The sequence below is a fragment of the Coregonus lavaretus genome (genome assembly GCF_964263955.1).
Source record: "Coregonus lavaretus genome assembly, chromosome: 4".
NCBI lineage: Eukaryota > Metazoa > Chordata > Actinopteri > Salmoniformes > Salmonidae > Coregonus > Coregonus lavaretus.
The window spans coordinates 6,859,702-6,931,790 of NC_139991.1; the positions used below are offsets into that span (position 1 = coordinate 6,859,702).

General features: G+C 45.2%; 2 protein-coding genes across 2 annotated transcripts in view; one reads left to right on the forward strand and one right to left on the reverse strand.

The window, feature by feature from the left end:
* Positions 1–22,468: 22,468 nt before the first annotated feature.
* On the forward strand, positions 22,469–45,448 carry LOC311127948 (hepatocyte nuclear factor 4-beta-like). Its single transcript, XM_084159850.1, has 10 exons — positions 22,469–23,155; positions 25,150–25,315; positions 26,590–26,684; positions 33,794–33,900; positions 34,678–34,833; positions 35,039–35,126; positions 35,373–35,525; positions 43,026–43,289; positions 43,608–43,730; positions 44,459–45,448. Exons 1-10 carry the CDS (start codon positions 23,041–23,043, stop codon positions 44,584–44,586), a joined length of 1,395 nt encoding a protein of 464 aa, XP_084015976.1. The 5' UTR covers positions 22,469–23,040; the 3' UTR covers positions 44,587–45,448.
* Positions 45,449–67,133: 21,685 nt separating this feature from the next.
* The window catches only part of LOC311127838 (cysteine-rich secretory protein LCCL domain-containing 2-like), a 20,336-nt gene continuing 15,380 nt past the window's right edge, over positions 67,134–72,089 (reverse strand). Inside the window, exons 11-13 of the mRNA XM_084159718.1 lie at positions 71,930–72,005; positions 70,243–70,373; positions 67,134–68,993 (exon numbers count right to left, since the gene is read on the reverse strand). Of these exons, the coding sequence (XP_084015844.1) occupies positions 68,942–68,993; positions 70,243–70,373; positions 71,930–72,005 (259 nt within the window). The 3' untranslated portion in view covers positions 67,134–68,941. The remainder of the gene's footprint in view (positions 68,994–70,242; positions 70,374–71,929; positions 72,006–72,089) is intronic.

Below are 72,089 nucleotides of genomic sequence, written 5' to 3' on the forward strand. Positions count from 1 at the left end.
ATGTACAAAGTGCATAAACCTGCTCAACGTATATTAAAAGCTATTCTACACCTACTATCTCCATGAAAATGCATACTCCCTCTGTGTTAGTCTGCAATTGCAGGGCACTTTAATAACGTGTTTATCCTCTCATGTTGGAAGCCCAGCTCTGAACGTGGAGAAGGAGAGAGCGAGAGAAAAAAGGGATTACTGAAGAAGTCGACGCACGGCTCTCTGCCTCAGGACCTTGTCTACTCTCACCTGCTCTGTTTGCCAGCCAGTGGAACAGCACATTTTACACAGTCTGGAACACAAATTGGCATTCTGAACTGCGGTTATTCCTCTGGTATAATCTAATTAAAGGACAGTGCCAGTGGGGTAAAAATCGGAACATTATTAAGTTGATAGACAGATAGACAGAGAGACATACAATTGTCCGGAACTCTTTTCCAGACCCACGTCATACAGGCTCCATGCCTGTAACTACAGAGCAGCAGCTGACAGAGCTATGGACTGACTGAAAGCCAATCCAAAAGGCTTTGCGTTTGCTATACGCATAATATGGATTACTGTGGATGGCTTTGAAGTAGCTCCACAGTAACCTTGACTGGCATTAAACATCAAGTTATAGAAAGACATTGAAACTGTGTATTTTCCGTTCCCACTCATACAGTAGCATGACAACTGTTTCCTGTGCTTGGTCATTTGTCCAGGTTTGACCTTCACAGTGACCTTATTACAGATGTACCACACAGCCTGGCCAGTCTGGATGAGAAGATGCTTAAGAGGAATTCAGTGTTACACTGCAGGGTGCACACGGCACACAAGTCTGAAATAGCAGCCAAATATATCTATGTAAAAGTAAACATAACAGGTCCCTTTAGGAGCCCTTTAATACTGCCTGATATAGCCTAACACGCTCAATGTCTTCAACCACTCATGTTCATTCAGGAAACATCTTGCCCCAAGACAACTATAAAACAAACTATAGGCTGCGCGAATGCTACGATCGAAAACTGAAACTAACAAATGGTGTAACTCTACTCCAAAGCAGTAGGCTACTCCTAAAAGAAGTCATGCTTAAATAGGTCTTCGGAAAAATACTTGAGCTGGTACTTAGGCTAAGTAAAGCAGCAGACCATATAGGCCTATGGTCGTTTTTTCTGTTTTAAATCTGACATTTAAGCCATTCCATAAAAGTGGGATAGTCCTAAATTGTACACACAGTAATTAAACATTTCTAAAACCGACACAAGTGAATCTTATGAGGATTAAAGTGTCCCTTAGTGATACAGTTGAAAATGTACACTGTGGTCACAGAGTAATTTATTACAACAACCATATGATGTACGGTCCTCAGGGAGCAGTCAAGATTGGTACCATAGAGATCAAAGAACTCTTAACCGTACAGTGCACTGCATCCACTGACCATGACCAATATTTCCGTCACAAACGGTATTGTAAATGTGTCTACAACTCTCCAACAGGCATATCTCAACTTCATTACCAAAAATCAAAAACATCTTCACTTATTGTTTAAAAAGATGCTTGTAGATCAAATACTTGGACATGTTTTCAAAAATTCTCAGTTCATGAGTTTCTTAGTGTGAGTACAATAGAAAGGGTGGAATCAATACACTGAGGCACAAGTTTTATAACATACCAATGACAACGAAAAATATGCAATCTAATACTTCTTCAGAAACACACTCCACACCACAGTAAGCTGAGCACCAGATATTATGCAGGGCCAACTTCTTTACCATCCTCAGTCTGCATCTTAAACCAGAGGGAAAGTTGGTGACAGACAAAATCCTTTTTGTTTTTCAGAGTTTGCTGAATAAGCTTGCAACGTCTTACGAAACCAAGGATGACGAGACGTCCCTCTCATTTAAGATAAACATTGGACTGGACTTGAGAAACCAGCATCTCGTGACTCATTGCAATAAATCGAATCAATGTTTTAATTGCGGTTATGCTATGTGGCTTTTGGCAAGACAAAGAGATCTCTGAAACGCACATACCACCCTCTCCTTCTTCCCTCCCTCCCCTCTCGCCACCACCACCCCTCAGAAAAAAAACAGGAGTGATTAATTACTAGTCTGGAAGATATAAATATGCCTTTCAGGGAGAGATAGTATGAAAGGGCCTTCAGGCTCCTTGGGCCCTTCGCATCTCAGTAGGGAGCTTTCATTTCACCGCCCGTAAACTAATTCAAACAAGACCCCACCACAGCCCCAGCCCAGCCCCAGCCAAACCACCCCTCAGAGAGCCCTAGCCCAGCAACCCTCATTTGGCTCTCATTCCTCCACAGGTTACACACCCTAACTATCACTCATTCACAAACTGCACGAAAGATAATGTTGGCTTTCCTGCCCAAGTAATTGTTTCTCCATCCGACACAGAGTATGTGGCCCTGCCTGAGGTTGTGTTTGGGGGAGTTGTGAAACCGCAGCGACCCAAAGACCCAGTCTCTTCTGCTGTCAGCTCTGATCAGAAGGGGAACACTAAAATGGCTCCAGTGTTGGGATGGGGACCTCTAAGCTGTCCTAATGAGATATCACAAGCACCTCAAAGCCACTAATGTCTCCAACCAAACTAACCAACCAACTCCATCACCACCGGCCGCCTCTCAAACAAAGTGGCCCAGAGTCCTCTAACAGAGAGCCCCTCTATTGGAAGTGTTCACAGTCACGGCAACACCAGAGTGCATTAAAGAGAAAGAGAGCGTGGTTCCATGGTACACATTCAACATTCAGGATGGGAGCATGGGATGCCTACCCCTAAAACCAAAGGGCCTCTGAGATCTGTTTCTGCAATGCCTTTAACTACATATCAGTTTCATCTCTGAGAATGAACTTAAAACACATGGCTGGATTCCAAACATCTAAATGAGACTCAGGGAGGGAGAAAGATTGGTGCAATAGCCCCCTGCACATCTTGGAACCTTTTAAGAGACTATAAATAACCATAGAGTAAAGGTCTCCAACAATCTAAGGAGGCTTGTGTGAAACATTAGGGACAGGATTACAACCTAAAAACAAGACTATTGACATGTTTCAGCTGGATGAGAACCTCAATGTGGAGGGCTATAGTTTACTACAGTGTCCGTAAATAAATTGTAATAATGGAAAGAAATGGAGGGCGCTCAACCAGCGTGATATATATTTTTGAATCATCATTGAAAAGGAAAAGGCGCAAAGCGCGCATTCCATGCTGATATTATTGATTATTATTGATTACTCATTTATTTGTCTGTCCCGCTCCTAAAAGGTAGGCTATATCCTATATTCAAAACGTAACTCAAGAGAAAGTGCAAGTACCCATATGTGCGAGATCAGCTGCCTGTGTGGTCCCAATGAAATAAAGTAGGCTATAGTATGGCCAGATGCCGGAGAAGCATGGGGCAGTTATAGTTCCAAGGAGATTCACTTCCTAAATATAATTAGGCTATAGTTTACTACATTGCCTAGAAATAAATATTGATCACCCATATTTGTCCCCGTCTGAAAATCGTCCCGATCCTAAAAGGCACGTACCTCAAGAGAAAATGCAAGCGTCTGCTCTTACTCCAACTCTGCTCTTTTCAAACTACGTCTAACCTATTGGCTGATATAGCCCAGTAATATAGACAGCCTAATATAATGGAGAATGTGAGAATCTCTGTTAATTTTACCTATTTCTTAGGTTATTTTTCACATTGTGATAGTGCCTATAGGGCGCAAAATTGCTGGGACCATGGCTAGCAAGCGAGCTGCGTCACATACGCCTAAAATAACATTGCTGGACTGCGGTTGGGTTCAGGACCAGTTCTTGCATGAGCGGGAGTTAGTCGGGCAGAAAGCCAGCGGGAGCGTGCGTGTGCTGTATGAAAAGCTGCGAGTGCGGGCTGGAGCCGGATAAAGAAATCCTTTCCGCGTAGACCTCTACCCTCAATGGGAACCAACCAGTGAGGGAGATTCCACACAGAACAGGAAATGCAAGACCTCCACCGCTGACAGAAAAAGAATGAGCAAAGCCCTGTCCACATACTGTATGTAGCAAGGAAACGTCAATCTCACTTTCTGTCTAAGAAGACAAATGTGACCCTGTTGAGATTTTCCCAACAATGGTAATATATCACTGCTCCAATTAGCCACATTACACGCTCAATTAAGCCTTTCACATACAGGGAACATGCCAAATACCATCAGGGCCTTCTCCCCTGACTAAGAGGAACCTTGGGTTCCAGCAATAATAACACAATAAATGTCAGCAATACTCCAAGGGATACATCCCCGAATTAGATTCCTATTAAAGAAGAAAATGAAGTCACAAGTGAGGAGTCTGGCTGCTTTGCCTACCATGCATGAAGAAGTCCTCCACATGCTCTCAGCACATATACTCCTTCTGGAATGGGCAGAGACTGGGACTCATGCCCATACTGAAGTAAGAGTTATAATTCTACTGCTCACCTGGTCTCTCAATGGCAGGGTCAGGGGTTAGGATAACTTACAACATGAGGTGCTCTGAGATACAGTGGATTCAGAAAGTATTCAGACCCCTTCACTTTTTCCACATTTTGTTACGTTACAGCCTTATTCTAAAATCGATTAAATAAAACTTTTTCCTGATCAATCTACACACAATACCCCATAAAGATAAAGCAAAAACAGGTTTGTAGACATTTTTGCAAATGTATTAAAAATAAAAAACGTATTTACATAAGTATTCAGACCATTTGCTATGAGACTCGAAATTGAGCTCAGGTGCTTCCTGTTTCCATTGATCAGCCTTGAGATGTTTCTACAACTTGATTGGAGTCCACCTGTGGTAAATTCAATTGATTGAACATGATTTGGAAAGGCACACACCTGTCTATATAAAGTTCCACAGTTGACTGTGCATGTCAGAGCAAAAACCAAGCCATGAGGTCGAAGGAATTGTCCGTAGAGCTCCGAGACAGGATTGTGTCGAGGCACAGATCTGGGGAAAGGTACCAGAAAATGTCTGCAGCATTGAAGGTCACCAAGAACACAATGGCCTCCTTCATTCATAAATGGAAGAAGTTTGGAACCACCAAGACTCTTCCTAGAGCTGGCCGCCCCGGCCAAACTGAGAAATCGGAGGAGAAGGGCCTTGGTCAGGGTGGTGACCTTGAACCCGATGGTCACTCTGACAGCGCTCCAGAGTTCCTCTGTGGAGATGGGAGAACCTTCCAGAAGGACAACCATCTCTGCAGCACTCCATCAATCAGGCCTTTATGGTAGAGTGGCCAGACGGAAGCCTCTCCTCATCCTCAGTAAAAGGCACATGACAGCCCGCTTGGAGTTTGCCAAAAGGCACCCAAAGGACTTTCAGACCATGAGAAACAAGATTCTCTGGTCTGATGAAACTAAGATTGAACTCTTTGGCCTGAATGCCAAGTGTCACGTCTGGAGGAAACCAGGCACCGCTCATCACCTGGCCAATACCATCCTTACGGTGAAGCATGGTGGTGGCAGCATCATCCTGTGGGGATGTTTTTCAGCGGCAGGGACTGAGAGACTAGTCAGCATCGAGGGAAAGATGAACAGAGCAAAGTACAGAGAGATCCTTGATGAAAACCTGCTCCAGAGCGCTCAGGACCTCAGACTGGACAACGACCCTAAGCACACAGCCTAGACAACACAGGAGTGACTTTGGGACTAGTCCCTGACTGTCCTTGAGAGGCCCAGCCAGAGCCCGGACTTGAACCCGATCGAACATCTCTGGAGAGACCTGAAAATAGCTGTGCAGCGACACTCCCCATCCAACCTGACAGAGCTTGAGAGGATCTGCAGAGAAGAATGGGAGAAACGCCCCAAATACAGGTGTGCCAAGCTTGTAACGTCACACCCAAGAAGACTCGAGGTTGTAATTGCTGCCAAAGGTGCTTCAATCATGTACTGAGTAAAGGGTCTGAATATTTAGCCTTGTCATTTTTGCCTTGTCATTATGGGGTATTGTGTGTAGATTGATGAGGAGAAAAACCAATTGAATCCATTTTACAATAAGGCTGTAACGTAACAAAATGTGGAAAAAGGGAAGGAGTCTAAATACTTTCCGAATGCACTGTACATACCCGACACAGAGGAGTAGGGGAGGGGACCAGGACCACAAAGTGGACAGTTAAAATGTCTATGCTACATTCTCTTCATACAAAGAATATTGCAGAATATTCTTTGATGTGAAGGGATTCTCTGCCTTTGGGCACAATTATCACAGCAGCATCTGAACATAAAGATCTACCAAGTACCAATTGTTTCATATTGTAGGTGTTGTGTGTTGGCGTATGAGAACCTAAGTGAGCATAAGTGTGTGTCTCCATTTACAGACAGCTACAGCTTGCAGACAATCTCTCCCCCTCCCATTTTTACTCATTCTACATGGCCCATTCCCCAGGAATCCAAATTAGAGAGAATGAAACAGAAGCTGAGCATGTAAAGATGGCCGTTGGGTTTCCCTCCTTCCCATTCTCCTCACCCTGGCTGAGGGTTTTTTATAAATTTTATTTAATTATCCCGCAAAGCTCTTTTTACACTGTGCTGGCGCTGCCTGTGCCCTACTCCCACAGTGTGAGCTATGTAATTTAATAAAGCCTCATTTAAGAGGGGGATTTGATAAAACAAATTAAGCTGCCGTGATCACCCCAGCCCCCATCTCAGGACGATATCCAATATTTCACATTATGAACATATCGAGCAGAAATTATCACCCCAGGACAAATGAATGCTTTCCATAGGATCACGAGGAGACGGCCCCCACTATGGAGAGGGATATATGAGCTACAGCCATGAGGAGAGAGAGAATGAACCACTTCTCTCCTTTCTCAGGTATTCTTTCTTTTCCCCTGCTGTCTTTCCATCATCCAAATATTCATTCATAATTCAGAATTTCCCAATTTTTCACAGCAGGTGACTGTCTGAGTCTGAATCAAATGGCTCTGATGGAGATTTCAGAATTTCACCTCTTCAGTGTGAATGACGACACTAGACTGCAATCTCACATGGAGGAGAAAAAGAAATTGAGGCCAACATTGCCGCTGTTTGGCTTCACTTTAGAAAATTGCACAGATCACCTAATTGTTTACACACAGTATAATGACTCTTTGAAATCCAATCTCTCTAAGCTATCCCGTCTGCACAGCAAACTGTACACATGCACATGGACTCACTGATATAGAAAATGTGCAAGCTGTCAATTCCTATCTTGTGAGCGAAAGAGAGAAAAAAGCTAAATGCAGAATGTACACTGCAGCTTAAAGTTAAATACCTTCTCACTGCAGGAGAAACATAATCCACGCAATTAATGCTTGAAAATTATAGCCTGGATCTAGTGGCGGTTTTGAACTATAAGTTATTGATTTGAAAATGAAAACATGTACTCTTCAAGGTTAAATCCAGTCCACCCTCATTACCGCTCTGTCCTTGAGAGGCCCAGCATTAGGGCTGCTGCGAGGAGCAGTGAGGGCTGCTTTAATGACGTGAATTTAATGGGATTTAATGTAGCTAGGGGCAATGGAGCAGCAGAGATATGGTTTTAACAAAGAGCCGGGGACCAAGGGTACAGCCCAGAGAGCAGCCATTTTCCATTATTTTTATTTATTTCACATTTGACCAGGCAGGATAAAAGCACACCACGTCTTAGTTGTAAGTGGGTCTCAGGAGTCAGCAGTTACTCTTTGCACTCGAGTCAGGGCTGGAAAGGACCCCAGCTTTTCCACCCCACCATTCTACACTGTGAAACCTAATATAACATGATATCATTTAGAATAGAATAAAACATCTACTCCTCATTCCTCACCCTTCAACCTCTGAATACCACTAGAGGTACCACCTGACTGTCTGGCTCGCAGCAGCAAACAACACGAATGGAAACACAGCTACACATAGATAATATGGACATACAGTAGAACACAAACCACACACATACTAAACAGGCAAACTCTGTAAAGGAACACTCCTGCTGTTAGATATGGTAACTGAACTTGACCTCCAATAGGCCTACTGATCTGCACAGAGCCAGCCTCTCCTATTAGATGCAATGCAACATAAGTGGGTGAGAGAGGTCTATTCTGTCTCCCCTCCTCTACCTCAGCACAACATGGATGGATTGGGTTATTGCCTCAAATCTGGGCCCTCTGGCCCGGGGGTGTTCTGGTGCCTCAGGCTCCCTCACACGAAAGGATCCAGAACAAGCGGTGGTCCAAACAGTTGTCAAGTTTGAAACCTGGTTCCATTATTAATTGTGTGTAGCTCGCACAAACGCTGAACCCCATTTGCTCTGTGGAGCTCAGTGCTGCAGCCACGAGGTCACGGCTCAGATGGCTGTGCCTTCAGCTTTCCTATGCTTGATGCGAACAATGTGTGCTTTCTGCAAATAACATTAAACAGCCCGCTCGTACAGTAATGCCCCATAAATATGACTAAATCATGAAAAGCAAAAATAATTACTTTCATTCCTTGTTCCAAACCCCTTGCAAGGAATAATATATCTTATTTTTTTCCCTTTTCTGTTCTCTTCCTTGTCCACAAATCAGCTTCCTCTTGAGTGTGGGGGAACGGGAAGCTGTTAATGCACAAACAGAGAGTTGATTATAACTGTCAATGCAGTGATATACCTCATATGTGTTATCAGTAACAGTTCTTAATAACCAAATAATTGCAGCATTACCGCAAAAATGGAAGAGGAAAGTGGAAGGAGGAAAAAGTAAGGAACTTGTCTGTCGGCCTTGCATTAAAGAACATCATTGGTTAAAGAAAATTGTGATAAATAAAAAAGTTTACCAGTTTCATTTAAGGACCAAAAGATTGACAGCCGTCCCATATAGATTGCTAAATAGTTGGGAAGAGATTTTTGACGTACCGATTCCATGGCATAGTATTTATGAACTGATACGCAAAACAACGGCGGATTCAAAACTTAGAATTTTTCAATTTAAATTATTATATACAATTCTTGCTACCAATAGAATGTTATTTCTATGGGGGATACAATCTTCCCAGCTCTGCAGATTTGGCTGTGAAGAGACAGAATCATTAGATAATTTGTTTTGGTACTGTCCATTTGTAGCTTGTTTCTGGGCACAGGTCCAGGAATGGCTGAAGGATAGCAATATTTGCATGGAGCTGACCCTACAGATAGCACTACTGGGTGTAATAATATAATAATACCTTTAGCAAAAATGTTTATTTTCAATTCACAAACTGTATAAACAATGAGAATAGAAAGGTTCAGAACTTTTGTAAAACATCACAGTACAGTTGAAAAATATATGGCAAATAGAAATCCAATATGGATGGTGTTAAGAGATAGATGGGAGGTGTTGAATGGAGCTGAAGGATGGGACTAATAACAACAACTAATAACAACAAGATAACTAGTGTAAAGCATACTGTGTCCATAATAAGTATATAGGTTATATATTGTGAGCTTTTGTGAAAGAGCACAGTTAGAAAGATATGGCATATAGAAGCATACCAGATGGACATCATGAAAATGATCGGAGGAAGTTCAGGATTAAAAACAAACAAAATATAATTATTGACTGTGTCCATAAAATGTATATAGTATGTATAAGCATGAAGTAGAGGCCTAAGCATTGTTGTTCACTAGTTTACTCAAATTAGGGAAGGGATGGTGGGGTTGGAAAGTAATAAAGGGAAATATATATATTTTTAAAGGATGTGTATATATATATATATGTATGTATATGCGTATCTGTATGTATGTATATGCGTATCTGTATGTATGTATGTGTATGTATGTGTATGTATGTGTATATATATATATATATATATATATATATATATGCGAGAAAAAAAAGAAAAAAAAACATATGGGGGATTGGAAGTGATGCAGACAATTACATTGATGGAAGTTACAATCTATCTGCAATATTAAAGCTGATCTACCCCTAAAAAAAAAAAAAAAACAGTTCTTAATAATCATAGGGCTACAACCAGCCTATTACTGGTCATTGCTTTTTCCCCTTCCCTGGCACAGGGATCAGTATTCCACTCGCTCTCCTCAGGGGCAAGCACCTGAGATTAGTGTTTTTCTCCCTGCTTATGTTGAATAATACCTCTCTGCATTTTAAATGCTGAATCACACTGCTAATGCATCACTTTATGTGTATTTTATGAATCTCAGCGGGTCTTCATCTAAACTACTTTAAAAAAGAAGTATCTCCGAAAAGGTCAAACACAGGCTACATAATTAAAGACATATACCTAGCATAGCCGCGTGTACGTGGACGGCCTAATTAATGTACAGGCATGACTCTCAGATTCACTGATCCTCTGCCAAGTTCAGCATGTGTGGATGCGATGCTCCAGATGAGGGCACGTGGTAATGAGGGAGGGGGTAGAAGCAATCCTGCTTGCCCTCACCTCTGACTTCAAAGATTTGGGGAAGAACCAAGGAGGGATGCACGACAGGGGTAATCACCCAGAGGTCAAGAGTCAGGGGTCACACTAACAATCCACAATGCACACAGACCTAGCAAAGAATGCTAAACCTGATAGGGAGCCCTCGTAAGCATGCTGCCCACATGAAAGTGATTCACTGGCCAGATGATGCAATTAAACTGTTGTTTAACACTTCTCCCTTCTATGTCCCTCTGCCTGTTGACTTGAATTAAGGCAAAACGGTAAACATCCCACTGAATACGTCAGTTAAGAACAGCCGCGGCCACGTTTAATACAGATCGGCTTTTACTGTGTGTGTGATCATGGCGCCTTTTCATAAAGGGTGACATTTCATGTTAACTCTGTTTCTACTTACATTGTTTCATAACTGATGGGTCATATGGGCGGGTATCAGGGAAGTAAATGTCACCACTAATTAACACTGAAGACACAGTACTGGAAGAAAACATCTAATCAAATGGATGAAAGCGAATCATAAAGAAAGAAAAAAAAACAAGTTAACTTGACTTCTTTTTACAAAGGGTAATGTTTTAACCCTAACGCCCCTTGTCCGTGACCTAGGTAACCCTCTTTTTTTTCAGAGAGAAGTCATCTTTAATTGTGGAAGGAATTAGGAAACCTTGTCAATATAGCTAATCTTTCATAATTACTAAACGACTGTGATGGCAATAAAACAAGCCGCATTGTTCGCACATCTGCGTTTTCCATTTAATCCTTGACTTTCATTGGAGCTGTCTGTAATCCCTCAAACATGACTAATGGGAAACATTAAGTACAAGTTTTGGAACAAGTGGTTTTAATTAAAAGGGCTGGCTCACAGAGGGCCTTGTATTGAGGGCGTTTTTTAAAAATAATTCTTCAGAGAAGTCAGCATGTGTTTTCCCTTTTATTATCAGTTGTGGACACCCAGCTCTCACAAAGGTGCTACACATTTTCACAGGAAAGGCAGAGGAAACTTAAAAGTGAGATATGTGTTCATTCAAACCACATTTTTTCCGATAACTTCTTTTAAGGGCTCCTCAGTAAGTAAACATGGCAGAATGAATAAAAGGAGGCCAAATGAAAGTTACTAGCACAAGATAATGAAGATGGAACCCAGAAGACAAACAACAGTGTTTAGGATATTGGATTTCCTGTGGGCTTAACAAAAGAGATGGTAAAAAAATGCAGAGTGGCATATGAAAGCATCTTCAGGAGACCGCAGAAAGACCTATTTTACCACTTCCGACAGACAGAGAGGAGTGGGGGAATCTCTGCACTGGAAACATTCATGACCTTGTGCTGGCAGCAGTCTGTTCCGCCCTCATGTAGTGAACTCAAGTTTATAGGACTTAATGAACAGCACTTACAGACCTATTTTAGCATATGTCTGTGACACCATGACCCTGCAACTTTAAAGCATATTACATATGGGTATAATCACCCTAACAGAACCAGTCAACATGAGAGCATACTGTGCTCTGGTTGGAGGTAGGCCTATTTGGGGGAACAATGGATTTATGTACTGAGATTGTTGCTCCTCTCTCTACCCTCTCTCATGAAGAAACTTGCATGAGTGTTTGATAACGGGGGACAAACTATTTAATACCATGACACTATCACATCAATAGGCCTATGTATTTCACGCAAATTATATGTCCATCTGTCTTACAAAGAACACTAACAACGCTGTACTTGTGGCCCAGCTATCTAACTCATGAAACTGGCAACTAATATTATTGTAACGCAGCCTGGTCTTATAGACTAGATGTAACATAGTAAACGTAAATCTGGGACACTCAAATTAGTATGATATGTTACGTTTTGTATGATTACATAAGACAGAAGGTTAGGTAGGGTGGGTGGTTGGTTGGTTGGTCGGTGTGGGGGGGTGGTGGGGGGGGGCATATAACTCGAACGTTTAGCAACCCGACGGTTGCGTGTTAGAATCTCATCACGGACAACTTTAGCATTTTAACTAATTAGCAACTTTGCAACTACTAACAATGTTTTGCTACTTTGCAACTACTTAGCATGTTAGCTAACCCTTCCCCTAACCCTAACCTTAACCTTTTAACCTTAACTCTAACCTTAACCCCTAACCCTAACTCCTAGACTAGCTAAAGTAAGCCACCTTGCTAAAGTTAGCGTTAGCCACCCAGCCACCTAGCTAACGTTAGCCACAACACATTGGAGTTCGTAACATATCATACGTTTTGCACATTCGTAACATATTGTATGAATTGCAATTCGTAACATATCATAAGAAATGGATGATGGACATCCACAAATTATTACATACCATACGAAAATTAACATATCGTACTAATTGGAGTGTCCCGGATTTACGTGTACTATGTTATGTCTACCCCTGAGACCAGGTTGTGTAACAAAGTATGCACAGAATGTTCACCTGGATTTTAATCCTAGACTGAGATTGGCTAGAGTTGACTGAGAAAGATGGCACCCAGGCATGGACACAGACACTCCACTAGGCCTACCAAGATGTTTTGCTTCCTTTCAAGAGACATAAACTGCAACTTGTCTTAAATGAAGGGGAATTGGAGGTGAAAATATTTACCGGCCTGTGGTTATAACCACAACAATGCAACGTTAATATATGCATTAGCCTACATGTGAATGATAAGTGTTTGTGGATAATTTTTCAATTAGGCCCTCATAATTAATAGTTTTAGCAAACAAAATGCAGCATGAAATACATTCTACATACCTTTTAATGAATGGGCAACATATCTTTATCATTGTTAACAAATGTAGAGAGCTATCTAGCCTACTTTCATCACCATTTGTTGTCACTGAATGATGGTAATGGGTTGTTCGCGAACGAACTGCTCTTTTTGAGCGGCTCTTTTTGAGCTGCTCTTTTTGAGCGGCTCTTTTTGGTGAACATCGGGAACCGAATCGCATCTGTGAAAGAGCCATTCATTTGGCCCCCTGATTTCCATATTGTTAGCCAACAACTGCTTTTTGAGCTCAAGAGACAGACAACCTCTAGCCTATCTGCAGATAAGAAAGTACAAATGATTCTCTGAAGATTGTAATTCCTTACTGCAGGAACAATAGATAGTGAGGAGGAGCCTTTTTCTGGTCCACACACTTTTTTGCAGTGCATTCATTTTGATCCTTTATTTTTTTGCAGGTCATCTAATAATTTGGTCAGGCAAAAAAATGTTTGAACTCACATGTCACAATATGACATAATGACAGGCAATTGTAAGCTTTACGTTATAGATGTGCAATTTTTTTATGGTTTTAGGTAAGCTATTTTTAAGCGCCACTGAACGAAGAGCCGCTTGGGAGCCAAATTAATGTATATTTTAGCTGAACAGAGCCAAATGAGCGAGCTCACTGAAAACACTCGGAATGCCCATCACTACTGAATTAATTTTATTGAGTTAGCTAAATAAATCACTTGCGGTCAGCTGACTACTGCGCAAGGCAATGCCTAAGCGCGGGAAAAATAAAAAAACAAGGTGCATACGTGCGTTAGATAAACACTCCAGGTGCTGTTGATAGTTCAGTAGCAATTTTACATGGATGTTGTTGAGCTAAAGAGAATCGCTGAGTTGAGTCATTTGTTAATTATCTTGTTAATGTCGTAGAAATATTTAACTCAAAAATATCTCACAAGAATCTGGAGCCTGTGAATCCAAGAATTAGACTTTTATTATCTAATAACGAAAGCCGAGCAGTTCCATGAAACGGCTGTCTCTCTCTGGCTTAGACATCCCCTTTTATACACACACACAAATGCACAAACCTGCGTACATGGCATATCCAGTTACCCCCTTATGGCAAATTCCTAACTTATTTTAGTTCTACACCACCCTTCTTTTTCAACGTTCAGCTGTCACACAATGTCCACTCCAAAAGGTAATGAATGCTTTTTTTCTATATGAAGCCTCTCATTCTATAATTCTATTGGCTGCGTGGCCTAGGCCCCTTCTTAAAAAATAACTACGGTAATGCATACAATGTGTCCATAATAAGCCCATGGGCCACAGTTTGAGAGCCCCTGTGACAGAGCACATACATTCATTTAAACATAGTCATGTTTATTACTAATATTATTATTTTACCTTTGACCTCTCCCTACATTTGCCTTAATGATACATAAAATAATACCATATTAATTATCGATAGATTGCATGATGCCTCCGTCATTAGAATTTTAAATAGGTCTAATGTTTAGCATGATCGAGTCCAGAAACCAGGTAAGAAGGTTTTCCAAATGTGATTGATTATACACTGATAGAAGCGCTAGACCTGGCAATACATTAGCAGGTTTAATGTCAATCAAATATTTTTTGGGAATTCACTTGTAAGTAGATCCATTATTGAATATGCATTAGGCCACACTACTGTATTCTCTCCCATGCACAGCAGTTTATGTTTGTTTGTTTACTGGATTAGAATGACAGGCAGCAGGTAAACTAATCTAAATAATCTGTCTATTCTGTCCTCTCAGAGGCCCTCATTCAAATGTTTAGAGCACCAAGACACTCCTCCTTGCTCCAACCCTATCCCGGGTTTTTATCAGGGGGTACAGCTCTGATCTAGCCTTGCCAGCAGAGGGCCTTTCCCCCATTCTCCCACTGCTGGCGTTGGTCCTTGTGTTGTTTGGTTATATTCTGTTAATCACATCTGCCCCTCCTCTCCCTGCCTCCTCTCCTCTCTCAGCACCATGGTGATGACGAACAGGGCAAGGGACCCAGCACTATCCACCCTCCGTCCATCTGTACTCGTCTGGAAAAGCCATCAGGCCAAGCAGGTTTTGGGGGCGATTGGAGGCTCTGTCGGAACCGCCTCCCGGACTTGGCGTGTCCGTGACAGCCCCTCTCCCAGTGAGCTAGCCGCTATGATGAATGGCCACCTTTTCATTTTTTATTGCCTCACTAAATCACATGCCTGCCATGCTTTTATAACCAATTTTTGCTCCTTTTTTATTTCACCCCCCTTTTTGGAATAAAACTACAGACTGTACTTTCATTTTTTTTCTAATGGGGAACATGCTGGTCTCTGGGGGTATTTCTGCATGGGGTTGGTATTCAGATGGGGGGGTGGGTTCTTATCAGTACAAGCAGGTTCACTTAGACAAACATCTCAACCTTTAGCTGGACAGAGCACTGAAACCATACCATCATTTAAAACAGCATTTGTAGTAGATATATTTTTTTTAATGCCCCATTGAAATTTGTCTTCAGAATGCATCCACATAGGTGCCATTTGAACCAGTCATACCTGGCCTGCTGCATGGCCCCTCTCTCTGCTATGGGGTAATAAGTACAGCAGTACCTCCATTGTAATTCAAGAATAACATTAATTATTTAGGCAAGTCCGGGTCAGACTAGGCATTGCTCAGAGAACAGAGGTCACAGTGGCAGTGACAGGCAGACATTGACGAGGGGAAGTTGTGGAGGGGGTTAGAGGGGGGCAACAAGAGTGATTGAAGCTCGGGGATAGTGGTATTTTTTCCCCTAGCTGTAATTCTGCTCCTATTAGAGGGCTTCAACAGGAATTTTGCTGTGTGCAAAGAAAGATAATATTATGGTAGATCAATGAATGTCCAAACTTTTTACATTTCAAATTCAGTAATTCTGAAAGTAATACATGGCTGATGTGTTTGTCTATCTGTATGACTATCTTGCCGGTCCTTTGAAATGTCACCTGGTCACAGTCCAGACACAGATTTGACTGTAACAGCCGTTCCCTACAGGTCAGTGTAAATCACTTCCCTGTTTCAGGGGGGGTTCTAGTAGATCAGGCCAGCTGGAGAGAGAGAGACCTCATTGATTTAAAGTCCTCTGACCCTGTCTCACCCAGGAGACGTAGGTACACTTTCCAGCCAAGTGCCCTGCCATGCCTGTGTGTGTGTGTGCATTGTACATCTTAGCCAGCCATCCAAGCAAATGATTCAGATCAAAGTTGATATAATTTGACTCACCCTGACAAGGAAATTAGAAATGCACTGGTAAAAGTTTCAGACTCCCACTCACTTAGAGGTGCCGGTGACATTATTTATTTATGCTAGCTTAATAGCCAACCTGCATTACGCTTCAACAGTGTGACTGGCTCTGCAGAGTTGTGGCCAAGACCAATTCTGCTGCTCTCCACACTTTACCCTCCCAAATTACAGAGGCCCTGGGCCTGAAATACTGCTGCCTATAGCTCATCAATCAGACCTCTCTCCAGATAGACGGACAGGCAGAACTATCTCCAACACACCTGTAGAGAGTAAATTCACAGATTTTGACAAGAGTTTCACCTCATAGATCAGTAAAGTTGGCAGTACCTAATTCTCTCTCTAATATAACGTGGGTATGTTGAACAAGGATCCTAAGTCACTTTGGTCTTCACGTAAAGACGCTTTCTCTTAGACATAGTTCTCTGTGCTGTATAAAGCCTCAAAACCAAAAGTGTGTGAGCCAGTGAGTGTCAGTGTGATTCAGCTTCAGATTCAGCCTGCGTGTGTCAGTGGCCTCTGTATAGAGCTGAGTCTTGACTGATACTCTGTACTCGGTCTCTCCCTGCTGGTCAGATTGAGGAACAGCCTTTTGTAGTCTACTGCTCTCCATTGGACCATAGCATTGAGTTGAGTTCCAATGAAAAATCTTAAACTGCAATAATTATCTTCATAGTAAAACATGTATGTTTATTGTGACATTGGGTTGATGTGATGGATCCAAACAAATGTGGCTACTGATTTGCTATCCAGGCCTACTATAGATAACATCCCACTGTGCACACACTTGTTGAATCAACGTTGTTTACACGTCATTTCAATGAAATTAAGTTGAACCAACATGGAAAAGACAATGCCCAGTGGGATTACACAAGTCAAAAGTTTGGGGTCACTTAGAAATGTCCTTGTTTTCGATAGAAAAGTAAATTTTTTGTCCATTAAAATAACATCAAATTGATCAGAAATACAGTGTAGACATTGTTAATGTTGTAAATGGCTATTGTAGCTGGAAACGGCTGATTTTTTATGGAATATCTACATAGGCGTACAGAGGCCCATTATCAGCAACCAGAGGCCCATTATCAGTCCTGTGTTCCAATGGCACGTTGTGTTTGCTAATCCAAGTTTATCATTTTAAAAAGCTAATTTATCATTAGAAAACCCTTTTGCAATTATGTTAGCACAGCTGAAAACTGTTGTGCTGATTAAAGAAGCAATAAAACTGGCCTTCTTGAGACTAGTTGAGTATCTGGAGCATCAGCAATTGTGGGTTCGATTACAGGCTCAAAATGGCCAGAAACAAATAACTTTCTTCTGAAACTCGTCAGTCTATTCTTGTTCTGAGAAATGAAGGCTATTCCATGCGAGAAATTGCCAAGAAACTGAAGATCTCGTACAACGCTGTGTACTACTCCCTTCACAGAACAGTGCAAACTGTCTCTAACCAGAATAGAAAGAGGAGTGGGAGGCCCCGGTGCACAACTGCACAAGAGGACAAATACATTTGAGTGTCTAGTTTGAGAAACAGCCGCCTCACAGGTCCTCAACTGGCAGCTTCATTAAATAGTACCCGCAAAACACCAGTCTCCACATCAACAGTGAAGAGGCGACTCCGGGATGCTGACCTTCTAGGCAGAGTTGCAAAGAAGTCCAGTGTCTGTGTTCTTTTGCCCATCTTCATCTTTTCTTTTTATTGGCCAGTCTGAGATATGGCTTTTTCTTTGCAACTCTGCCTAGAAGCTCTGTCAAATTGGTTGTTGATCATTGCAAGACAACCATTTTCAGATCAAGTAGATTTAAATCAAAACTATAACTCGGCCACTCAGGATCACTGTCTTCTTGGTAAGCAACTCCAGTGTAGATTTGGCATTGTGTTTTAGGTTATTGTCCTACTGAAAGGTGAATTAATCTCCCAGTGTCTTGTGGAAAGCAGACTGAACCAGGCTTTCCTTTTGGATTTTGCCTTTGCTTAGCTCCGTTCCATTTCTTTTTTATCCTGAAAAACGATTACAAGCATACCCATAACATGATGCAGCTTGAAAATATGGAAAGTGGTACTCAGTAATGTGCTGTATTTTATTTGCCCCAAACATAACACTTTGTATTTAAGACAAAAAGTGAATTGCTTTGCTAAATTTTTTTGCAGTATTACTTTAGTGCCTTGTTGCAAACAGGATGCATGTTTTTGAATATTTGTATTAGGTACAAGCTTCCCTCTTTTCACTCTGTCAATTAGGTTAGTATTGTGGAGTAACTATAATGTTGTTGATCCACCCTCAGTTTTCTCCTATCACAGCCATTAAACCCTGTAACTTATTTTAAAGTCACCATTGGCCTCATGGTGAAATTATTGAGCAGTTTCCTTCCTCTACGGCAACTGAGTTAAGAAGGACGCCTGTATCTTTGTAGTGACTGGGTGTATTGATACATCATCCAAAGTGTAATTAATAACTTCACCATGCTCAAAGGGATATTCAATGTCTGTTTAGTTTTTTTGTACCCATCCACCAATAGGTGCCCTTCTTGGCAAAAACCTCCCTGGTCTTTGTGGTTGAATCTGTGTTTGAAATTCACTGCCCGACTGAGGGATCTTACAGATAATTGTATGTGTGGGGTACAGAGATTAAGTAGTGATTCAGAAAACATGTTCAACACTTTTGCTGTCCATGCATCTTATTATGTGACTTGTTAAGCAAATGTTTACTCTTGAACTTATTTAGGCTTGCCATAACAAAGTGGTTGAATACTTATTGACTCAAGATAGATTTATGTTTTATTTTTATTTATTAATTTGTAAAAAGTTCAGGGAACTCCTTCAAGACTGTTGGAAAAGCATTCCAGGTGACTACCTCATGAAGCTGGTTGAGAGAATGCCAAGAGTGTGCAAAGCTGTCATCAAGGCAAAGGGTGGCTATTTGAAGAATCTCAAATAGAAAATATATTTTGATTTGTTTAACACTTCTTTGGTTACTACATGATTCCATGTGTGTTATTTCATAGTTTTGATGTCTTCATTATTATTCTACAATGTAGAAAATAGTAAAAAATTAAGAAAAACCCTTGAATGAGTAGGTGTGTCCAAACTTTTGACTGGTACTGTATATATGAGACATTTCTTTGTTTTGTGTAATACAAATTGTGAACACTATAATGCTTTAGCAAGATAATCTAAATGTAAGAATATTTTTTTATCTGGACCTGATATAATTTTACAGGGCTCCGAGGACCATTCTGCCTTCGTCCTGCCGTGACTGACAGGTTTTTATGAGATATCAATCACCTTAACAAAGCTGCAGTGTGAGAGAGAGAGAGCCACTGCCAGGGGAGGTCTGACCTGCGGCCTAGCGTGACATTCAGGGAAGGAGAGCTGCTCACCCAGGAAATCCCATTACACCAAAGCATGATGGATATCGCTCCTGGAAAAGCTCATATGTGGTCTGACATATAATTTGTTATAATTTGTAAAAATCATATGGCCACGTTCACATTTCTCTATGTCTTTCATTCTTTCCAAATTCCTCTCTCTCTCCTATACTTTAGCCTACACACAATGGCTCACATACTGAAGGTCCAGAATATTCTGCAGATCCACACATCCGTCTCCTCTGCAGATGGCCAGGAAGTGTCCCAGCCCATGGAGGGTAAAATGGCCCCAGTATGACTACGGTATGTCAGTGGGGGAGCTGAGAAGTATGCTAGTGTATTGAATGTACTGTAAACTGTATGAACTTGTCGTCATCATCATATCGTCTCTGCCACGTGGAGCAGTGGAGGCTGATGAGGGGAGGACGGCTCATAATAATGGCTGGAATGGAGTCAATGAAATGGTATCAAACACATCAACTACGTTGTTTCCATGTGGTTGATACCATTCCATTGACTCCATTCCAGACATTATTATGAGCCGTCCTCCCCTCAGCAGCCTCCACTGATGTGGAGGTAATGTTAACATTAGCATACTCAATTTGTTCAGTTATAATATTAGACAGACTATTGATTGCTTGCACACAAAGGATTTGACTCTTAGATCTTATTTTTTTACTTCTTCAACCCAGACGTCCAGTTTTATAGATGTCTGGGAATTTACTCTATTAAAAATGAAGGACATTAATATGAGATCTCTGTCCATTTTTGGATGCTTAAAGTGAAAAATACATGTTGGACTTTACTGTACACTGCTTTGTTTCACATTATAAACTCAATAGGCATTTTCTTCTTAATAATCTAAAAACAATATGATATGATTCTTAATATGGTGCTTTGTATTATTCTGTTACTCCATTACTAGAACAGTAGATAGACCACAAAGTGGCTTCGTGAAGATACTAATGTCACTATATTGTAGATTGACATAGATGACCCTCCACTGCTTGAACCTGTGTTTTATGTAGAGACGAGTCAGAGAAAAAGGCTATCTACGGTGCATTCGCTATCTGTATAAAGGGGCCCAGGGGAGGTATAGTTTTATTTGCAAACACATGTTATCACTCGTCCTCTGATCAATACCTCCAAACAGCTGATGGCATGCTCCTCACATGGGCAAAGGTGAAGAAAGAAGCCCCTCCCCGTTATGAAACAGAGGGGAGCGCAGACGGTTGATCTTGCAAACTCTGCCCCCAGTGGTGAAATATGGCATACTCTCTCTCGACCAGTTATAATAACACTCAAACTTGAGAATCTGGCATCTTTTGTCCATAGTAGTCTACTGAAATTACAAATATCAAACATTGATCAGCGGTACTGAAATACCTTGAATTCTCAGCTGACCTGCAATAACTGCTCACGTGCTCTCACCACTGGTGTCCCCCAGGGATCGGTTTTGGGCCCTCTCCTTTTCTCCCTATACACCAAGTCACTTGGCTCTGTCATATCCTCACATGGCCTTTCCTATCATTGCTACGCTGACGATACACAACTAATCTTCTCCTTTCCCCCTTCTGATCACCAGGTGGCGAATCGCATCTCTGCATGTCTGGCAGACATATCAGTATGGATGACGGATCACCACCTCAAGCTGAACCCTGGCAAGACGGAGCTGCTCTTCCTCCCCGAGAAGGACTGCCCGTTCCATGATCTCGCCATCACGGTAGACAACTCCGCTGTGTCCTCCTCCCAGAGTGCGAAGAGCCTAGGCGTGACCCTGGACAACACCCTGTCGTTCTCCGCCAACATCAAGGCGGTGACCCGCTCCTGCAGGTTCATGCTCTACAACATTCGGAGAGTGCGACCCTGCCTTACACAGGAAGCGGCGCAGGTCCTGGTCCAGGCACTTGTCATCTCCCGTCTGGACTACTGCAACTCGCTGTTGGCTGGGCTCCCTGCCTGTGCCATTAAACCCCTACAACTCATCCAGAATGCCGCAGCCCGTCTGGTGTTCAACCTTCCCAAGTTCTCTCACGTCACCCCCCTCCTCCGCACACTCCACTGGCTTCCAATTGAAGCTCGCATCCGCTACAAGACCATGGTGCTTGCCTTTGGAGCAGTGAGGGGAACGGCACCCCTGTACCTTCAGGCTCTGATCAGTCCCTACACCCAAACGAGGACATTGCGTTCATCCACCTCTGGCCTGCTGGCTCCCCTTCCTCTGCGGAAGCACAGCTCCCCCTCAGCCCAGTCAAAACTGTTCGCTGCTCTGGCACCCCAATGGTGGAACAAGCTCCCTCACGACGCCAGGACAGCGGAGTCACTCACCACCTTCCGGAGACATTTGAAACCCCACCTCTTTAAGGAATACCTGGGATAGGCTAAAGTATTCCTTCTAACCCCCCCCCCCCCCCCCCCAAATTGTAAAGTGGTTATCCCACTGGCTATAGGGTGAACGCACCAATTTGTGAGTCGCTCTGGCTAAGAGCGTCTGCTAAATGACGTTGATGTGCCCTTGAGCAAGGCACTTAACCCTAATTGCTCCTGTAAGTCGCTCTGGTTAAGAGCGTCTGCTAAATGACTAAAATGTAAATGTAAATGTAATAACTGATAACACACTGTAACGATGACCTTTGATCTGGTCATATACTTTAGTTTTTGCTGCCCTTTTTTCCTCAGCCGTTGAAGTGATTAAGATAACGTAGCTCCTTGACTGTATCGGCTGTTTTTTCTCTTCCCAGTGAGTCATGTTTACCTGCCTCCATCTGAACCCTCACCTTTATTATACTCTACTCTGATAAGAGAGTCGCAAACAGACAGTAGGCCAAATCTCAGTGTCTCTCTCTTTCCCTCCTTTGGAAGGCCGTTTGGGATCCATCACACTGATCTGGAACATTAGCTACCAGCTAAATACATACTGGACGACTTGTTCTGTTATACAACCTGAGTAAGAACAGCCTGACAGGAATACTGGGATGAGAAAAGGAATAATCTAAAAGGTACACATGATTCACTGGGCCAAGGAAAACATCAGCACAGGACAGGAACCAGGACTTTGGAGGCCTGTGACCGAGTGGAGGAATAGCGGCGTCACACAGAATGAGAACACATTGATTTACCTGAACTAGACAATCAGGAAGACACAGAGAGGACTTAAGTGATTGTGCTGAAAAAGTGGGTGATTTTGGAACAGAGTGGTGAACTGAAGAGGAAGGTTGTGCAGCAGTCTGTTCTGGTTCCTTTGTTCATATAAATCAGACTTTTGTTTTGGGCCTAGTGTGGCCTCCTGAAGCAGTGACCAGAACCATGAAGCTGTCAGGGACCGTGCTGGATCTGGACTCCGCAGACTACAGCACCACCCTTGACCCCTCCTACACCATGCTGGAGTTTGACAACCTCAGGGTGTTTCCTGTAGAGACAGGTATGTCTGGTATAATGACACCTTTACCTGTCTGTCCTTCACTCATAGACTGGTGCACAACAATACCAAAACACTGGTCTGACATTTGAGGGATGGTTTTTGTATGATATTCAAAGGACATTCAAATATTGAATATCCATTCATTTTTATAGGTTCAAATTAATCAGTAGATCTTGGTAGCTTTTTAAAACGTGTTTTTCCATTCAGATGGAAAGAAGGCCAGGCTTACATAAAGAGACCCAGTGCCCTTGGAAGAACATGGTTTTAAAAAGTACTCTCAGGGCTTTAAAATGTAGCTCTCATACACATAGGAATTTGTAAGACCATTTTCTCATGGCATGGATACAATGACATCAGCTCTCATTCCACAAAATGCTGCGAATACAACGGTCATTACTCCCAGCAATACTGGGAGGGTTCTAAAGACCTCCCTCTCCCTCCTCCACTGTTTTCCCTTATAATCTAATTTGAACTCATCATTATCATCATTGAGTCTGTTCTGCTGAATCAGGTCCTTTCTTTAGCACTTTTAAGGAGATGCTTTACCAGCAGACTGCTCTCCAAGGCAGATAGCTGTGTGGCAGATGTATTCTAATCTCTTAATTCAATCGAACTGATCTTTGACCACAGAAAGCATTCTCCATGTTAAATTGTTATCCCTGGCTGCTCAGTCTCCCAACTCTAAGTGTGCAATTTAAATACATTACAGCCTGGGGGCATTGTCCCTGCGACCGCACAAACACTACACCAACAGAGTATATTTGACGGTCAGTGGTTTTAAGAGAGACAATCCTGCAGCGATCGAACACTGACAGGACACAATTTAGAGCAACATTGAGGGAGATTGAATTAAAACGGAGCTCCCAGTGTAAAATTAGCCAGTGGACTTTGGCTTTGCCACTGACCTGAATCTGCTTTAATTAAATGGGGAGTTTCCTCTTCCTCTGAGTAATAAGCAGCAGTGGTTCTCTGAGGGCCTGTGAGTCTGGCAGCCACATACAGCAGTGATATCTCTACCTAAAACCCTGCTTTTATTACCCCCTCCAAACCTCATCAGACCTGGGGAACAACACAACACTGCCATTGTTCTTACAGCCCTATAAACTCACAATCAACACATTTCTGCCTTGGAAAGTTGTGTGTTTTTCTGTGCAGTACAAGATTATTTCCCTTCACAGAGGTGGAATGAACAGGGATTCATTAATCGCGTTAGCTGATGATGGCGTTGATTAATTATTCGCTCTGTAAACGTGCTTATCTGCTGTCACACAGCGTTGACAATCTCTCAGCTGAGTGATCCGCTCTCTGCAGACGCTCGTGGGGATTATTAGCTGTTTACTTATTCATCAACAATGGGGGCCCCTCTGTAAAAGTAGAATAGTGTCCTACAAGAACACTATTCCTGTGGTGAGTGATTTAGAAGGAGTCAGGCGCAGGAGGGTAAATCACAGAATAAAAGGTTTATTCTGTAAACACAGCGGTACGCAGCAATGAGCCAAACACTCCAGCGCAGAAATACGGCGCACTGGAAAAACAACAAGGCACACAAGTGAATATCCCGGCGATATAAAATACAAAGCGCTCCACCAAGCTAACCTAACCTCCACAATAAACAATCACACACAAAGACAAGGGGGCAGAGGGAACACTTATACAGGTACTGATGAGGGGATATGAACCAGGTGTGTGTAATAAACAAGACAAAACAAATGGAATGATGAGATGAGGAGCGGCAGCGGCTAGAAGGCCGGTGATGACGAACACCGAAGCCTGCCCTAACAAGGAGAGGAGGCAGCTTCGGAGGAAGTCGTGACAATTCCATTGTGCATCACAAAAGCTTCCTAATGTTAGCCTGAGGTCATCAGTAATAGACATCCTCGCATGTCTGTCCCCAAGTGTCAAGAGTCAATTCAACACATACAGTAGCTACACATCAGACCTCCAGTGTGCTGTAGTGTATGAATCTCAATAATGTTCTTATGATTGATTGACAGAGTTGATGATGCTGGAGCCTGCCCCTCTGCTGCTGCAGACCAATGGGAGTGTGTGTTCCATATGTGCAGACAGGGCCACAGGTAAACACTATGGTGCGTCCAGCTGCGACGGCTGCAAGGGCTTCTTCAGGAGGAGCGTCAGGAAGAACCACGCCTACACCTGCAGGTGACACTCATCACCACACAGGTCACTGAAAAAGAGGACTACATCTCAAATGACACCCTATTCCCAATATAGTGCACTATTTTTGATCTGATCCAACATGGTCTCAGAGCATTTCGTATTATTCTGTATGTACTCCATTTAGTATTATATGTTACGTTTTGTGTGGTATGTATTCATTTGTGGATGTCCATCACCCATTAAGTATGATATGTTATGAATTACAATTCATATTATATGTTACGAATTTGCAAAACATATGAGATGTTATGAATTCTAGCTAGGTGGCTAGGTGACTAACGTTAGCTAGGCTAGGGGTTAGGGTTAAGTTTAGGACTAGGTTAAAGGGCTAGGGTTAGGGGAAGGGTTAGCTAAATGGGTTATGGTTAGGGGAAGTGTTAGCTAAAAGGGTTAAGGTTAGAGGAAGGGTTAGCTAACATGCTAAGTAGTTACAACGTAGCTAAAAAGTAGTAAGTAGGTGAAAAGTTGCTAATTAGCTAAAATGATAAAGCTGTCCGTGATGAGATTTGAACTCGCAACCTATGGGTTGCTAGTCGTTCATGTTATATGCCCACCCAACCACCCTACTTTAAGTCACCATCTGTCTTATGTAACCATACCAAACGTAACATACTATATTATACTAATTTGAGTTTACATTTACTATGTTATGTCTAGTCTATGAGACCAGGCTGGATCCCCATATAGTGCGCTACTTTTGACCTGAGACACAAAAATAAGGCGCTAAATGGGAAATAGAGTGTCATTTGAGATACAACCAAGGTTCTGTTAGAACTGCAGATCATTGGAATGATTATTAGGCGCCTCCGACCCACATTACAATACAGAGACGCATTTACTGCCAATGACTAGGGCAGCTGGTAAAAAAGTGTTGCTGCAATTCTGGTAAAGTAATTTTCTATGAAAGGTGGCTACATGTCTAGAACTAAGTGTTAGGAGCCTGTCTGAACATGTGTATGCCCACACACAGAAATTGTACAGCACTGATCTGACGCCATCACAATTACAGAAGCCCATAGTGTGAGACTTGTGTCTGATTGTGTGTTACATAATCTTACAACTCTTGTCTTGTATTGAAGTGTATCTAATTGTGTGTGTGTGTGTGTGTGTGTGTGTGTGTGTGTGTGTGTGTGTGTGTGTGTGTGTGTGTGTGTGTGTGTGTGTGTGTGTGTGTGTGTGTGTGTGTGTGTGTGTGTGTGTGTGTGCGTGCGTGCGTGCGTGCGTGCGTGCGTGTGTGTGTGTGTGTGGGTCGGCAGGTTCAGCAGGCAATGTGTTGTGGACAAAGACAAGAGGAACCAATGCCGTTACTGCAGGCTTCGGAAATGTTTCCGAGCAGGCATGAGAAAGGAAGGTGAGAGAGATGGTTTGTTGTTTAATCATGACACAGATGTTACATACTGTATGGTACCACACTACATAATAATTACACAACTCATTGCCACATTATTCATTCAAAATAAATTTTTAACATTTACATTTACATTTTAGTCATTTAGCAGACGCTCTTAACCAGAGCGACTTACAGGAGCAATTAGGGTTAAGTGCCTTGCTCAAGGGCACATTAACGTCATTTAGCAGACGCTCTTAGCCAGAGCGACTCACAAATTGGTGCGTTCACCCTATAGCCAGTGGGATAACCACTTTACAATTTGGGGGGGGGGGGGGGGGTTAGAAGGAATACTTTATCCTATCCCAGGTATTCCTTAAAGAGGTGGGGTTTCAAATGTCTCCGGAAGGTGGTGAGTGACTCCGCTGTCCTGGCGTCGTGAGGGAGCTTGTTCCACCATTGGGGTGCCAGAGCAGCGAACAGTTTTGACTGGGCTGAGCGGGAGCTGTGCTTCCGCAGAGGAAGGGGAGCCAGCAGGCCAGAGGTGGATGAACGCAATGTCCTCGTTTGGGTGTAGGGACTGATCAGACCCTGAAGGTACAGAGGTGCCGTTCCCCTCACTGCTCCATAGGCAAGCACCATGGTCTTGTAGCGGATGCGAGCTTCAACTGGAAGCCAGTGGAGTGTGCGGAGGAGGGGGGTGACGTGAGAGAACTTGGGAAGGTTGAACACCAGACGGGCTGCGGCATTCTGGATGAGTTGTAGGGGTTTAATGGCACAGGCAGGGAGCCCAGCCAACAGCGAGTTGCAGTAGTCCAGACGGGAGATGACAAGTGCCTGGACCAGGACCTGCGCCGCTTCCTGTGTAAGGCAGGGTCGCACTCTCCGAATGTTGTAGAGCATGAACCTGCAGGAGCGGGTCACCGCCTTGATGTTGGCGGAGAACGACAGGGTGTTGTCCAGGGTCACGCCTAGGCTCTTCGCACTCTGGGAGGAGGACACAGCGGAGTTGTCAACCGTGATGGCGAGATCATGGAACGGGCAGTCCTTCCCCGGGAGGAAGAGCAGCTCCGTCTTGCCAGGGTTCAGCTTGAGGTGGTGATCCGTCATCCATACTGATATGTCTGCCAGACATGCAGAGATGCGATTCGCCACCTGGTTATCAGAAGGGGGAAAGGAGAAGATTAGTTGTGTATCGTCAGCGTAGCAATGATAGGAGAGACCATGTGAGGATATGACAGAGCCAAGTGACTTGGTGTATAGGGAGAAAAGGAGAGGGCCCAGAACCGATCCCTGGGGGACACCAGTGGTGAGAGCACGTGGTGCGGAGACAGCTTCCCGCCACGCCACTTGGTAGGAGCGACCGGTCAGGTAGGACGCAATCCAGGAGTGAGCCGCGCCGGAGATGCCCATCTCGGAGAGGGTGGAGAGGAGGATCTGATGGTTCACAGTATCAAAGGCAGCAGACAGGTCTAGAAGGACAAGAGCAGAGGAGAGAGAGTTATCTTTAGCAGTGCGGAGAGTCTCCGTGACACAGAGAAGAGCAGTCTCAGTTGAATGACCAGTCCTGAAACCTGATTGGTTTGGATCAAGAAGGTCATTCTGAGAGAGATAGCAAGAGAGTTGGCTAAAGACGGCACGCTCAATAGTTTTGGAAAGAAAAGAAAGAAGGGATACTGGTCTGTAGTTGTTGACATCAGTGGGGTCGAGTGTTGGTTTTTTGAGGAGGGGAGCAACTCTCGCTCTCTTGAAGACGGAAGGGACATGGCCAGCGGTCAAGGATGAGTTGATCAGCGAGGTGAGGTAGGGGAGAAGGTCACCGGAGATGGTCTGGAGAAGGGAGGAGGGGATGGGGTCAAGCGGGCAGGTTGTTGGGCGGCCTGCAGTCACAAGTCGCAGGATTTTATCTGGAGAGAGAGGGGAGAAAGAAGTCAAAGCATAGGGTAGGGCAGTGTGAGCAGGACCAGCAGTGTTATTAGACTTAACAAACGAGGATCGGATGTCGTCAACCTTCTTTTCAAAGTGGTTGACGAAGTCATCCACAGAGAGAGAGGAGGTGGGGGGGGGGGGAGGAGGATTCAGGAGGGAGGAAAATGTGGCAAAGAGCTTCCTAGGGTTAGAGGCAGATGCTTGGAATTTAGAGTGGTAGAAGGTGGCCTTAGCAGCAGAAACAGATGAAGAAAATGTAGAGAGGAGGGAGTGAAAAGATGCCAGGTCGGTAGGGAGTTTAGTTTTCTTCCATTTCCTCTCCGCTGCCCGGAGCTCTGTTCTGTGAGCTCGCAGTGAGTCATCAAGCCACGGAGCTGGGGGGGAGGACCGAGCCGGCCGGGAGGATAGGGGACACAGAGAGTCAAAGGATGCAGAAAGGGAGGAGAGGAGGGTTGAGGAGGCAGAATCAGGAGATTGGAGGGAGAAGGATTGAGCAGAGGGAAGAGATGATAGGATGGAAGAGGAGAGAGTAGTGGGAGAGAGAGAGCGAAGGTTGCGGCGGCGCATTACCATCTGTGTAGGGGCAGAGTGAGTAGTGTGGGAGGAGAGCGAGAGAGAAAAGGAAACAAAGTAGTGGTCGGAGACTTGGAGGGGAGTTGCAGTGAGATTAGTAGAGGAGCAGCATCTGGTGAAGATGAGGTCAAGCGTATTGCCTGCCTTGTGAGTAGGGGGGGACGGTGAGAGGGTGAGGTCAAAAGAGGAGAGGAGTGGAAAGAAGGAGGCAGAGAGAAATGAGTCAAACGTGGACATAGGGAGGTTGAAATCCCCCAAAACTGTGAGGGGTGAGCCATCCTCAGGAAAGGAACTTATCAAGGCGTCAAGCTCGTTAATGAACTCTCCAAGGGAACCTGGAGGGCGATAGATGACAAGGATATTAAGCTTAAATGGGTTAGTGACTGTGACAGCATGGAATTCAAATGAGGAGATAGACAGATGGGTTAGGGGAAAAATTGAGAATGTCCACTTGGGAGAGATGAGGATTCCTGTACCACCACCCCTCTGACCAGATGCTCTCGGGGTATGCGAGAACACATGGTCAGACGAGGAGAGAGCAGTAGGAGTAGCCGTGTTTTCAGTGGTGATCCATGTTTCCGTCAGCGCCAGGAAGTCGAGGGACTGGAGGTTGGCATAGGCTGGGATGAAGTCAGCTTTGTTGGCAGCAGAACGGCAGTTCCAGAGGCTGCCTGCGACCTGGAACTCCAGGTGAGGGGTGCGAGCAGGGACCACCAGGTTGGAGAGGCAGCAGCCGCGCGGTGTTGTGCGTTGTTTGTGTAGCCTGCGCAGAGAGGAGAGAACAGGGATAGGCAGAGGCATAGTTGACAGGCTGTAGCAAATGGCTACAAAAATGCAGAGGAGATCGGAATGAAATGAGCTAAGCATCTGGGAGAGGAGAGAGGGGGGCCTCCCTCACCAAAAACTTCTACCTCAGAAACTAAAATTGTTTCACTGAACAGTTGTTCAATGTTTAAAGGAATAAACTCAAACCCACTTTATTCAGCTAGCCAACTATGACACCATAGCTGACTAGCATGCTAGCATCCAATAACACACAGTTTAACACACAGTTAAGCACAAATACTCACAACAAACCACCAATAGTGTGTTAACTAGCTAACCAGCATGCCAGCATCCAGTAACACACAGCCAAGCACAAACACTTGGTCACAGCAAACCACCAATAGTGTGATAACACACTAAACAGATCATTCGTGTCTGTGTCAAGTTCCTTTCATGGCGCAGCAATGATTCAACATTGGCTAGCTAGGACAAGTATATTGTAATTAGCTGCTACCGTACCGTCCGCTGGTCGTGCTGGGTAGCTAGGTCGTGCTGGGTAGCTAGCAATGGCCACTGTGTTGGCTTTGTTTTAAGAACGGCTAGCTAGCTAGCTTCGTGCTACACCCGGCACACAATGGCTACTGTGTTGACTCTGACTCTGTTCGAAAAAAACGGCTAATTAGCTCGCTTCGTGCTACAGCCGGCACGGCGGAAGACACTGCCAAGACACAGTAGCTACCCACGATACCTAGCTATGACGCCGTAGCTGACTAGCAAGATAGCATCCATTAACACACAATTAGCACCAATACTTGGTTACAACAAACTGCCAAGAGTGTGTTAGCACACTAAACAGATGATTCATGTCCGTGTCTAGTTCCTTACATAACGCAGAACGCAGCAAAAATTAAACGTTGGCTAGAAGCACATTTAACAGTGGGAACAGCTAATCGTTACCAGTAGCTACCCGCTAGCTAGCTAGCCTCGTGCTTCGATACTAACCTACAATAGCCTACGGAAACCTACAATAACAACAATACTACAACAACAACTATACTAACCTATAATAATAAATACAATACCAAACTACACTAACTACCAACCTACGATCTAATGCATGGTTAAGCTATACTCAACACCAAATGAGAAGTTTGCTTACCTCCAGCTAGAGAGCTAGCTAGCCTCGAGCTTCAATACTAGCCTACAATAACCTACGGAAACCTACAATAACAACAATACTACAATACTACAATACTAACCTATAATAAATACAATACCTAACTACAACTAACTACCAACCTACGATCTAATGCATGGTTAAGCTATACTCAACACCAAATGAGAAGTTTGCTTACCTCCAGCTAGAGAGCTAGAGAGCTAGAGAAAAACACGTCCTCTCCCGACTGCTGCTGCCAGTACACACACGCACACACACACAAAACATTTTGTTTTTAAAGCCATAAGCATATATGCAAGTTGACAAATCACAATATTTACCCACATTGCATAACCATAGACGGCCGGCCATAGCCAAGAGGGGCATTGGGGTTGGCAGGCACGTCAGGTGGTGGTGGGTAGTGGGGGCTGAGGCAGGGGTACTGAGTGGGGTATAGTCTACACTCCTAGAAAAAAGGGTGCTATCTCAAATCAAATTTTATTTGTCACATGCTTCATAAGCAACAGAATAATAGAAAGATAATAACACGAGTAATAAATAAACAATGAGTAAGGATAACTTGGCTATATACACAGTTACCAGTACCAAGTCCATGTGCAGTGTTATCTAGAAGCTAAAAGGGTTCATTGGCTATTCCCATAGGAGAACCCTTTGAAGAACACTTTTTGGTTCCTGGTAGAACCCTCTACATGGAACCCAAAAGGGTTCTACCTGGAACCAAAAAGGGTTCTCCTATGGGGACAGCTGAAGAACCCTTTCGGAACCCTTTTTTCCCAGAGTGTATGCACCACTCACTGTGGGGGAAAAGCAACAAGATCAACATGCCTCTCTCTTGAGCAATACTGAGTGAGTGGCTGTTTGCAGTGCCCTGTAGACCTTATCTTCCACCAGGAGAGAGAGACGGGATTAGAGGATCCATGAATGGCCCCTCACATGAATAATTAACATGGCTGAGCATGGGCAAATATTTGCTCTGGCTTTTTCAAGAGAGACATGCTTCTCTCTGCTGAGCCCTCGGTCCAGGAGAATGTTACATAAGAGAGAAACTGAAGCTGAGCTGAGCCCCCTTAGTGATGGTCATGGAGAAGGATTCAAACATTTGCCATATTAATTTTGCAGACCACTCAAATAGCATTTAGTAAAAAGCAAAGCTATGCCACAAAATATCAGAACATGCCATTTTGAAATGGTGTATAAGCCTTTGGTTTAATGTGTTTCAATTGTACATTAATCCGGACAACAAATTCTAACAAACCGTTTTTGCCAACGATCATTAATTGTACTCCTCCTATTCTCCTTGCTGAATGTCTACAGCCACATCCAATCTATCACTTCACTTATGCTCCATGGAGGACTAATTTGTAACATCATCACCCACGGCCATGTCTCCAAGGCAGAGGTCTCTCTCTCTCTCTCTGTCTCTGCAGCTCCAGTTTGATTAATAGGGTCCTGATTGGCTGCTGAGAGGTCAGCTGTGGTGACTGACTGCTCTCAGACTGGGGCTTGTTGTCTGACTTTGTGGGGCAGACTGGAATCAGGCTGAGGTCATCCATTGTAATGACACAGGCACAGAGGTCACCATGAGACAGTCTCCTCTGTCGGACACAATCCCAACCATCAGGCCCTGTACTGTCAGCCTCCCGTCATGCCTTCCTTTGCATAATTACATAGTCAGGTTTAATATGTTGGCAGAATCAGAATCAAAATTAGAGATGTTACTTTTCATACAATGGGGGAAACATTCCAAAATTGAATTTGCTCTGAAATAGTCTCAATACAGATGAGTGTCAAAATTAAATGTATAACCAAGATTTTACTGAGTTACAGTTCATATAAGGAAGTCAGTCAATTGAATAAATTAGGCCCTAATCTATGGATTTCACATGACTGGGAATACAGATATGCATCTGTTGGTCACAGATACCAAAAAAAAAAACTCACAATGGGCCTCAGGAACACGTCACGGTATCTCAGTGCATTCAAATCGCCATTGATCAAACGCAATTGTGTTCGTTGTCCGTACCATATGCCTGTCCATACCATAACCCCACCGCCACTATGGGACACTCTGTTCACAACGTTGACATCAGCAAACCGCTCGCCCACATGACGCCGTACACGTGGTCTGCGGTTGTGAGGCCAAATTCTCTAAAACAACGTTGGAAGTGGCTTATGGTAGATAAATTAACATTAAATAATCTGGCAACAGCTCTGGTGGACATTCCTGCAGTCAGCATACCAATTGCACGCTCCCTCAAAACTTGAGGCATCTGTGGCATTGTGTTGTGTGATAAAACTGCACATTTTCGAGTGGCCTTGTATTGTCCCCAGCACAAGGTGCACCTGTGTAATGATCATGCTGTTTAATCAGCTTCTTGATATGCCACACCTGTCAGGTGGATGGATTATCTTGGCAAAGGAGAAATGCTCACTAACAGGGATGTAAACAAATTTGTGCACAACATTTTAGAGAAATAAGCTTTTTGTGCGTATGGAAAATTTCTGGGATCTTTTATTTCAGCTCATGAAACATGGGACCAACACTTTACATGTTGCGTTTATATTTTTGTTCAGTGTAGGTGTATGCTGTAATTACAACATTAACCCTCCACTGAGTAAAACAGTGAGCACAAGAAATCCAGGGACTTTCCTGACCGTCTCTCCCTCCCTCCTATTCTTTTATTTCCAGCCGTGCAGAACGAGCGGGACCGCATCAGCAGCCGCAGAGGAGAGGGACAGGGGCTGGGCACTCTGTCCATCAGTGTACTGCTACAGGCAGAGGCCAGCATGTATCAGGTAAGAGACTGTCACTATAAAACCTCTCCCTATTCACAACCACAAAGTGCTCCAGAGGCTTCCATTTCCCATTCAGCCCAGAGTAAAGCCCCTTATCTGTTTCTCAGAAACACAGCAGTGGCAGGGCTAGAGATGGAGAGGATACAGGCTGCACTTTAGACGGCCGGCCATTAAGGTCCCCTGGAGATTCTAGCTGCAGGCTGGATTCAGTTACTTCTTAGAAATTGCAAAATTGCCCAGAGAGACTCACATCTGATTACAGCAGTCCTATTTAATTGCAGTGCCTGGGTTTGGATTGTGTGCCAGTGTTCAATTGGCTTCAAATACATAATAACAACCAGATATCCTCTTTGCATGCGAAAGGAATGCGGCAGAAATTAATTGGATGATTGACAAATGAACCACAAAATGAGGCCGGGCTGTTTTCCATTTGGATCTAGTTTTCATGCAATGTCTCCTCAATATGAGCTGTGTGCTGAAGGGACTTTGATCACCATCCAACAGCATTGTTCCAGAGACAGACCCACCAACAACACACATCCAAATTCTCATCTTACACCCTTATATTCTCTATTACCACCATTCTCTGAAGTGACCTTTCCCCCACCCAATACCCTACCTGCCTCTGCATGCTCTGCCCTTCACGATTGTCCAAGCATCCATCATCTCACCCCTCCACCCTGCCCCATCCATCTCCTCCAACCCTCTCTTCATTCTCACATTACACTGACACCTAGGGCCAATGTGGAACCTCTCATTATTGTGTGCCACTCTCAGTTTCCAGCCCTGACCTCCCCTATGAGCTGTGACATCAACACCAAGAAGATAGCGCGCGTGGGGGACGTGTGTGAGTCCATGAAGCAGCAGCTCCTCCTGCTGGTGCAGTGGGCCAAGCGCATCCCCGAGTTCTGCAGCCTCCCCGTTGACGACAGGGTATGGAACTATGGATGTTAGCCTACTTAATGTGTCTGTCTGAACATGTGAGCTGCACCTGTCTAAGCAGGCGGTCACATTCAGCCCAGCTGTCTTTGTGTTGGGTTTTGGATCACTAGCTGTTGGGATACTCATGTTGCAGGGAGGGCTGTCTGTGTAATGGCTGCTGTGTGTTGTCTCTGTGCTGTGTCTGGTCTGTGTGCAGGTATCCCTGTTACGAGCCCACTCTGCTGAACACCTCATCCTAGGGGTGGCTCGACGCTCCCTACCTTACAATGACATTATCCTTCTGGGTAAAATATATAGATGTCAGCTGCGTCTGGGATGTGCCCTCTTCTTTGTTATAGAATGAATACATTATTTACCCAATGTTTGATATTCTCTATCTTCGATGCTGGTAATGTGGACTAGCTATACTGCTTTTACCATATGTCTATATTGATAAAGGAAGCAGACTTACCTAATGTATAAGGTTATATTTATGGTTTTACTTAACTTACATTATAAGTAAGTATTTAATATGTGGATTGGGTTTGCAGGTAATTACTTTGTGATCCCAGTGAGCGGTGCTGAGGTGGAGGTGTCCAGGGTGGCAGCCCGGATCCTGGAGGAGCTGGTCAGGCCTCTGAGAGAGCTGGACATCACTGACAGCGAGTTCGCCTGCCTCAAAACCATAGTCTTCTTCGCTCCTGGTCAGTCAGTCCTTTGGTCGCCACCAGCCACCCCCCTTCCCCTCCTCCCCCCTCTTCACCTCTTCTTACCTCTCCTCTGTCCTCAGACAAAGGAAGAGACTTTCGCCAGGAATCTTTTTATTTCACAGTTGTTCTCTCCTGGGACTCTCTCTGCTCTCTCTGCCCTCTGTGCTCTGTCCTTGGCACCATGTTGGTTTGTCCTGGCCTGGAGGTCTGGTTTCATCGTGTTCTGGGGAAAACTATTAATATCTGGGCGAGGTCCTGGTCTTGGCATGGAGAGGTGACTGGCTGCTGGACTTTACAGCCTGTTGGCCTGAGGCGGTGATTACAGCAGCAGAGCCAGGCCACCGGTCTGACAGACTGACTGGCCAAACTGGCACAGCAGTACAGAGCAGTACACAGCAGTACACAGCATTACACAGCAGCACCAGGCTAAGTCTGACACAGATGACTGACTACCTACAGAAATAAACACACTGCACGTGTGCTCAGCTCTGTCCTCTGTGACCCTGCCCTGTTACCTTTACCCAACCTTTCTCTAATAATTTCAGTTTAGTTTATCACACATAATGCATTTCAATTAGTAAAAAAGTATATTGTATAATGTCCCCACAGCAATCCCATCTCTCTCTATTCTCCTAGGGCCGCAGTGTGAGGATTTGTCTCCCTTAATCTCCTATTCATTCTCTCTGTCTCAGGGCTGTGTTATAGGAATTGTTTGTTTCACAATGGCTTCACTCTGTCTCTCTGTATAAGCATAATGTACATGTATGTGTCTCTCATGTACAGTGCATTCGGAAAGTATTCAGACCCCTTGACCTTTTCCAAATTTTGTTACGTTACAGCCTTATTCTAAAATGGATGAAATCGTTTTTTCCCCCTCATCAATTTACACACAATACCCCATAATGACAAAGCAAAAACAGGTTTTTAGAAATGTTTGCTCATTTATTAAACATTTAAAACTGAAATATCACATTTACATAAGTATTCAGACATTTTACTCAGTACTTTGTTGAAGCAACTTTGGCAGCGATTATAGCATTGAGTCTTCTTGGGTATGACGCTACAAGCTTGGAAAACCTGCATTTGGGGAGTTTCTCCCATTCTTCTCAGCAGATGCTCTCAAGCTCTGTCAGGTTGGATGGGGAGCATTGCTGCTCAGCTATTTTCAGGTCTCTCCAGAGATGTTCGATGGGATTCTAGTCCGGGCTCTGGCTGGGCCACTCAAGGACATTCAGAGACTTGTTCCGAAGCCACTCCTGCATTGTCTTGGCTGTGTGCTTAGGGTCGTTGTCCTGTTGGAAGGTGAACCTTCGCCCCAGTCTGAGGTCCTGAGCGCTCTGGAGCAGGTTCTCAACAAGGATCTCTCTGTACTTTGCTCCGTTCATCTTTCCCTCAATCCTGACTAGTCTCCCAGTCCCTGCCGCTGAAAAACATCCCCACAGCATGATGCTGCCACCACCATGCTTTATCGTAGGGATGGTGCCAGGTTTCCTCCAGACGTGACACTTGGCATTCAGGCCAAAGAGTTCAATCTTGGTTTCATTAGACCAGAGAATCTTGTTTCTCATGGTCTGAGAGTCTTTAGGGGCCTTTTGGCAAACTCCAAGCAGGCCTGTCATGTGTATTTTACTGAGGAGTGGCTTCCTGGTGGAGTGCTGCAGAGATGGTTGTCCTCATGGAAGGTTCTCCCATCTCCACAGAGGAACTCTAGAGCTCTGTCAGAGTGACCATTGGGTTCTTGGTCACCTCCCTGACCAAGGCCCTTCTCCCCCGATTGCTCAGTTTGGCCGGGCGGCCAGCTCTAGGAAGAGTCTTGATGGTTCCATGCTTCTTCCATTTAAGAATGATGGAGGCCACTGTGTTCTTGGGGACCTTCAATGCTGCAGAAATGTTTTGGTACCCTTCCCCAGATCTGTGCCTCGACACAATCCTGTCTCGGAGCTCTACGGACAATTCCTTCGACCTCATGGCTTGGTTTTTGCTCTGACATGCACTGTCAACTGTGGGACCTTTATGTAGACAGGTGTGTGCCTTTCCAAATCATGTCCAATCAATTGAATTTACCACACGTGGACTCCAATCAAGTTGTATAAACATCTCAAGGATGATAAATGGAAACAGGATGCACCTGTGCTCAATTTCGAGTCTCATAGCAAAGGGTCTGAATACTTATGTAAATAAGGTATTTCTGTTTTTTATTTTTAATACATTTGCAAACATTTCTAAAAACCTGTTTTGGCTTTGTCATTATGGGGTATTGTGTGTAGATTGCTGAGGATTTTTATATATTTAATCAATTTCAGAATAAGGCTGTAACGTGACAAAATGTGGAAAAAGTCAAGGGGTCTGAATACTTTCCGAAGGCACTGTATTTAAAGATGGCGCCGTACTGTATGGCTGCCATCTTGCATGCTCTGACCCAACTTTGCTATATTGTGATTCTTTTGGCTTTCATAATTTCCTATGATCGACGAAGTCTTTTGAACATCAGATCGGCAGTTACTAACCTAAATTCCGGCTTCAACTTCGACTTCAACTCATCTGCCCTGGGCTCTTTGTGTACCTCCAACCAATTCTTCAGGCTACCCAAGAGGAAACACTGGTGAAAAAGAGGCAGGAGAGCGGGCATCCTGGTGAGACTAAGGCGAAGGGAAAACCGGCCACGACTTCCCTCCATTCTATTGGCTAATGTACAGTCACATGATAATAAGATGGATTACCCCCGATCGCAGATTTGCTATCAACGAGACTCTCGTAACTGCAATATTCTCTGTTTTTCTAAAACATGGTTTCGGACAAGATACCCCCCATGGCTATCCAACTTCATGGATTCAACTATTCACACTGTGCAGACCCTGGCGCAGTGGAAGTCTCCACCTATTGTTCACCTGTCTTGGAATGCCTGATGGTCAAATGCCGACCCTTCTACCTCCCAAGACAGTTTCCTCTGTTATCACGACTGCTGTATACACTGAGTGTACAAAACATTAATCAAGTTTGCCCGACAACACGACGGTGGTAGGTCTGATCACCAACAGCGATGAGACAGCCTACCGGGAGGAGGTCAGAGACCTGGAAGCGTGGTGCCAGGATTACAACCTCTCCCTCAAAACCCATCCACATCGATGGGGCCACAGCGGAGAGGGTCAAGAGCTTCAAGTTCCTCTGTGTCCACATCACTGAGGACTTAACATGGTCCTCTCACACGGCAGTACCTCTTCTCCTCAGAAGGCTGAAACGATTTGGCATTGCCCCTCAGATCCTTAGGTTTTTACAGCTGCACCATCAAGAGCATCCTGCTGGTTGTATCACTGTCTGGTATGGCAACTGCAACACCCTCGACCGGAAGGCCCTACAGAGGGTGGTGCGGACAGCCCAGCGCATCATTGGGGATGAGATCCCAGCCATCCAAGATGTACATGCCAGGCGGTGTCTGCGAAAGGCCTGAAAAATTGCCCAACTCCAGCCACCGAGACATGGACTGTTCTCCAAGCTCCCGTCCGGCAGGCGGTATCGGTGCATCAAGGCTCAGACCAATAGACTCCTAAACAGCTTCCATCTCCTGGCCATAAGACTGTTAAATGGCTAACAACTATTGCTCCCCCTCACACCTACGCTGCTGTTAAAATGAATATTGATTAGATTTATTACTACCACTACGCTGCTGTTCATTGATTATTGATTGTCATTACCATTAGTATCAATCTATTTATCCTGCTACTGGTCACTATTACTCCTGTTTACATGTATACTGTATATTAGCATTGGAATATTACCATAAGTACATGTATTTATATATTCCTGCTACCAGTCACTTTTCAGCCGTTTACATGTATATCCATCTATCATGCCTACACTGACACTCTTGCACACACACACACTCACACTAACACCCACATACACACTGTGACGTTCTGGCTCCGGGACTCTTAGTTGTGAGCCAGGGTTGTCATTTTCTTTTGGGTGTATTTCTATGTGGGATCTAGTTGGTTCATTTCTATGTTTGGGTTTTATGTTGATTAGTCATATGACTCCCAATCGGAGGTAACGAGTGTCAGCTGTCGGCTCGTTATCTCTGATTGGGAGCCATATTTATTCTGTATGTGTTCTTGTGGGCATTGTGGGTTATTGTTCCGTGTTTCAGTCGTTGTACTGTGGACTTCACGAGTCGTCTTTTGTTTTGTATTTCGGTGCTTTTTTCAATTAAAGTCATGTTCGTTCAACGCGCTGCGCTTTGGTCTCCTTCACTCCTAGACGATCGTGACAGAATAACCCACCACAAAAGGACCAAGCAGCGCGTCCAGGAGCAAAGGGTCTGGACATGGGAGGAGGCGCCGGGTCAGGAGAGAACGTTGGTGGATGTCCTCCTCGGCTGGGGACATATTACCCAGGAGGAGGCCGTCCGGTACCGGAGGGCGATGAAGGGGGAGAACCTGGCAGGAGAGGAGCAACGGCATCGGCAGGGCCATCGTCGGAAGGACGGGAGGCAACCCCAAAAAGTTTTTGGGGGGGGGCACATGGCTTGGGCGGCTGGGCAGCAGGAGGCTGCCACAGGGAGAAAAGGAGAGAAGGCTAACGGAGTACGGGAGCCATTGGCGAGTAGAGGGAGGGAAGTGTTTGTGGCACGGCGTGAAGGACTGATGTGTGTTGCCAGTCCGGTCCGGCCCGTTCCTGATCCTCGGTTGAGGCCAGTGGTGTGTGTTCCCGGTACGGACCGGCCTGTTCCTACTCCAAGCACCAGGTCCACGGTGTGCTACGCCAGCCCGACCCGGCCTGTTCCGGCCACTCGCACCAGGGATGCGGTGCGTGTCGCCAGCCCAGCCCGGCCTGTTCCTGCTCCACGCACCAGGGATAGGGTGCGCTTCGCCAGCCCGGCCCGGCCTGTTCCGGCCACTCGCACCAGGATACGGTGCGCGTCGCCAGCCCGGCCCGGCCTGTTCCGGCCACTCGCACCAGGGATACGGTGCGCGTCGCCAGCCCAGCCCGGCCTGTTCCTACTCCACGCACCAGGGATACGGTGCGCTTCGCCAGCCCGGCCCGGCCTGTTCCGGCCTCTCGCACCAGGGATACGGTGCGCGTCGCCAGCCCAGCCCGGCCTGTTCCTGCTCTCCGCACTAGGCCTTATGTGCGTCCCCAGGGTCCAGCATGCCCTGTTGCTGCTCTCCGCACTAGGCCTTATGTGCGTCCCCAGGGCCAAGCATGCCCTGTTGCTGCTTCCCGCACTAGCCCTGAGATGCGTGTCCTCAGCCCGGTACCTCCAGTTCCGGCACCACGCATCAGGCCTACGGTGCGTCCCCAGGGCCAAGCATGCCCTGTTGCTTCTCCCCGCACTAGCCCTGAGATGCGTGTCCTCAGCCCGGTACCTCCAGTTCCGGCACCACGCATCAGGCCTACGGTGCGTCCCCAGGGCCAAGCATGCCCTGTTGCTTCTCCCCGCACTAGCCCTGAGATGCGTGTCCTCAGCCCGGTACCTCCAGTTCCGGCACCACGCACCAGGCCTACGGTGCGCCTCAGACGGCCAGAGTCTGCCGTCTGCCCAACGCCGTCTGAACTGTCCGTCTGCCCAACGCCGTCTGAACTGCCCGTCTGCCCAACGGCGCCTGAACTGCCCGTCTGCCCAACACCGTCTGAACTGCCCGTCTGCCCAACGCCGTCTGAACTGCCCGTCTGCCCAACGGCGCCTGAACTGCCCGTCTGCCCAAAGCCGTCTGAACTGCCCGTCTGCCCAAAGCCGTCTGAACTGCCCGTCTGCCCAACGCCGTCTGAACTGTCCGTCTGCCCAACGCCGTCTGAACTGCCCGTCTGTACTGAGCCTACAAAGCCGCCCGTCTGCCATGAGCCTTCAGAGCCGTCCGCCAGACCGGAGCCGCTAGAGCTCTCCGCCAGACAGGATCAGCCAGAGCCTTCCGCCAGACAGGATCAGCCAGAGCCTTCCGCCAGACAGGATCAGCCAGAGCCTTCCGCCAGACAGGATCAGCCAGAGCCTTCCGCCAGACAGGATCAGCCAGAGCCTTCCGCCAGACAGGAGCAGCCAGAGCCTTCCGTCAGATCGGATCAGCCAGAGCCTTCCGCCAGACAGGAGCAGCCAGAGCCTTCCGCCAGACGGGATCAGCCAGAGCCTTCCGCCAGCCATGAGTGGCCAGATCCGTCAGCCAGCCATGAGCAGCCAGATCCGTCAGCCAGCCATGAGCAGCCAGATCCGTCAGCCAGCCATGAGCCGTCCAGCCAGGATCCGCCAGAGCCGTCCAGCCAGGATCCGCCAGAGCCGTCCAGCCAGGATCCGCCAGAGCCAGCCAGCCAGGATCCGCCATTTAGTCAGGTGCTGCCCCTTAGTCCAGTGCTGCCCCTTAGTCCAGTGCTGCCCCTTAGTCCGGTGCTGTCCCTTAGCCTGGTGCTGCCTCTTAGTCCGGTGCTGCCCATTAATCCAGGTGGGTTTAAGTGGAGGGTGGTCATTGGGAGGAGGTTAAGAAAGCGGGTAGTAACTATAGTGGGGTGGTGGTCAAGCCCGGAGCCGGAACCGCCTCCGGGGAGCAACACCCACCCAGCCCTCCCCTATTGTGGGGTTGTGAGGCGCGGTCGCAGTCCGCGCCTTTAGGGGGGGGTACTGTGACGTTCTGGCTCCGGGACTCTTAGTTGTGAGCCAGGGTTGTCATTTTCTTTTGGGTGTATTTCTATGTGGGATCTAGTTGGTTCATTTCTATGTTTGGGTTTTATGTTGATTAGTCATATGACTCCCAATCGGAGGTAACGAGTGTCAGCTGTCGGCTCGTTATCTCTGATTGGGAGCCATATTTATTCTGTATGTGTTCTTGTGGGCATTGTGGGTTATTGTTCCGTGTTTCAGTCGTTGTACTGTGGACTTCACGAGTCGTCTTTTGTTTTGTATTTCGGTGCTTTTTTCAATTAAAGTCATGTTCGTTCAACGCGCTGCGCTTTGGTCTCCTTCACTCCTAGACGATCGTGACACACACACTCACCACCACGCACCCACCCACCACTTATGCTGCTGCCATGCTGTTTGCAATTATTATTATTATTATTATTATTATTATTATTATTATTATTATTATTATAATCCTGCTACCAGTCACTTTCTCCTAATCCCAGCCTTTATGTACATATCTACCTCAACTATTCCAGTATCCCTGTATTGTACATATGGTACTGGCACTGACCCTGTATAAAGCTTCCTCTTTTATGTCTTATTTCTCGTATGTTTGTTGTTGTTGTTGTTTCTTATTAGTTATACTTTTTTATATTGAATATTGCACTGTTGGGTAAGTTAAGCATTTCACTTTACTTGTGCATGTGACAAATAGAACTTGAACTTATACTCTTGTACCCTGTCCCTCCCTACATCTGTTAGTGCTAGGACTGCAGTGTACTTTCATACTACCCCCCCCCCCCCCCCCTCTCTCTCTCTCTCTCTATCTATCTATCTCTCTGTGTCTCTGATTGCAGTATTAACCCTACCTCTCTCCCCCTGTCTCTCAGACTGCCCAGGGCTGGAGGCCCCTCAGAGAGTGCGGCGGCTGCGTTTCCAGGCCCAGGTGCTGCTGGACGAGGCCACTTGTGAGCAGCGGGGGCGTTTTGGGGAGCTGCTGCTGATGCTGCCCCCCCTGCAGAGTGTGGCCTGGCAGATGGTGGAGACCCTGCAGCTGGCCAGGCTCCTGGGGGAGCCCAGCGTGGACAGCCTGCTGCAGGAGATGCTACTGGGGGAGGGGGCCACTGGGGGCCTGGGACAACGCACAGGGCACGGTACGCTCCAGAGGGGAGATACTTACAGTAAAAACCTTCAAACTGAATACCCCTAACTTTCACTGGGTTGCCTTACAGGTCAACAATAGAGGTCAATAACAACTCAAACCTAAAATAGGACAACTTTCAATTCCCACAATCTAATCTGTCCACTGTGCATTGTGTCTTCACTTATGTTGTTACAAACTGTTTCATGGTGAGCTCTCATTATTGACTTGAGAGTATTCTTAATGAGGGTAACCTTTGAGCTGTCATGGTAACTGGATCAGTGTAGTAGTGTAGTAGTACACAGTTATTCTCTTCTCTGGTCCTCCTCAGGTTCTAACTCAAATGTAATGGCGTTCCCCCCACCCCAAGATCACACCCTGTCTCAGGACCTACTAGGAGGCCATGTTGGGTTGCCTAGCAACTTCACATCAGTCATCCTACCTGTCCCTAGCTGTGAGTACCCCCAAATGCATCCATAGACAAGTCCATATACATTGTGTACTAGTATGCATTAGTTAGCTAGAGCAAACAAATACATCATAATCACCTTGCATTACACTTTTATACACACACACACACCTGTAATTAGCGGTGCAGCAGGTGCGTGAAACCTCAGACGCTGGTTTCCTGCCTGTGTCCCAGACTGAGTCAACAGGTTTGCTTCACTGAGATCTCCTCACAACACCAAGCAGCATGGTGCTCCTAAGTAATAGTCTGTCTCGCCAGCCTCATGGTGCTCCACCGCAGCTGTGGAAAGAGACTACCTGAGTAATGCCCCTACGCTGTCAAAACAGAGAAATAGCACACAGTGATCTCACCGTCCCCAGTGTTTTATCACCCTCACAAAGCCAGCCTGGCCCTACAGGGGGCACATGGCCCAGACTGCTCCCCTTGTTTCAGGCCCTCTAACCCAGCCTCGCTTCACAGGAACCAGGGCCCTCTCCCCAGCCTGGTCGTCAGGCTCAGTCCCTACAGCTCTGAGCTCACCTGAGGGATGTTGATGTCTGTCTCCCATCATTAATATTCCTATAATTATCACCTTTGTGTCTTTTTTAGGGGATTAGCTCACCAACAGTAACTTAATGTACTGAAAGAGTACTGTTATGGACCTGTAGTAAAAGCCATGCGGTTTCAGTCTCAGTGCGTGTAATGCCAGTCTGATGCCTGTCTCTCTCCAACAGCTCTGCCAGTGGTGCCTCTGGTGCCCACACAGACTGGCACTGAGGTGTACAGACATGGGGAGGGGGCAGACATGCCCATAGAGTCTGCCCACGGCATGCCCATGGCTCCTGTCCACACCTGCCTCTGAGAAGCAGACCAAGCAGCAGCAGCTACTCAACCAGAGAGGAGAAAAACAGCTGTGTGGTGTAAACATGCACACATCCAATCCGGCCCGCGGTTGGTTTGAGTAAAATGTTTTGTTTTTTTGGGGTGGGGGGACAAACTCAGAATACTTTAAATTGACTAAAACCAAATTGAAACTGAGTAGGAATGATAATGGACCTACATTCATACATTTTCTTGACTGTGTCCAGCTCGCTAATCATCACTGAAATGAAAGCTAGACAGTCAGGGAGCATCAAACATTTTTAAAACGTTTTTATGTATATTTGATGGCGAGGAAATACAACACATTTTCAGTACAGCCCTCCGAACCTAGTTGAAGAGCAAATTCGGCCCCTGGGGCAAAATGAGTTTGACACCCCTGACCAGGTGTTGGTGCATCCAGGCCGTACTACTATATGAACACAATATGAAGTAGAGGCTGTTACTTAGACACTAGTAACCCAAAGATGGACTTTGACTCAGCCAGCCAATCCTCTCTCTTATCCACCTCTGCACAATGCACACTGGGAATATGATGCATACAATTAATAATTGATCAGGAATTGTTCTTTATGTTAACCATTCACTGACAATTACAATCATCAAATCAATCAAGATCACAGCTCAATAGTATGTTATCTTTATTAGATCATGGTTGGGTGAGTGAGTTGTGTTGGCATGTTAATGAATGACAATAGTGATGTGGCCGTGGTGAAGTAAGAACCATTTCATGTTGTTTATCATCAGGATCAAAGTCCATGCAGATGTTGGTACTGTTAAACTTCTTAAAGTTACTCGTAAAAGAAGAAAAAAAGGAAATGAATGAAAAATAAATATTTAGAGCCTGCAAACTGTGTTGTGTATCTCTTGCTTTGGATAGATGTTAGGTTTTATTCTGTAGGTGTGTAGGCCTATTATGTGAACTGATACTTTGTAACAGGCTACTTACTGTACGAAAATCATTCACTGATGACTGTGAGTGTAGGATATGTAACATAACTGCAGAGGGCGCACTAAGCCTGTTCAGAAAATCTGACTGTTCCTCTTTTCCTTTGAGCACGAGGCAAACCTTCTCAGACTGAGATGACCAACTCTTGGCAGGTTATCCAGGGTCACTCACTGACTGTCCAGGTTCAGATATTACATGGGCTATAGACAGAAATGGTGAAAGGAGAAAAATCTATTAGAGACTTTCTCTTCCCTCACCCAGACTTTAAGTGGTGTTTTTGGAGTTATGTTCATATCTCTCTCTGTACATGAGAAAGTATGCATGTCAGTGTGAAGGAGGGACACATCTCTTTTATCTTTATATACAGGTTTTTTTCTGTTTTTTACTGTTGAGAGTTAGAATACTGGAATACGCAATTTCGAAATTTGGCTGTGCATCAGCAGTTGTTCTCTTGTTTATCAGTCACTGACAGTCACTCATAGCCATGTCACCTAACAATTTTTAGATTGGTAAGTTAGTCTAGCCAGCTATCTAAACTTGTAATAATCATGGCCAAATACCAACCGGGCACGCAGGGCATGTGCCCAGGGGCCCTGAACTCCAGGGGGCCCCAATCGATTTTGTTAGTCACTCTCACTCAGATATCATTAACATGGCATAAGTCTTGGCTACGTCCGGCCCTGGATGCCAGTTAAAGTTAATGGGCACATTGGCCAGAGGGGTGATGATGGAGACGGGGCACAGGAGAGGGGTTTAGAGGGGGTACTATTACTCATCAGAGTAAAGGGCGGGGAATAGCAGAATGAAAGGCCCGCTCCCTGACCGCCCCCAGCCTGTGTGTTTATTTTCAAACCCAAAATATCAAATCAATACAGAAATAGAGCACAGAGTGTCTTCTACTTCTCTCTGGGGACAACGGCACCCGTTACTACAACAGGGGGTATAATCTAAACAGATCTTTATTGGTAGTTAACCCTTCATTCAAAAGGCCCATTCACCTGTTCGACACACACGCACAGGAGTTATTATTGAAGCGCTTAATGGCTGATGGGTCATCTCTCTCCATGTGTGGCGGTGCCAAACTCAGCATCACACACAATGCCACCCTGTATGCCCACCTGGGGCTGACATTAAACCCTGTAAAACTGTGTTATTCACGCTTATACAAGATTATATAATAGTAGTTCCATTTGATATCTATCTACGCTTGTTACCCAATGTGCTGTTATAGGAAACATGAAACAGCCATTTCCTCACAGAGAGTGGAAGTTTTCATGGAGTTTACATTTCAGTGACAGAATATGTATGTGCTACGCCTGTGCTCTAGTCAGCCACTTTAACTCAGTATGATTCATTTCAATAATAAACCATTAGTTTGTTGCTGTAGCTAGCAGCCATGGAGGACATTGGACTAGCCTAACACGGTGCTGCTGAGGACAGCATAGCTAGGGGCGCATTGTGAATGGTGGTTCCCATCAAAGTTAAGACTACAAATGAATGGTACATCATTCTTGGTAATAATGTCTTACAATGGCAATATGAAAGTACAAAGTCCTCAAAAATATGACTAATGGTAAACTAATTAAATTATTATAGAAAATATTTTGGGTCTACGACTGAGAAGGTAGGTCATCATAACTGTATAAACGTAATTCTCAAAACAAGTCACGGCAAATGTCAGTGTTGGTGTGAATTAATAGATTTTACAGAGAAAACACCCCTGCTTTCCTTCAAGAAAAGGGCCATATTTTCCTTCATGGCTGAACTGGGCTGTTGACTGGTGAAGAAAAGCCGTTCTGGGAGACGTTTTAGAGCAGCTCTCTCTCTCTTCCAGCTGGCGTCTCAGCCACGACCCTTCAGCCCGCCTGCCTGCCTGCCCAGTGTGTTACAGCTGGGCTTTTCCACACCACTTCAGCCCTGTCCTCAAACCCGTCCTATTGTGAAAAACATCAAACCATCAGGCAGCCCACACGGCACAAACTGGGTCTTCAGCTTGCCCGGCCGTCACCCTTGCAGACCCAAAGCCCCAAAGCCTGCCTCTCCTTTCCTCTCCAGCCCCTGTACAGATAGCCAGCCCCCCACCCTGTACCCTCCTGCTGCTCAAGACTTGGCTCTGGGTCTCACCTCCAGGTGAAGTTATTTGGGAGAACCTGGATTAATCTCCAGCGGGAGAGAGAAGGATTGAGGAGTTAACAAAACTATTTCCGCAGGGATGGGAGTCAGGGAAACAGCAATGACATGACGAGCATCCCTTATGTAAACGAACTTGCAGTTCACAGAGGCACTTTCTCAGACACACACACACATGGAAACTCCAATCTTGTGAACTAAGAAATACTTATTTGGAGCCGATAATCCCACGATCCACTGATACTTCCACTGAATCACTAGTTCTGGGATGAGTTTCCAGAAAGCTCCATAGCACTAAGGTCATCTTCAGTCCATTGAAGACATGACTAGTGTCTTACACTGATGAAGCCCTCAGAGCAGTACATCCACTCACTTAGTCATCCACTCACTCAGCCTATTAAACAAGACTATTCATTTAAACAGACCCCAGGAGACAGGCCCTAATAGGTCCCCTCTCCTCCTCAAGTTTCATTGTCACTGTTCAGCAGCAGGAGGAGAGGACAGATCCTCCTGTTCAGCAAAGTGACATTACTACTATACTGCTATATCCTCTTCTCCCAGGGGCCCACTCTGACTGCAGTGAGTCTATTGATCTGTCCAGTCAGCCAGCTAGCCAGCACAGTGATCTGTGTTAAAGTGAACCGTCACGCTCAGCAGTCAATAGCCCAGCTCCTCAGTGTGAAAAGACCAGAGCCAGAAGGTTCTGAAGGGAGGGATGCATAATCAAACAGCACGTGGCAAAGCACCTCAGCCCATCACAATGCATCACAGTGGAAAACCCAGAGCAGACGCTTGGGCTGTCCTCTCCCGCTGTTCTGGTTCTACTTAAGAGTGTTCTGGGTTATGTGGATTCAGGCAAAGTCCAGAACATGTTCCAAGAAGCCAGGATGTGGAGCAGTTCTTCAAAACCAGACACACTCTTTATGTCAATCACTCCTGCAAGAACTCAGACCAGCTGTCTAGTACTATGCTGTTTGGAAACACAGCCAGCCAGACATTCTCATTAATTTAGTATTGTTGTGCAATAGGTTAGCAGCTCCTTCAGCTGATTCATGAATCACAAACATCCAAGGCCTTCCTACTATAGTACACTCTGACTGAGCTTGGATGCCATGTGACAGTGAGTGTGCAGAAGAAAAACAGAGAGCGTCTCTAGACTGGATGATCCTGGACATTAACATTGTCCCGAACAAGTCAGGAACGATTCATCTCAAAACACCCGCCTCTCAAGTTAGGAAACCTCTCCAGATGCTTTACATTTGTGGTGTAAAGACTGCGGGGTATGACAAACGTAAATAGAGTTATATGCACCAAAAATAACATATTTAAACACCATGTAAATAGCATACAAATGACTTGTAAAGCCAGAAGACGCCTTTCTAAAAATGAAAGAGCATCATTAAGATGGGTGTCATTTTCTAATCATGAGAAGGAGTGGGCAAATTCCCTGTATCCCACAGTAATAGCAGTAAACACAGAGACAGAAGAGTTAGCCAATGGGAGAGGAGCCTGTAATCCTACTACAGCCAAGCAGGGGGGAGAGAAAGAGAGAGAGGGAGAGAGAGAGAGAGAGAGAGAGAGAGAGAGAGAGAGAGAGAGAGAGAGAGAGAGAGAGAGAGAGAGAGAGAGAGAGAGAGAGAGGGGGGGGGGGGGGGGGGGGAAGAGGATTAGAGGGGTGGAGAATAAGGGTGGGTCAACTATTGGCAGCCAATGGACTGAAAACCCCAGAAACCAAGATGGAATCAAATACATTTGGCCGGTGTGACAGCGCTTCTCTGGCGCCTGGGAGGGCAGGGAGCACAGCATCACAGACACAGGACTTCAAACAACAAGCCAGTGGGGCAGGACCTACTGCTGTGAGACTTCAATTAAGCACTGCTGAGCCATGGCATAAACAGCTTCCCCTCTCCCTCTCTTTCAGAATCAGGGTTTTTCCACACTGGCATTTCATCTCACCCTCCCTAACCCAACCCCCCTCCGAGAAGGTCCAACTATATCAAAGCAGGACGAAAATTAGCTACCAGAGACTGATAACATGGCAACACAACATCTGGTTGTGATTGCCACATTTAGGTCAAGATCATCAGTGGTGCTGCTCTGTTTACAAGCCGTACATGTATTATTTTGTGGGACTTTTTACCAAGTCATCATCCATTTGCACGATGCCATATTGAGGGGAAATTCAGAATGAATCGAAAAAATACGCTTTTAGGTTATAACAGGATATTAATAATCCATATTCCTGCCAGTAAACACCTGTCTTTAGCCAGAGAGAGAGACAGAGCGAGAGAGAGAGCACCTCTTTCCCTCTCTCTGGTCAGGCCAGAGCAGAGCAGTCAGCCATCCAGATGTTTTTACTGCTCTCTCAGGTAGCGCTAGGCTAGCTAACCGACAGCAGTCTCCTCTGTGTTATGGATTTATTACAGGAAACCAGCCTGCCTAAATATAGCCAGGGAGAGGGCCTCTCTTTCCGTGGCCTGAATTTCAATCAGGGAGCTTTTTAATGAGAGATGGCCACAGGTAGAGCAGGCTGCTGCCAGGATGCTGCCATGGGCAAATTGGTCTAGTTTGAAAAAGAAAAAAAAAATGAAGGTGTGACTTTGTTTCACTGCCACGGTAATCAGCATTACATGAGTAAGAGGACAAGTGTGTACAGTTAGATGTCAGTCATCTTCTCTCACCTCAGTTAACGTACTGAGAAGGTGACATTTATAATGTTCTCATACTTGACTGAGAAACAACCATAACTACAATAAGGTCCTATAATATTGCTGGTAATTCCATTAGGGGACTAAATGTCACTATTATGGTGCACAGACTAGAGGATTTTGGTCAAATGATGCCTGATAATAGATAATAGTGACAATAAATAATAATATACTCTGTCACGTGTATTCATGTTTTTCCTTTCCCTGCTTTAACCAAAGGCAATACTGAAGGACACAACATGTTCCTTGCTATTTTGATTTGTTGTGGTTTCATTTCTGAGTAACATCAGAGGGTGAAGCAACTGCAACAGCACCATCACTGAGCCCTGAGTCAGTGGTTACCCATTGTAAAGACATTGTTTGAGACTTGATAAAATCACAGGGGACTTCCCCCTCCCCTCTTGTGTAATTGCAGCCAAAATCTTTATTAAAACCCAAGCTTCAATAAAACAAAGGCCTTTTGTAGGCATTAGATGCTTTCAGTCAAAGGGGTTTGGACCTGTCATTAAGCAGATAATGACTGGGATCTTGTGTACAGTGAGCAACACAGTGTTTTAGTGGTCACCATTCATCATCCTGACCTGACCGGGGCGTTGTGGTTGGAAACAGGAGGGGCCCAGTCTGGGCCCCGGCTCCTCAGTGTAATCCCCGCTCATTAATACACATCTCTGGGTCTGGAGGAGGGAGAGGAGAGCGGGCGGCAACATCAGTCACCACAGAGGGCTTTGAGGGAGGCCCTAGTACCCTCTGTCCATGGCTGAGCATCAGCATCTCTCACTCTGGGGGCGAGATACCACAGAGGGCACTGAGTGCATCTTTGTTTTGTTTACAAGCATTACTGACCTGTCCATCACAGTTTAGCATCAGATGAAGACTGCTGCTGGAATCTGCATTCCGGCTCGGTCACTGTTTTTGTTTGTCCGGGGGAACATAATAGAGCCAAACTATGAGAGGTGATGTGGGGACACGGTGGCAAGCAGCTGTGTTTAATCGGACAGGGCAGGGATATGTGTTCAGACCTCTTCCTTATTTACTCTTCCACATGTCCACAATGCAAGGGTTTAGACAGGCTATTTATCCCACTTATGAATGCACTGTACACTCTTCAAAAAAGGGTTCCAAAAGGGTTCTTTGGCTGCCCCCATAGGAGAACCCTGTGTTGAAAGGGTTCTACGTGGAACCCAAAAGGGTTCTGCCTGGAACCAAAAAGGGTTCTTCATAGGGTTCTCCTATTGGTTTCTAGATAGCACCTTTTTTAGGTTTCTAGACAGCACCTTTTTTTCTAAGAGTGTACTGTGAGTGCATCATCATGTTATCCACAAGGTAGTCTGAGAATACACCACTGTTGTGGTGGTGGAGGTGGTGGTGATGGAGGTGGTGGTGGTGGTGGAGGTGGTGGTAGTGGTAGTGGAGATGGTGGTGGTGGTGGTGGTGGTGGTAGTGGAGTTGTTGGTGGTGGTGGTGGTGGAGGTGGTGGAGGTGGTGGTGGTAGTGGAGGTGGTGGAGGTGGTGGTAGTGGAGGTGGTGGTAGTGGAGGTGGTGGAGGTGGTGGTAGTGGAGGTGGTGGTAGTGGAGGTGGTGGTGGTGGTGGAGGTGGTGGTGGTGGTGGTAGTGGAGGTGGTGGTAGTGGAGGTGGTGGTGGTGGAGATGGTGGTGGTGGTGGTGGTGGTAGTGGAGGTGGTGGTGGAGGTGGTGTTAGTGGAGGTGGTGGTAGTGGAGGTGGTGGTGGTGGAGATGGTGGTGGTGGTGGTGGTGGTAGTGGAGGTGGTGGTGGTGGTGGTGGTAGTGGAGGTGGTGGTGGAGGTGGTGGTAGTGGAGGTGGTGGTGGTGGTAGTGGAGGTGGTGGTGGAGGTGGTGGTGGTGGTGGTAGTGGAGGTGGTGGTGGTGGTGGTGGTGGTGGTGGTGGTGGTGGTAGTGGAGGTGGTGGTGGTGGTAGTGGAGGTGGTGGTGGAGGTGGTGGTGGTGGTGGTAGTGGAGGTGGTGGTGGTGGTGGTGGTGGTGGTGGTGGTAGTGGAGGTGGTGGTGCAGGTGGTGGTAGTGGAGGAGAAGGTATCCCACTATTACCTTCATTCTCTGATGTCATGCCACTATTCTTAGGCCACACTGCAGATTCTCTGCTTTAAAAATAGTTGAATTATCTATATAAAGGTAAACCAGTTGAACCATGAGTACATCTCTTATCAACAGTAATGGGTTAACTTACATAGTCTTCAGGTTCTTCTGCCTTACAGTGCTCATACAGCAGGTCTCCAGATGCACGTTGATGACCCTGTAACTACTGTGTGTGTATAGAATAAAGCTCTGAAGTGGGTCAACTCTCTTTTTTGCATCCAAACTCCCTGCCTCACACAAACACACGTCTGCACGTACAAACTACCACACAAACACACACACACCCACATCCACACACACAGAGAGCAAGAGAGACCTGTGGAAATGCAGTATAAAGAGGGGAGTCTAGTTGCGCGGCGACAGCCTCTTGGCAGCAGAGGCAGTGTGGTGTGAGGTGGGGGGAGCCCATAGAGACACTCCACAGGGACAAACTCACACAGGCTCAGCTCTACTCCTCACAGCAGGCCTCCGTCCACACACTGCACAGGGTTTTTCCACTCATGGAAAGCGCTCTATGGCAGGTACTGTACTATACAGTATAGCTATGGAGAACTCAGAGGAAAGGAAACATGGCCTTTTCTGTATGGGACATAGAGCAGAAGTGCCCTTTAGTACGTAGAATAGAGTCTTCCGATGTACACTCGTCTTTCCCAAAATCAATTCACATGTATATTTACGTCAAGCTAAACAGGCATACCATTTTGGAGTTTATTTAATGTCAAATATATCAGAGTATTAAAACGGTGTTGTTTGGGCTCATTAGCGGTACAGCTGGATACCAGACGTGGAGTCCCACTGGGAGGGAAGCAGAGGGTGAGATTAGTCCCTGGAAAGGTGAAGGGGAATAAGAATGGCTTTTCTTTTATGTTTTTATGTCTTTTTTTTGTAGCAAACTTTAAGCTGTGACTTGTATACATGTACTTGTATGAGCATTACAAAACAACAACCTTCACACAAGAAAACAGATCTGATAAATGATCCTGTTTCAGCTCTACTATATTCAGGTGTTTTTGGAGTAGCATAAATAACATGAGTCTGTAACCTCCTTCGACCTACCATACCATGACCATGACCATGACTATGACCATGTCAGACGTAAACACCACCCCCTGCCTCGGACCATGTCTTGGTCAACCTCAGGGTTTGGGTATAACACTCCCTGACCCAGACTGGCAGAAAGGCCTGATTCGTTGAAAGGCCTTATTTAGCCAGGCGGCTGTCCATCTCTCAGCACCTAGCACTGCCAACGCAGGATAATCACATTTGGCTCAGAGCAGCTCGCAGGGGAGAGAACCGTACCTTCAGGAGAAAACAGCCTTCAGTGAATTCCAGGTGGAAATACAGTACCTTAAATACTGTAGTCTTCTCATGCAGGTCTCTGTTTCCTAATGAAAGTACAGCAAAACTTGTCCAATTAGATTTAGATTATTTGACAGTTAATGGCCGGTGGAGCATCTTGGCAAGTTAAAACATTTGATTTATAAGGGGAAGCAAAGGTCTCATCTTCCTGGGTTCAAAATCTGTCAGTGCATTTCCTTAGTTTGCCCTACATAGGAAGACATATGACCCAGATTTCTGTGAGATTTATTGGACAGACATTGGCTCCAATTGGTAAGAAAGTCAATCAACCCATTCATCCTTGTTTACAGACCACACAAGTACAGTACAAGCATTATTCAACCAAATGGCTCTTTTGGCATAAAAATTATAATGAATCAATAAAAGTTTAAGTGGACATGTTACCTGGATGGAGCAAAGCCATCCCAAGCTGTTAACAGTCTTGTGCAGGTTGACGTTTATTGGGATGAATCTTGTCCTGGAGGCAGAGCTGATTGATTTCCAGTAGATGGGCCAGCTGCAAAGTCAAAAGTGGCTTTATTATATATCTTAACATTTCATGAAAATAAAACAAACATTAGTTTTTTAGTCTTTATTTAATGTTAGGGTTAGGCATAAGGTTAGCAGTGTGGTTAAGGTTAGGGTTATGTTTATGTTTAAAATCAGATTTGATGAGTTTGTGGCTGTGCCAGCTACTGAATGCCAACCTGCATCTTATGACAGAATCACTACTGAGACTCTTCTACTTGGTAGAGGAATTTGATATGGCACCAACATACAGCACATTATGTGCCAAAATCAACAACGCTTAAGTTATAGGCTCTTTACGGTCCTTTGACCCAGATTTCATACAGATTTATAGAACATGTTGGCTCCAATTTGAAAACAATTGAAGTCAATCAACCCATTCATCCTAGTTTATACAGTGGGGAAAAAAAGTATTTAGTCAGTCACCAATTGTGCAAGTTCTCCCACTTAAAAAGATGAGAGAGGCCTGTAATTTTCATCATAGGTACACGCCAACTATGACAGACAAAATGAGGGTAAAAAATCCAGAAAATCACATTGTAGGATTTTTAATGAATTTATTTGCAAATTATGGTGGAAAATAAGTATTTGGTCAATAATAAAAGTTTCTCAATACTTTGTTATATACCCTTTGTTGGCAATGACACAGGTCAAACGTTTTCTGTAAGTCTTCACAAGGTTTTCACACACTGTTGCTGGTATTTTGGCCCATTCCTCCATGCAGATCTCCTCTAGAGCAGTGATGTTTTAGGGCTGTCGCTGGGCAACACGGACTTTCAACACCCTCCAAAGATTTTCTATGGGGTTGAGATCTGGAGACTGGCTAGGCCACTCCAGGACCTTGAAATGCTTCTTACAAAGCCACTCCTTCTTTGCCCGGGCGGTGTGTTTGGGATCATTGTCATGCTGAAAGACCCAGCCACGTTTCATCTTCAATGCCCTTGCTGCTGGAAGGAGGTTTTCTCTCAAAATCTCACGATACATGGCCCCATTCATTCTTTCCTTTACACAGATCAGTTGTCCTGGTCCCTTTGCAGAAAAACAGCCCCAAAGCATGATGTTTCCACCCCCATGCTTCACAGTAGGTATGGTGTTCTTTGGATGCAACTCAGCATTCTTTGTCCTCCAAACACGACGAGTTGAGTTTTTACCAAAAAGTTCTATTTTGGTTTCATCTGACCATATGACATTCTCCCAATTCTCTTCTGGATGATCCAAATGCACTCTAGCAAACTTCAGACGGGCCTGGACATGTACTGGCTTAAGCAGGGGGACACGTCTTGCACTGCAGGATTTGAGTCCCTGGCGGCGTAGTGTGTTACTGATGGTAGGCTTTGTAACTTTGGTCCCAGCTCTCTGCAGGTCATTCACTAGGTCCCCCCATGTGGTTCTGGGATTTTTGCTCACCGTTCTTGTGATCATTTTGACCCCACGGGGTGAGCTCTTGCATGGAGCCCCAGATCGAGGGAGATTATCAGTGGTCTTGTATGTCTTCCATTTCCTAATAATTGCTCCCACAGTTGATTTCTTCAAACCAAGCTGCTTACCTATTGCAGATTCAGTCTTCCCAGCCTGGTGCAGGTCTACAATTTTGTTTCTGGTGTCCTTTGACAGCTCTTTGGTCTTGGCCATAGTGGAGTTTGGAGTGTGACTGTTTGAGGTTGTGGACAGGTGTCTTTTATACTGATAACAAGTTCAAACAGGTGCCATTAATACAGGTAACGAGTGGAGGACAGAGGAGCCTCTTAAAGAAGAAGTTACAGGTCTGTGAGAGACAGAAATCTTGCTTGTTTGTAGGTGACCAAATACTTATTTTCCACCATAATTTGCAAATAAATTCATTAAAAATCCTACAATGTGATTTTATGGATTTTTTTTTCTCAATTTGTCTGTCATAGTTGACGTTTACCTATGATGAAAATGACAGGCCTCTCTCATCTTTTTAAGTGGGAGAACTTGCACAATTGGTGGCTGACTAAATACTTTTTTTCCCCACTGTAGTCCACACAAGCCAACAAGCATTATCCAACCAAATGGTTCTTTGGCGAGGAAATATAAATGAATCTAAAAGTTAAATATTATACACTGAGTGTACAAAACATTATGAACATGCTCTTTTCCTGACATAAACTGACTAGGTGAATCCAGGTAAAAGCTATGATCCCTTATTGATGTCACTTGTTAAATCCACTTCAATCAGTGTAGATGAAGGGGAGGAGACAGGATAAAGTAGGATTTTTAAGCCTTGAGACAATTGAGACATGGATTGCGTATGTGCCATTCAGAGGGTGAATGGCAAGACAAAATAATTAAATGCCTTTGAAAGAGGTAAGGTAGTAGGTGCCAGGCTCACCAGTTTGTGTCAAGAACTACAACGCTGCTGGGTTGTTTCAAGCTCAACAGTTTCCCATGTGTATCAAGAATGGTCCACCACCCAAAGGACATCCAGCCAACTTGACACAACTGTGGGAAGCATTGGAGTAAACATGGGCCAGCATCCCTGTGGAACGCTTATCCGTCCTGAGCTGTTTATTGTCTTATTATGACAGAGGGACATTATATGGCAATGACATATAGAACATCCTCCAGACACTGAGATATGATGTGCCAGAGCGGCCAATGCTTAAGTTATGGGCTTTTTCAGAGAGGAGATCAAGACTCAGTCAGGAGGGACTATGGAGAGAGGGAAACGGAAAGGGTAGGCGAGACTTGAGTAAATCAAGCCTGATCAGTGGATCATATGGGGAGGGAGAGAGAAATAATGAGGTGGAGAGAGACAGACTACAGGTAAAAGAGACCAACAGTAAGAATGTATTCTCCAGATCTTGGGTGTATAGATCTGTACTAGGACTCAGCGGTAGACACGTTCTGTAATCAGAGGAACAGAATGCGCAGCTCTCTTCAGCAGTAACAGTTCTGTTTTGTCCGTCTGTCTAACTGAACCCGTCTGTTCCAGGAACACTCATCTCTCTTGGCTGCAGTAGTAGTGGCAACAAAGCAGTACAAGCAGCCGAAGCCACTACTCCTTCTGCTGTTGATCTACGTCAGCAGCCGCGCTGTGATGCCTCTGCACTCGTGTCAGCCCCGTGTTTTTCTCTCCCTAGGAAATATAAAATGAATCAACACTGGCTTGCCACTACAACTCCTCAATGGCTAGAGGAGAGAGGAGACAACCACTACCACCATCAGTGAGTGGGCTCAGACGTCAAAGTCAACCACACCAACCCAAAATATAATTGATGGTTCGGACTCAAAAGACACAAGGGTTTCTTCACCTCCCCCTCAGGCTCCAGTTGTCTTGGGCTGATTTGATATATAACTATGTACTGTAGAGCAAATAAAGCCATCCACCACTTTCATGATTAGTGATTGTAAATTACAGTCTGGCAAAAATAGCAAAACCTCCAGTTTGTGTTTTATACCATGAAAACGTATTGGATCGCTCTAGTAACAAAAACAGTGCACATTTTAAATTTGATCCAGATACACTATATAGTCCAAAACCAGTTGGGAAAACATTTTCTTTGTGATGAATACTCAAAATTGTCCATATACAATAATTCGACATAATTGCACAGGCAACTGTAAAAATGACGAACATTCATCACAATCTGTAGACCCTGAGTGTGAGACCTCAATGAGAACCTCCCATTTCAGACGGGTCAGTGTTATCTCCTGTGAACCACAAGGACATCATCTGAGCTGCAGTTTGCTTGTAAAGGCTCTGGGACATATAGCATGGTAAGTGGTTCAGGGAGAGACAGAGAGGAGTGAGAACTCTCTCCGCCAGCCCAGAGTCAGGAGAGAGGGTGGTCTGTCGTTCTCTCTCCCTCATTCCAATTGTCCCGCTGCTGCAGGCCCCCGGGACGAGGCCTCCAGAGGGCCTGGAAAACACGTCTCACACCCAGTCTGTCCCTCTCCGCCTGGGAACCCAACCTTTCCCAGAGCCCCATCCCTGGAGCGCAGGAGTGGACCCTGCTACAAGGCCCGAGTGGGGATTTTCAGAGCCTGATATAACACATCCATCACAAGGCTGACTAAAATACCACGGGACAGCAGGACCCAGACTGACTGACATTTTGTGTTGGCATGGACTGCTAGTGCCAACACTACGCAGGCATCAGCGTCACAGGCCTCAGTGAGTAATATGGGAAATGTGGCCTCACTGCTCCCATTCTGATGCTGATTACCATCAGCCTCCTTAAGCCAAGCTGATAAGGGGACATTCCCATGAGAGCCTATGTTAATGAAACAACAAGGATAAGGAACTAAATCTGTCATGGTACCGTTAGGTAAGTATTACATAAAACACCAGCCTGTTACCCTCACTATTACCCCCCATTAGTGTCACAACTGACTGACAAAATATATAAACATTGGTTCACAGGGTAATAAAAAAAATATGACAAGATTTATAAATGCTTCGATGACAACACATTAAAGTGGTAATTTATTCTTGGAAGATTATACCTATAAAATATCATGACTATTAGTTAAAGTTATGAGTTGAGGCTAGTTTGGCCAGAACTTAAACCCTTGAAATCACACAGACATGATTCATAATGCAGGTGTAGATATGGCATTAAAGGCCCAGAGCAGTCAAAAACTTTCTGTGTTTTATATACATGTTCACACTATGAGGTTGGAATAATACTGTGAAATTATGAAAATTATGATAATTCTCTTTTAGTGTAAGAGCTGTTTGAAAAGACGGGAGGGAGTTTTGGCCTGCCTGGTGACGTCACCAGGCGGTACATTAGATAATAGACCAATAACAAAGAGAGTTCCAATCCTTTCTGCCAATAACAGCTAATAACAGCTAAAAAAAGGAACATAATGGTCCCCACTGCCATTCCAGAGGATTAGCCCAAGGGGTGCATCAACATCTGAACAACCTGGTACATAAGAAGCCATGTAAACCTTATCACTCAAAGCCTATCCTCTAACGTAATGGAAACAACACATTTATGATGACTTTTATTGAGTACTCTCAGAATGAATGGTGGTGATATAAGGGGAGGATAGCGGTTTCAGAGTAAGGGGTGTTTCTTTTCTGAATGTGAGAGGGGTAAGGGGCTTTGCGGTTAGCTTTTCCCAGAGGGTTTTACCTGATGGAGACATAGGTCCTCATTTGAACTGCGGTTTTCTTTAGCTCCTGAGAGGAGTCTGACAGACACAGAGACAGAGGGAGGGTGCCAGAGGGGCGATTTATCACCAATCCTTCCATGATCCAGTTAATATTGTACTCTGCATGATACGAGGTCCTCAGCTACGAGGGGCCCAGCTCAGCTAGCACGCTAGAGATAGTAGACTTAGATAAGGGAAAGAGGAAAAACACCACTATATTAAACACAAGGACACCTGGGAAAAATGTAGGATTTCTCTGCGTCATGAGCGCAGCCACGCTTTATGAAAATGAACCTCGAAACACTAATGCATTTATAAACCAAGGCAGGAGACTAAAAGGTAAGGTTAAAATGTAAATGTTTATTTTATAATCGATTTTGTGAGGGCCGAGGGTACATATTTTCTGAGGCCTGGTACTAGTCTGTGGAGGGTATCAGTCCAGAGCCAGTCCCACATGGAGATAACTGGAACCAGACCTGAGCTGGTACAGTAATGTTACTGGGCCTACACCAATGAGCACAGTCATCAGTCAGCCCTGCACCTCGACCCACAATTCCACTCCTCTGCTTTGACATCCCATTATCTAAACAGCGGAACAACGGCACATAGAACTGATCCAGAGGCCTGCGCTGAGGCCAGGCGGTAGTGCCAGGGGCTCCAGGTGTGCACGACACCACCCGTCTATCGCCTCTCCTGCGGATTTGTGTTAATCGCAGGGATAACTACTGTACAGTAATTACAGTTTCAGTCCAAGCAGTAGCAGAGCCATTGTACTCCACTCTATTCCATTAGGACCTATTGTCATAAGCAGAGAGCTTGTTTCTGCAGGAACAGGCAACTGTTTATGGTTTGTTTTCATCATTGAGTTTACAGTCTTGTCAGGAAACAAGACAAGTGATGAGAGACCCTCTGGTAGGCCAGGCTGGGGTCAGGACTGTCCCACCTCTCAGTACCTCTCACAGGCTACAGCCTCTTCACCCAAACAGCTGGTCACCCTCTCAGCCTCTGGCGCCATCCCAGCTCAGCTCCACTAAAGCACAGAGCTGTTTTAACACACCATAACACTGCCTCAAAGCCTTGTTTACCCCTGCTTAACTTTCCACTATTCCTTCTGCTTCTCTCAGAGCATCCCAGTAACAACAAATTCTACTGCTACAGCACAAACCAGCTTTATAGAGGAGAGCAATAAGCAGGCAATGTATACAAAGCGGCAGGATACCAATTTACCCTGAATCAGCTCCTGTGTATGATGTTGGAAAATAACACAGTGATAATGGGTGTGTATGATGCATAGAGTCCTCATTAGCCAAATATGTCAGTGATGGGTAGGAGAGGGAGTCCTTTGAGGAGGAGGAGGAGGAGGAGAGCCATGTTAGGGAGTGCTGCTGTGGTCACAGCCCATCTCTCAGGTCTCATCTTGGGTCACGGCTAGCTCCCAAATCCCCCTGGAGCCAAGGACACATATGGCAACAATTAAGGAGAAGTAACATGCCTCCTCCAAACACACCAACTCACCAGAGGACCCAGTGTGGATGACAGTCAACTGATTATGTAACTTTGTAGATGTTGTGTTTTCCATGGGTGAGCCCTGGTGCTCACTGTCCAATCAGAGAGCTTCTAGTGAACAGTCATTTCTCCTAACTGATTCAATCTGGTGGGACAACAGGTTTTTGGGCCCTCAGGACACACCAATACGGATAACTTGTAAATCAATCTATTCACACTTACATATATTCATCCACATGAAAACACTGCTGGTTGATAGGTGTTTCCAAAAACAGAGGGCTTCTAGTGACCGTGTGATGTAATTTTTTTTCACCTGAGTCAACCTGGTGGCACAGCAGGTTTCTGGTCAGTCACTATTGGAGACAGATCAAATGGATGACTTTTAAATCAATCTATCCACATGTTCATCTATTCTTCCACATGGAATCACTGCTGGGTGACAACATGGATTTACGATTTTTACTAGACATTTCAGGATTCCAAAGCTGGCACCAGTGAGTCCCTGTTCATTGGTTGAACTATGTATCCACAGGCGCCCATGTTTGATCACTGTGAATCTTCAGCACACTCTTCCCAGCATGGAAGTGCGTCACTGAAAAAATAAACTTGGCGGATTGTTTCACAGTCGGTGTGATAAAACAGAACAACTTATCGCTCAGTCCTCATCCTCATATACAGTGAGCTCCAAAAGTATTGGGACAGTGACATATTGTTTGGGGGTGGCTCTGTACTCCAGCATTTTGGAATTGAAATGATACAATGACTGTGAGGATAAAGTGCAGACTGTCAGCTTTAATTTGAGGGTATTTCCATCCATATTGAGTGAACAGTTTAGAAATTACAGCACTTTTTATACATAGTCACCCCATTTTAGGGGACCAAAAGTATTGGGACAAATTCATGTGTTTAGTACAGTAGTCAAAAGTTTAGTTTTTGGTCCCATAGTCATAGCACGCAATGACAACATCAAGCTTGTGACTCGTTGGATGCATTTGTTGTTTGTTTTGGTTGTGTTTAAGATAATTTTGTGCCCAATAGAAATGAATAGTAAATAATGTATTGTGTCATTTTGGAGTCACTTTTATTGTAAATAAGAATATAATATGTCTATAAACACTTCTACATTAATGTGGATGGTACCATGGTTACGGATAATCCTGAATGAATCGTGAATAATGATGAGCGAGAAAGATACAGTCGCACAAATATCATACCCCAAGACATGCTAACCTCTCACCATTAACAAACACAATACAAATATCAAGTAGGTCATGACAGGCTGAAGAAACCGGAGCGAAGTGAAGATGGATTATACACAGTAGAGGATGAAATGTAGAATGTGTTCACTGATGTCTCTGGCTAATGTAACTGTATTGTACTGTAATGTATTGTCAGATGTGGCCCACAATTTTTGGGGGGGTATGATATTTGTGTCTCTGTAGCTGTCTCACTCATCATTATTCACGATTCATTCAGGATTATCCATAATCATGGTAGAATCCACATTCATGTAGAAGTGTTTAGAAACATATTCTATTCTTATTTACAATAAATAATGTCCCAATAATTTTTGGGGAGCTCACTGTACGTCTCTAGTCCCTAGTACAATGTTTGTTTTGTGGTTCCAGTCAGAACGGTCTGACTAACTAAGCAGTATGTAGCATCGCCACAGATTCCCCATCAGCCCTGTGAAAGACACTCTTTGTTTCTCTGCTCTGAGAGGCTTTGCTCTGTGCCAGTATTCTACTCCACTCCCAAGGGGGACCTAGTCAATTAATCAATGAGAGCTGTTTTTATACTGAAACAATAGAAGAGACTGAAGGGATGAGTAAATCAAACAACAAAGTGTAATTGTGTTAGTTTGCAGTGGTTCGGAAGCATTTGAAACATGAAATTATGATTTGTATTGTGTAAGACAACTTGCTAGAAATCAAACCTTCACAGGGAAACTCGCTACAGTGTAGACACTACCTTTAGGGTAATACCAGAGTGTGTATATGTTGGTAGGTTTGTGTGTATTGTGTCTTCGCCTGTTCAGTTTATTGCTAATATCAAGTGTACAGTAGGTCATGACAGGCTGAAGAAACCAGAGCAAAGTGAAGATGGATTATACACAGTAGAGTATGAAATGTAGAATGTGTTCACTCATGTAACTGTATTGTACTGTAATGTATTGTCATATGTGGCCCACATTGCAGTGTTGAAGATGTCTGCCACACCATGTTGTGTTTGGGTAGTGTGCCAGTGATTGCTTTCACAGATTGCAGGTGATTTACTGCCGCCACTCTACACCCAAGAGCCCTCCGGGGGTACCCCAGGTTTCCTCTGCTCATGTTATTCAGGGGCCCCTGACGCCTCAACCCCCAAAGCAGTAAGGAGTGATGAGTGAGGTTGGGTGAATGTGACCCTGTGGGGCCAAGCCTAACCCTAACCCGTAACCCTAGCTTCATGTCCACACCCCAGCTCAACCCTAACCATTGCCACAACCCTAACCCTAACCCTAGCTTAATGTCCTCACCCCGGCTCAACCCTAACCCTAACCCTAACCATAGCTCAATGTCCTCACCCCGGCTCAACCCTTACCCTAGCCATAACCATAACCCTAGCTTCATGTCCTCAGCCCCAGCACCCTCTTGCAGTGACTTCTGATATGCTGCTAGGGGATACTGTGTAGATAAGGCAGGGTTGCACCATCCTCCTCCATCAATCTGATCACACCTCAAACACTGTCAAATGGGTCCTTCCTCTGATCCCTTTCCTGATCTTTATCCTCCCTCTTGCAGTTCCTCTCCTGCTGCCTTTTTGTGAGTTATAATGAACAAATGCCATTAGCTGATCCATACACATCTATGCTGAAGGAAGCACATTGATTTTTAATATTGATATATTGTAAATCCAGAAACATCACCCCATAGTGTTGCTAAGCAGCAGGCCAATGAGGCCAAGCACCCTCCCCAACATCACAGCAGTATCAGCCACCTTTGTACATTCCCCCATTTGGATCAAAATCCAGTCCTTAATCCTGCGTACTCCCACACCACTAACCCAGTAGGCCCCATGTGTCTCCCTTCAGACCACATGCTGCATCACTATCAATCCCCCCGGATGGAAAAACCCACTCACAATTTACCTAGTCTGTCATATTAGTTTAAATCTGGAGTCCTCTTTTTGTTATGGTCCAGTCTTCTTAACGTCCTGGTCCTCCTCCAGTGAGTGCAGGGTATGTGTGCTATGTTAGCCTAGTTTAAACAACAACTCTCTAACAGATGCAAATACAGCTCAACATAACTCAACATCCATGGCTCCACAGCCGGGTAACCCAGGTGGATCTTTTCTCACATGGCCTGGGGAAATACTGTATGATGTATCATGATATTTTCCTCTAATGCGTTTACATCGATGCTGTCCACAACCTATACATCTCATTAATGCTGTGTTTATCTTGAGCAGCCTTGAGGTCTGCAGGAATGTTTCCAACATACAGTGTATACCAGCCAAAGGTCAGCAGCCGATAAATGACAGATTAATTTACTACCTTGGGGTTGTTTTGAAGAACGTGATTAATTTACAAAGCTTGGATTGCAATCAAGGACACAGATGCTAATAGCTGTAAGTCACAGTGTCCAAGTGGTTTACACAACTCTGGTACTGTTGACTATGAACATGACCATGTTTATCATCTCTCTGTTGGTAGTAGAGTGGACAGTGTCATTCATCATGAACTGTAGACTGTTGGACAAGCAGCTTGGAGAGTGGTGGACACAGGACACACAGCACACTATCCAGTGGAATGTTACAGAGGTGTACAAGGCCCCCAGAGAGGGGATCCATGCTAGTAGGTCAGCAGTCCTGTGAAGCCTCATTAAATCAAGCCAACAAACAGGAGGTTGATAACAGCCATGCAGCATATCCTGGAAGCCCCGCGGTGCTCCTCCCGGACGCACAGCTATGGCCTCTTCCCCAAAGGACTTCACTACAGTAATTACTGTACTGCCTTCCCCAGAAATGACTTCCAGCCCCCACACAGATGTTGATTAAACGATGTGTGAGGGTGAGATGCGGGAATAGTCCAGCAGATCAGAAGGACTGAAAGGAAATGGAGCTGCCAGGCCTTGACTTAGAGACCACCGTTTAGGAGGATCTGCTGTGTCATTGAAAGGGTTGAGGAGTTGTTTACTGTAATTTGTGCAACATGTCCTCTTTCATTTCGCTCAGATATCAGGGGGAAACAAGGCAAACACAAAGTCACTCTGAATTACACTCCTTGACCGTAATCTGACCATAGTCTTTGACATTGTGGTTGATAATGGCACCCAATAAGAGCAGAGAGATCTTCAACCAAATGTCACTGGAGGTTAAATTCAGCTGCTAGGAGCCCAACTGACCCTTTACACTCACTCACCCCACACATTGCTCCCTAGCATACTATAAATGCTTGTAAGGAGTGCAAAGTCCTAGCTACAGGGACTTCAGCCAAATACCTTGTTTTGAAGATCCCCTCCAACACACACACACACACTGAGGTCAGTGCGTAGAACATTGGATATCTCCAGCAGAGGAGACGTGGCTCTCCTCCAGGCTCCTTATGGATAGCAGCGGGTCGATACAGTGTGTTGCTCCTGCTGCTGATGCGGTGGGGCAGGATAAGTGTTGAGGCTGCATGTTCTCCACTGAAGGCCCTGATGTTTGTTGTGCATTAGTGGCTGGGTTACAAGACAAGTGAGGAATATTTGTTTCCCATCCTCTGCTGCTTCCCACAGCGTGAGTGGACCTGATGTGTACTGGATGCCCCAGCACTGCTCTGTCCATGTTCCAGTGCAGCCCTGGGCCAAAGAGTCTTTAGCTCAACAACAGGGTCACACACCTGGACTACTACAGTAACCCAAACAAACAGAGTCTGCAGCACACGGCAAGGACATCTTAAGCAGGAGCAGGGAGATGGAGAGTAGCAGCTGGCTGCAGGATGGCTGAGCCTGCTGGAGTCCTTATGCCAAGATACAGTGTTCTGGAGATAACAGCCACACATACAGACACACAAACAGCCATTCAGAGCCTCAAATTCAACGTAGCAGGGAGGAAATAAAAAATGTGTATTTGTATGACATTCAAACTGATGTGGTGCGTGCCAAGAGCATCAAAAGAAAAAGGCTAATGCCAACCGGCTGTGTTTTTAAGAGCAAACTGGAACAAACCCTCATAACATTTGGTCCTCCCTCTCTGCACTTTGAGGGTCGTTAAAGGGTGAGTGAAGAGCAACACTCCATCGTCACTGGGAGTAAAACAGTCATCAGCAGACCTAGCACCAGCCAGTGTTCACCCCTTGCTGATCTCTCTCTCTCTCTCTCTCTCTCTCATTATGGCAGGCCCAGTGATTAAACACAGCCTCTTGCCAGTGTTGGATGGCTCACTACTCTCAACATCAGGTCAATAACAAAGGCCCAGCCTGGGTTTGTGTGCTGAAGTAACACCATATGGCCTTACTACTGTATGTCTTTCTAAATGACAGAATCAGAACTTACCACTGCTTAAAGTGAGTATCTCAAACTTAGACATTCTTCCAATGGTTCATGAGTCCTTATTTCCAATGCGTCTCCATTTGTCTGTTCTCAATGTGGAAAGCTGCAAAGTACAAAGAGCAAGAGACCCTGATGAAGTGTCTAACATGATTATTTTACATCTATTGAGTAGCATACTGGTGTCATTATTGTGCCAACTCAAATCTGCAGGCCTACAGTATCAGCATACCATCTCTGTGTTTCCTAAGGATAAGTGATTGTTTTAACTGAGTGGGAATCTGTTCCACCCCATTCCTGCATGTCTGTACCCACCAGAGGCAGACCAAGGCCAGTTCAGATCGTGTCTGTGGTCAGTGAAGTTGTTCCAAAGATAATGAGCCTGGGTGGCCTAGGTCTCTATTCCATTCATGCCTGCTATGGACCTCAGCATGCCTGTCATGTCACCTGACTGCTCCAGTCATGTGACCTGGCTCAAGCTGTGTTGCTGGACAAGATATGTTGCTGTTTTTGGATTGCTGAGAAATAAGTATTTATGCTCAATTGCTTTAGGAACATGTTCCTACTACCTAGGAACATGTACCTATTGTATCCTACTATACCCAGTGTACAAAAGAAATTCAAACTATTTCAAACTTTAATTATTTTCAAATTGTGCAAAAAAAAATACAAAACTCCATCAAATGCCTATAAACACCATACAAACTAGACAAACAAACAAAAATAACACACCACATATAATTTTCAAAGATACCTTTACAGCATAGAGAACAGTTCAGAAAAGACAAATCAAAGTATTTACACTCCATTTCCCTAGCTGTACAAACCATTAACATTTCCCTTAAGATTTCCCAAGTTCTATAAACCTAGCGCAGCGACAAGACTGAGGTAGCCTAGAAAAACGTAGAAAGATGAAAACTAAGACAAAGAGAGAAAGGCTGCACTGCTGTCCTGTATAGATAGATAGATAGATAGGATACCTAATGTCCTTCTTTAGGAGACCCAAAACCTCCAGCATCAATTTACATAGTTTTACTCTCCTCTCACGACAAAGCCTCAGCAGTTAAGACGATATTCCCCAGCTGAAGCTTGCCTCTGCCTCTGTCCCTGCCTCTGTGTGCCTTCCTTCTGGATAAGTAACTATTACATCCCTGGGTATGAGTGGTTTAAACAGATCCATGTTCTGCATCCTCTGTGTATTTTACAAATCATTCCCTAACTGAATCATGAATCCTAACTGAAGCTAAGCCTGCTGATGGGAACACTTGGCACACCTTTCTACAAAACCTACAACATTCAACTGTCTTAAGTGGGGACAAATTCAACCTATCATAGAGTATTTCTCTTATTCAATCAAAACACATGGCATCAAGAGAGGAAAGAGGGTAATAAAGCAGTGAGCTATTATAAATACAGAATCATTTTTCAAACAAGAACATCGTTCATCTGTGAATGTCCTTGGATGGAGTCAGAACTGCCACCATTTTGAAAGCCCTGCCCACACATCCACCCATTGCCTTCCTGAGCTCACAGTGGACAGAATATTGCTACGATGTTTTTGCACCTTTACCAGATCGTCTGCACATTATTGACACTGGAAGGCGTACCAGCTGTATTCAGGAAAGGTTTCTTTTCCTTGGAGGTATGCCTTCCCCTCCTCCCTCCTCCACCATTCCTCTTCCCTTCCTACGCAACCCCTAAGTCTGTCTGTCTGTCTCTGTCTGTCCACTGTGAGCTCGTCCAGCATGCCAAACACAGATCCTCTCCTAACTCAAGCACCATGGCCTATCCGCCACAAAGGTAAAGACCAGGATGAAAGCATAAATGGGTTAGGAAAGCGGAGACAAGATACAAAATACATTATGAACACATATAAAACTGTCAATATACACCCATTTAAGAAAAATTTAAAAAGTAATTAAATCTGTACAGAATGATTTGATACAGTGATCAATATACATTCCTGTGTATGGAGACCAATGATTCACTTTTGTATTAAGAACATAAAATATAAACAAATATGACATATTTGATTTGAAACCTAACTACATGTCAAGACACAGAGATCCAGCACCAGCTGTTCTATAGGTCTTTGATGTTACACATCATTTTGCATTTACTGCTTGTGTATCTTACAAAAATATCCACATCTGGAGTTTAAAGGTGAGAAGGGTAGGAGAAGACAGAAGGGTCCTTTGTGATGTTAGCCACCGACTTTGAGCAGTTAGCTACTGTTTATTAGCTAAGAGGGAGAAGTGTCTGTAGGTCCAATGGGAAGTTCTGCTTCCTCCCAGGGTGGGGAACAGAGACAGATGGGAGGAGTTGCCATGGCATCGAACCTGTGGGCACTTTCTGCCCCTTGAGAGCAGATGGGGGACCTTGTTAGTCCCTGAACCAATGAGTGGGAGGCCCTGAGATGGAGGATATTCACTCCCTCACAGCAAAGACACGGAACGAGCCACCCACTGGATTGCTTTTACTGCAAAAGAGAAGTGAGAGAGACGGTTACCTTGAGCATTCATTCATGAACTCAAACAGTTAACCAGCATCCTTTCATCTCATTACTAAGACAAAGTGACATAAATCTAAGGAAAACGAAGAGAATAGAAACCATATTGCTGTCAAGTCAGTCAGTTGTTTTGTGGACCCAATTTATTTTTTCATTGTTCGCGTGTGGCTCCAATTCAAGTCAGCCTGTTGCTCATGACATCCTACAGTAAGAGTAGAGTAATCACGGTGGACGTATCTGGAAACATGACTCAAACACTGGCTCATTGTTTTTTATTGTTTGTTAAAAAAATATTTTTTATTGTATTTTTTAATTTTGTTAAAAAAAATTTGGGGGGGGGTGGATCAGCTTAATATTGCAGATAGATTGTAACTTCTATCAATGTAATTGTCTGCATTACTTCCAATCCCCCAACACTGGCTCATTGTTAACCATGCTGTTAGTGACTGACTGACCTTTCCAACAACCACTATTGAATCTTGTGCTGGGCCTGATGGCTTTGTTATTAATTCATTAGTGGAGAGGCCTTGAAGACCTGCCATGCTCAGTAATGTCAGGATGATGCCCATCCCATTGGCATCAGATTGGCTGCAATTATCTGCATAGGGAACCACTGAGTCAGCCGCCGACAGCTTTTCCATCCCCGGGTAAATGGATAGGCTGTGATTATTTCCTCCTTAATAAAGGCCTGTTCACCCAGCCAGCAACATGTACCCCCCACTTCCTAACAGTTGGGTCATCACTTGGACAGAAGTCAACCTCTGGGTCAGTTTCTATCACATCAGAGAATGACTGTTGATGGCCATGGTTGTAATACCATACTGTTCTCTGTGCCCTGTTACTGACAGCCGATGTCCTCACTCACTCACACTAAGGTTAAGGTGAGGCTCCCAGTGAGGGGGCTCTTGATTTCAGCATTAAATTTCACTGTACTCTAGCTCAGCTGAATTTGGCCATGCAGCACTTTGCACACTCCATTGAATGTCGGGGTAAAGTAAGCAAAGAGTTCATGTGTGGGCCGTCCGCACACCAAACCACACCATTAGTCTTGCACCCCTGCGTGCCAAACATGGACTTGGCGGCAATGGCATCCGTTCTTGAGCCCTAGATCTCTGGGCCTGGCTACTGCCTGACAGGGGAGGGGTGGGCGAGGGGAGGGTAGGGTGAGGGCAGGGAGGGGTATTGTACAGGGGAAGAGGAGGGTAGAGCAGGCACCCACCTCTCTGACTGGATGCCGTTCTTCAGGACGCCAACGTAGCTCTTCTTCTTATCCAGGGCCAGGACATCCACATAGCCCCCACCGGCTTGGATCACCCCGGCATGGATGGCTGCTCGGCAGATACTGGAGCTCTGAGGGAGAGGGGGGATAAGAAGAGAGGGTTCATTGTACCTCTCATGATATCAGATACAGCAATCATGATTATTCAATTTCACTATATCAGTAATGCTTCTGTTATTAGGTACAGTACAGGCACATACAGTGTACTGAGCCACACCAAATACAGTCAATGTATCAGTTTCCAGAGCATTCAATATGTACAAATCATGTACATGTACACATGCATGACATTAGCAAGGCCGAAGCCAGGCACATCATTATCAGGATGTAAACCGCTGCCCCACTCTGGATTACAGATGACAGACAGCAGTAGAGAGCTGTTCACGCCACACATGGTTCTGAGGCAGGGCATGGTGCCTCCTGTCCCCCAGTCTGAGGCATTGAGTCTGGCTCCAGCGTGTGTCAGACCCTGGGTCCTTATCACTAACCTGGAAGGCTCATTCATCATACTCCATCACACTAGTCTAGCCCAACACAGGCCACATTCCCTGGTGTCTGGTGAACCGGTCTGGTGTCTTCTGTCATGTCAATATAGACCTGCACTTCTCCTTCTCCTGTGTTTTGCTGCGTGTTGGCACTGTGAGTGTTTAAGTGTCAGAATCAGGCTTTGCCCTTAAAAAAAAACAGCCTTTAGGCCCTGTTTGAGATCTCTGGGAAACTGATGTGTCCAGTTGGACTACATCTAAATGAAATAATGTTGGGGAAAAACACGAGTCAACAAGTTCATTCGAGGCAAGAAAACATCAACTTCATGTAACTGGGCCAATTTAGGTCCAGAAATGGTCCCCAGGGCAGCATAGTTATTTGTTTCACTCCTTTCATCCACTGCAGTCTCACATCAGCTTATACATGCAACTTGCAATTTAGGCCAGAGGTGATTTTAGAATGACAGATTCCGTGTCTCCAATGGCATCTTATTCTCTATATAGTGCACTCCTTGTCACTAGAGCCGTATGTGTCTCTGGTCAAGGTAGCACACTGTATGGAGTATAGTGTACCATTTGAGATTTGCCCTGAGGTCATTAGGGAGTGACAGAGGTGATGTGACAATAACAGAGGTGTGTCCCACTGCTCCTCCCTCTCTGAGACTGGTCCTAAAGCCCTCTCCTGACACAGCACCATGCCTCCGACCTCAGGCATGCAATTTCTGGGCCAGTTATGAATCAGCCAGTCAGCCAGGGCTGAGCAGCTGTGTGTGGTCGAACCCAGCACTGGGAGAGACATTACTACCGACCGTTACCAGGCCTGCATCACCAATGCTCCCATTCCGACTGTGTTCACACTGCTATTCAGAAGCTCGTGGTCGCCTCAGGCCACAGTCTCTTAAGTGCTCGACGGGGCTAGACCGCACTCATCTGCTGTCCAACATAAATCAGGTCAGTGTTCCAGTCAGATATAGTTCTCTGGGGAGCAGACACACTGAGGTGTATCTGTCTGGCAGGCCCAGTGGGGACGAACTGGTTGACCTCTGTCAGTATGACCTCTCAGGCTTTCAGCATGGTCAGGAGGACAGGACAGGCATGGTGAGGCCATTCTGGTATACCCAGTGACTAGGTCCAGTACTTACATCTGTGTAGAAGCTGTTCCCAACCACTGGGGCCCAGTAGGATGGCTCGTTCTTGCAGTTGGCCGGACAGAACACTCTGAGGAAGAGACACATTGAGAATGCATTATTATAGAGAAATACAATTGAATGGGCAGACCCATGGTTTAAACGCAGGAATTCA

Bases quoted from the DNA above. Each gene is read 5' to 3' on its own strand.
- LOC311127948 (XM_084159850.1), top strand. From the start codon at position 23,041: ATGAAGCTGTCAGGGACCGTGCTGGATCTGGACTCCGCAGACTACAGC. The intron at 25,316-26,589 runs GTGACACTCATC...GTGGGTCGGCAG, and splicing joins AACCACGCCTACACCTGCAG to GTTCAGCAGGCAATGTGTTG. The intron at 34,834-35,038 runs GTATGGAACTAT...GTCTGTGTGCAG, and splicing joins GCCTCCCCGTTGACGACAGG to GTATCCCTGTTACGAGCCCA.